At 40.0% G+C, this 72,089-nt stretch overlaps 3 non-coding genes across 3 annotated transcripts; 1 reads left to right on the forward strand and 2 right to left on the reverse strand.

The window, feature by feature from the left end:
* Positions 1-2,232: 2,232 nt before the first annotated feature.
* LOC148580999 (small nucleolar RNA R71) lies at positions 2,233-2,336 on the reverse strand. Its single transcript, XR_015895859.1, has one exon. It is a non-coding gene; the product is annotated as a small nucleolar RNA R71 (small nucleolar RNA).
* A 24,470-nt stretch (positions 2,337-26,806) lies between these two features.
* LOC148581000 (small nucleolar RNA R71) lies at positions 26,807-26,914 on the reverse strand. The gene has a single exon (XR_015896697.1). It is a non-coding gene; the product is annotated as a small nucleolar RNA R71 (small nucleolar RNA).
* A 19,841-nt stretch (positions 26,915-46,755) lies between these two features.
* LOC148581001 (small nucleolar RNA R71) lies at positions 46,756-46,863 on the forward strand. The gene has a single exon (XR_015899680.1). It is a non-coding gene; the product is annotated as a small nucleolar RNA R71 (small nucleolar RNA).
* Positions 46,864-72,089: the final 25,226 nt, after the last annotated feature.

The raw sequence follows: 72,089 nt of genomic DNA on the forward strand, positions 1-72,089 counted from the left end.
AAAAGGCCTCACTGGAAGTGTCTGGCGTTTAAGCTGCAGTTTAAGCTTAAACTGCAACTTAAACGCCACTCTTGGAAAAGGTTTCTGGGCCAAAAATATTGCGGTTTAAGTTAGTCTTTGAGCACAAACATTAACTTAAACTTACTCTGGTATGAAACCCAATTGAATATCATGGTTTATGGGATTGGGCCTGAAGGATTGATGAGTTTGAAACCGCAATTTATTGAGTCATGTGTCATTATTTGATTATCACTAAGTTGGCTCAATGAATGTTACAGAATTTGGATCAACAACCTCATCAAGATTATGGATCATAAACCCAAAGCAAAAGGAAAGCAGGGAGAGGCCTCAAAGCCCAAGAAACACAACAGAAGCTCAATATAGAAAGTGTATAAATAGGATAGAATTTATGTTAGAGGGAACTTTTGGAACTTTTACCTTCACTTTTAGCTAGTTTTCATATCTTTGTAATTGAATTCAGAGCTATGACTCACTAAACCCCTTCATTGGGTTAGGGAGCTCTATTGTAATTCAATGAATCAATAATAGTTTATCTTCTTCTTCAATCTTTTCTCTTAAATTTTGTTAGAAAGCTTCTCGTTCTAATTCCATTGGGTAGTTGTCTTGGGAAAGAAACTACCCATAATTGGAATCCTTCGGAACCTTAGGAAAGGAATGGAGGATTCATGCTAGAGAAGCTTTCTCACAGTGAATTGAATTGGGGTTTGGATGGATATTGTGACATGTAATCCTACCAAATTGTGGTTCATGAAACTGTGTGGTATAATCAGTGAATGAGCATCATCTCTTCTTATGAACATTTAAACCAAGGGATTGGGAATTTGTTTGTTTTTAGAGAGAATTGGTGAGCCAAGGGATTGGGATCCAATCATATAAGATTGCCAAGCAAAATTTAATGAACGCATTGGTTGAAGAAGAGATATTCATGCTTTGATTCGGAGATCTCAATATCTCCTAACACCCAATGAATTCCCCATTTCTGATTTCCTATTTCTCTTTACATTCCGCAACTCAATTCTTGCAATCACCCCCATTCCCTTTTACTTTCAGCAAATTTACATTCTGCTCTTTAATTCATGCAATTTAAGATTCCGCCATTTCAATTCCTTGTCATTTACGTTTCCCGCCAATTTTACATTCCGCAAATTCTCATCTAAATCTTGATTCCGCTCAACTAGAACACACTTCTAATCCGAATTGCTCACTCAACCAATCCTTGTGGGATTCGACCTCACTCTATTGTGAGTTTTTACTTGACGACGATAACCGGTGCACTTGCCGGAAGGAATTTTGCCGATCGTGTAATTTCCTAAATCGTAGCATAACAAGTTTATGCGCATCAAGTTTATGGCGCCGTTGCCGGGGATTGGTTTTCGATTGACAATTCTCCAATTGGAAGTTAACTAGATTGAGCATTTTTTTTTGTTTTGATTAATTCAGTACAAGTTACTTGTTGAATTTTAATTTCTGCACTTTGTTACATGCTTTCTTTCTTTATGCCTTTAAATTCAAGCAACTAACTCACTGACTCACTAACTGTTTGAATTAATTCCTCAATTGCTCTAACCATACTCTTCCATTAACCAAGAGTATTTCACTTGTTTGTTGCCTGTGCTGTGTTCTTGTATGACAGGTAGGAGAGGAGAGACATCAACTCCTCCATATATTGAACCAGAGAGGACCCTTCATAGACTTAGAAGGGAAGCAAGAGGGAAGAGAGTACTGGGAGAAGAAGAATCTGAAGGAGAATCTGAGGACAATTTTGAGGAAGCTCTAGATCTCAACATGGATAGAGAAGTTCACAACCATGAGAGGGCTGATGGAAACAATGCCATTCCTGAGAGGAGGGTTCTTAGTTCATACATAAACCCAACCTCTGGGAATTGTGGTAGCAGCATTCAGAAGCCACCCATTCAGGCCAACAATTTTGAGCTCAAACCACAGCTCATATCGCTTGTGGAGAATCATTGTTCATTTGGTGGGAGTGCTAACGAAGATCCCAACCAACATCTCACAAAATTCCTGAGAATTTGTGACACTGTGAAGTCCAATGGAGTCCAGGAAGATGCCTATAAACTGCTTTTGTTCCCATTTTCACTTAGGGACAAAGCAGCTAAGTGGCTGGAATCATTCCCAAGGGGGAGTCTAACAACATGGGATGAGGTGGAAAGCAAGTTTCTGGCACGTTTCTACCCTCCACAAAAGGTCAATAGGCTTCGATCTGAGGTTCAGACTTTTAGACAACAAGATGGTGAAACTCTCTACGAGGCATGGGAGAGATTCAAGGATTTGACAAGGAAATGCCCACCAGACATGTTCCATGATTGGGTGCAATTGCATATTTTCTATGATGGACTCTCTTATGAATCAAGGAAGGCTGTGGACCATTCATCAGGAGGTTCATTGAACAGGAAAAAGACTGTGGAAGAGGCCATTGAAGTGATTGAGACAGTGGCTGAGAATGAGTACTACTATGCATCAGAAAGGCACAACACTAAGGGAGTCATGGAGCTGAACCATGTTGATACAATTCTAGCCCAAAACAAGGTGTTTGCCAAGCAACTAGCAGAGCTTACCAGGCAATTAGAAACAAAGCAAGTGGCTGCAATACACACACAAGATCAAGAGGAAGTAAGCATTGAAGGAGGTGATTGGGAAGAGGCCAACTATGTGGGAAACCAACAAAGGCAATCATATGATCCACATTCCAACACTTACAACCCAGGCTGGAAAACCACCCAAACTTTGGGTGGGGAAACCAACAAACCCAACCACAAAACCACAAACCTTACAACCACAACCAACATAACAATTCCACATACCAAAATTCCAACCAAAGATCATACCAAGCCACACAAAACACTTACTCACAACCACCATATCATGGCCAAAATAATCAACCTACCCAACCTAATCCGAACCAACAATTTCAAGATCAATTAAACCGGATAGAAGAAATGATGGCAACCATGAGTCAAGACATAACCGAATTGAAAAGCTTCAGGGATGATGTGAGAGCTACCTTAAGGAACCATGGTGAAAAACTCAAGAGGATGGAGTCTCAAGTAGGAGAGCTATCTCAACAGACCCCGAAATCAACTACAGTGTTCCCTAGTGACACAGAAAAGAATCCAAAAGGGGAACAAAAGAGAGTGAGATGGGAAGAATGCAAGGCCATCACCATATTAAAGGAAGGTGTGGAGGAAGCTAAGCAGGAAGGTGAAACTGAGCAAGCCAAGGAACTGCAAAAAGGCATGCTGGAAATATACCAACCAAAAGCACCATTTCCTCAGAGGTTAGGAGGAGATGAAAAAGGGAAAACCTATTCAAGGTTTTTAGAAACATTTAACTCTCTCCATGTCAATATTCCCTTTCTTGAGATTCTCATTCAAATGCCTACACACATCAAGTATTTAAAGGAATTGTTAAGCAAGAAAAGAGTTTTGAAGGGAGGACAAACGGTAACAATGAACAAAGAATGCAGTGCTCTCATAAAAAAGGACACAGTCTCTAAGAAAACAGACCCAGGAAGTTTTCATATTCCTTGCATCATAGGAGAAACAAAAATTGACAGAGGATTCTGTGATCTAGGAGCTAGCATAAATGTGATGCCTCTAACTCTTATGAAGAGGCTACAACTGAATGAGGTGAGATCCACTGATGTAATCATACAACTGGCTGACAAAACTCAGAAGCAAGCTGAAGGGGTAGTTGAGAATGTGCTGGTGAAAGTGGGAAATTATTTTTTCCCTACAGACTTTGTCATTTTGGACATGGAGGAAAGCTACCTACACCCCATCATTCTGGGGAGGCCATTTCTAGCCACTGCTAGAGCACTCATAGATGTAGAACAAGGAGAGCTAATTCTGAGAATACATGATGAACAGCTCATTTTCAAAGTTTTCAAACCTGCATCTGAGCCTGAACCAGAACCTGAAAAGCCTAAGGATGATAGTAGCCATCTGTGTTTGGAGGAAAGTAATCCAGCAGCTGAAACTCTAAAACAGTCCTTGGAAGGCAAACAAGAGTTGCAAGAGTTAAAGCCACAAGAATCAGTGGAAACAGATCAGAAGGATCCTCCTGACATAAGGGACAATGAAGAAAGCTTCAAGAAAAAGGGAAGAATTGTCAAGAAATTGCCAAGAGGGTGGAGAAACAAGAAAATTCCCACTGAAGGTTTCTCTCCGGGAGATAAAGTGATATCAAGTCATTATCCGCCAATCCCACCTGGCCTCAAAACAATTCCTTCCCAGCGCCCTCAAGTATTCACAATCAGGAAAGTTCTTTCTATGGAACATTTAGAGGTCATGAAGGAATCAAGTGGGGACGTTTGCATAGTGAGAGGAGAAGACGTCAAGCACTACAATCCACCCTAACAAGGGACAACCGTCAAGCTAGTGACGTTAAAGAAGCGCTTCATGGGAGGCAACCCATGTTTTTAGTATCCTTAATCTTTAGTGCTTTGCTTTACATCTAATAAAGCATGGTTTCTTATGCATGAACTTGAATCCTCAGGACAACTATTGATAAAGTGCACTAAACTTTGCATGTAAATTACAATTGGTCTCTAAGTTTGGTGTGCCTGAAGGCACTCCCAAATCTTACTCAAATTGGATTCCATCTTTCATTCAAGGTGCACGACCAAACATTAAGTTTGGTGTTCCTCTGAACACAGTTTATGAAAAGCAAGAAGTTCCTCTGGATTTCAAAATTCATGACAAGTATACCATTCGCATGTTTAAATACTTTGGTTTCAATTACTTAGGGTAGTAACTTTGTTTAGAATCAAAGAGCCAAGGTGACTATGATTTATTAGAATTAAGCACATTCATTAAGGACAACCAATATGGATTTCATGTCATCAGGAGACTTGACCAAACACTAAGTTTGGTGTCCAAATAATAAGTGTGCATACATGTAGAAGTCACGGCTATAAGCTCATAAAAACAATTATTGATTTACATGTGCAAGTACTATTCATAATTCACATGGACCGAAAAATGATAGCAAACTTGTTTGTTTGTGCAGGTACAAAAGAAAAGACAAAAATGGAGGAAAAAGACAAAGGGAGGTACGATGCTTGGTCAAAAAGAAAATTCACAAGTCTTTGAAACTAACACATGGGAAAAGGAAGTTCTGCAAGAAAAGATAGCTACATGTACAACCTAATGCACCCAGAATACTTCCAAGAAAATGAAAAGCAATTTGTCCTTCTCCCTAATTCATATATTTACCATCAAGCCATCCTGCACAAATCACCCTAGCCGTCCATTTTGAACCTACGGGTACTATAAAGAACCACTTGGGGAACAAGTTCAACACCACCAAATCTCCTTCATGCACATTTCCTTCATCATAGCATAAACTATCTCTTGCCGAAAACAACCTCCTCACACTTCCAACAACACTTCTTGTTTCACCTTGTCAACTTTAGCTTGTCACTTACCAAAACTAAAGAACCAATGGCAGCTTCATCTAGCCACAAAAGGAGAAAAGACAAGCAGCCAATGGAGGAAAACAGGGAATTCGATGCATGGAGATACAGATCAGTTTTCCATGAGATTCAAGCCGAATGGATGAGACCTAAAACGATACTAGCTGAGGTTCCCTTTGACCTTGAAAAGGATGAGTTCCCAGGTGTTTGGGAAAAGATCAAAAAGAGGAAGTGGGAGCTCCTGACTAAGCCAATCACTAAAATCAACATCAACTTGGTGAAAGAGTTTTATGCAAATGCAGTAAGGGAGGATCCAACCAAGAAACCCACATACAAAAGCTATGTGAGAGGGGTGGAAGTTGACTTCAGTCCCAAAGCAATCATGAAAACCCTTGGCCTGAAAAACATACATTTCAGCCAAGCAAGTTATGAAGAAAGGATGATAGGAGAACCTGACTATGCAACTATTGCTGAAGACCTTTGTGCCATCAGAGCTGAATGGGTGAGAAAAACAAGAGGGGCTCCAAGAGTCTTGAGAAGGGGAGACCTAACACCTGAAGCTAAAGGGTGGTATGCAATAGTTAGGAGATCCATCCTACCCACTGCAAACTCTTCAGAAATAGTCCCTAAAAGAGCCATCTTGCTACATTGCATTATGGTGGGAGGGGAGATCAAAGTTCATAAACTCATTGCTGAACAGATACAAGAGTTTAGTGAGAAAAGTGACCCTGAATCCTGGCTCCACTTCCCTAGCACTATCATTAGACTATGCATCGATGCCCAAGTACCACTTGAGGATGAAAGACCTAATTGGCTATATCCTGGATTGGCCATAACTGCGTACAGAATGACTCTTGGCCCAACTCCTCCAAGACATACAAGAAGAAGAAATGAAGAAGGGCAACAAGTGGAAGCCGAGCAAGAAGCAGAACAAGAAAGACAGGAAGGAGAAGACAGAGAAGAAGAGCAAGAAGAGCAAGCAATTCCAGAAAGAAGACAACGAATTCCCAGAGACCCCATGGATATGAGCAGAATGCAGGAAATCATGGAAGGAATGTCTCAACAATACATGAGGTCTCAGGAGAGACAAGAGGACTTTCACCTAAAAATGATGGATATGCAAAGGAACTTTGAATCAAGATTCTTCGATCTGCAAAGGGAACAGAATTTACACTTACAGGAATCCTTCAGCCACATATGCCAACACCAAGATGCCAATGTCTTGGCAATCAAGGAAGCCACCACTTTACAGAATGCAAGATACTCAGTCCAAGCTGATTACAACATCAGTTTGCAAATCAAGCTTAACTACATAGGGGAACATCTACACAAGATGGACCCAGCATTCCCAGCTTTTGATGAGTATTTCAAAGGGAGGAAAGAAGGAGAAATAAACAAGGCAATGATCCTTGAAAAAGGAGTGGAAGAAACCATGAAAAAGGCTGGATTCTGGAAAAAGCTTATAAGAAAGGACAAAGGAAGCACAAGTAGTCAAAAAGAGGCAGGAAGCAAGAAGAAGCAGGATCCCAAGAATTAAGAAGAACCAAGCAATAAATAAGAGGTGGTCTCATTCCTTAATAATCAAATGATCATTGGTGGATTGTCTTTATGAGCTTTCTTTCATTATGAGTCATTTAAGTTTTAATGTGAAGTCTCTAGTATGTGTGTCTGTTTATTGCTTTGAATAAAGTGAATGCCTAGATGTTTGGATATAACTTCACCTTCTTAAACAAATGCTTGCCATGCTTGTTCTGTTTCCAAAAATAAAAGAAAAGTTTGAACAAAAGTAACTTGGCTAAATTAGTGACAAAATTAAGTAGAATTAAGTGGTGGTATGCATGCTTGATTGTTTAGTCAGATCACTGGAATTAGAGTGTAGAATTATCAATTTTTTTTTATGTAGAAATTGAAAACTGTCTATGGATCTTGATGAATAAATGTCTTTGGCCATGAAAAAGAAAGAAAAAGAAGAAGAAAAAGCCACTGAAAAAGGCAACCAAAAAGCAAAAAAAAAAAAAAAAAAAAAAAAAAAATTTGAGAAAATAAGCTAGGCACCAATGGTTTGAACTTCTGAGACAAATGCCTGTGGTGTTTATGTATTAAGGATATGCTTGGATGAATAGGTTCTGAGGAGTGTTTCAACACTCGGTAACTTGGGTTAACTAACCCGGGATTATCAACCAAAAGTCCATTATCAAGAGCAACCTAAATACAAAACATTTAGTCACACAAAGAGGTGCTGGGCACCAATGTCTCAAGAAGAAATGTGAACTAAAATGCCTAAAGTGGATATGTGTAGAGCACTGATAAGAAAAAGAAAATGCCAAAGGCTTGTGCAACACATGACACTAAGCAAACAGGGAGCAAAGGAGCTCTAAGAAAAAGAAAAGAAAAACAAAGAAAAGAAAAGTGCCAAAGACATAAGAATAACAAGAGGCCATAGCAGTGTTTGATGGATGCAATGAAAAAGTGATAATCCTACCTGATAAGTATGAAAAAGTGATGCTGCAACTTTCTGCATAAAACCCTTCTGATGAACTTCAAATGCTTGCTAATATAGCCAATGTAATTGCTTTCTGTTTCATACTTTCTTCTCAAATAACTCAGGACTTGCTTAGGGACAAGCAAGTATTAAGTTTGGTGTTGTGATGCCAAGGCATCATAGGCTAGTTTCACTAGCATTTCTCTGTTAGTTTTAGTTGTTTTATGCATTTTCTTGAGCTTAAAGTAACCAAAAAGGGTTAAATGAAGAACAAAGCAATGAACCATCCAAACAATATGATTTTGATGCAAATTCCATGAGTTTTAGTTATATTACTTGAATGCTATGAATGGAAGATTTCTCATGAAATTTTGCAAGACTTTGATGCAATTGTTTGGATGATTTCAGGGAAGAAGAGGCTAAGCAAGGAAGCAACAAAATCAATAAAGGAAGCTTGAATATCACATGTGGAGTTTAAGTTCCAGTTTAAGCCTAAACTGGAGCTTAAACGCCAGAATCATGAAGGCTAAGAAATGCTGGAATTGAAGTTTAACCTCCAGTTTAACCTTAAACTGGAGGTTAAACGCCAGAATGGAAAGTCTCACCAAAGAAGCATTCCACGTTTAACCTCCAGTTTGACCTCAAACTGGAAGTTAAACGCCAGAATGAGAATGCCACTCAGCAAGGAGTTCCACGTTTAACCTCCAGTTTAACCTTAAACTGGAGGTTAAACGCCAGAAAGGGGAAGTGCACCAGGGAGCCATTTCCACGTTTAAGCTCCAGTTTGACCTCAAATTGGAGCTTAAACGTGTTCGACAACTTTTCTCCTCCAGGGTTGCTCTTTCCATTTCCACGTTTCTCCAGTTGGCTCAATGAATGTTACAGAATTTGGATCAACAACCTCATCAAGATTTTGGATCATAAACCCAAGGCAAAAGGAAAGCAGGGAGAGGCCTCAAAGCCCAAGAAACTCAACAGAAGCTCAATATAGAAAGTGTATAAATAGGGTAGAATTTAAGTTAGAAAGGACTTTTACCTTCACTTTTAGCTAGTTTTCATATCTTTGTAATTGAATTCAGAGCTATGACTCACTAAACCCCTTCATTGGGTTAGGGAGCTCTATTGTAATTCAATGAATCAATAATAGTTTATCTTCTTCTTCAATCTTTTCTCTTAAATTTTGTTAGAAAGCTTCTCGTTCTAATTCCATTGGGTAGTTGTCTTGGGAAAGAAACTACCCATAATTGGAATCCTTCGGAACCTTGGGAAAGGAATGGAGGATTCATGCTAGAGAAGCTTTCTCACAGTGAATTGAATTGGGGTTTGGATGGATATTGTGACATGTAATCCTACCAAATTGTGGTTCATGAAACTGTGTGGTATAATCAGTGAATGAGCATCATCTCTTCTTATGAACATTTAAACCAAGGGATTGGGAATTTGTTTGTTTTTAGAGAGAATTGGTGAGCCAAGGGATTGGGATCCAATCATATAAGATTGCCAAGCAAAATTTAATGAACGCATTGGTTGAAGAAGAGATATTCATGCTTTGATTCGGAGATCTCAATATCTCCTAACACCCAATGAATTCCCCATTTCTGATTTCCTATTTCTCTTTACATTCCGCAACTCAATTCTTGCAATCACCCCCATTCCCTTTTACTTTCAGCAAATTTACATTCTGCTCTTTAATTCATGCAATTTAAGATTCCGCCATTTCAATTCCTTGTCATTTACGTTTCCCGCCAATTTTACATTCCGCAAATTCTCATCTAAATCTTGATTCCGCTCAACTAGAACACACTTCTAATCCGAATTGCTCACTCAACCAATCCTTGTGGGATTCGACCTCACTCTATTGTGAGTTTTTACTTGACGACGATAACCGGTGCACTTGCCGGAAGGAATTTTGCCGATCGTGCAATTTCCTAAATCGTAGCATAACAAGTTTATGCGCATCAAGTTTATGGCGCCGTTGCCGGGGATTGGTTTTCGATTGACAATTCTCCAATTGGAAGTTAACTAGATTGAGCATTTTTTTTTTGTTTTGATTAATTCAGTACAAGTTACTTGTTGAATTTTAATTTCTGCACTTTGTTACATGCTTTCTTTCTTTATGCCTTTAAATTCAAGCAACTAACTCACTGACTCACTAACTGTTTGAATTAATTCCTCAATTGCTCTAACCATACTCTTCCATTAACCAAGAGTATTTCACTTGTTTGTTGCCTGTGCTGTGTTCTTGTATGACAGGTAGGAGAGGAGAGACATCAACTCCTCCATATACTGAACCAGAGAGGACCCTTCATAGACTTAGAAGGGAAGCAAGAGGGAAGAGAGTACTGGGAGAAGAAGAATCTGAAGGAGAATCTGAGGACAATTTTGAGGAAGCTCTAGATCTCAACATGGATAGAGAAGTTCACAACCATGAGAGGGCTGATGGAAACAATGCCATTCCTGAGAGGAGGGTTCTTAGTTCATACATAAACCCAACCTCTGGGAATTGTGGTAGCAGCATTCAGAAGCCACCCATTCAGGCCAACAATTTTGAGCTCAAACCACAGCTCATATCGCTTGTGGAGAATCATTGTTCATTTGGTGGGAGTGCTAACGAAGATCCCAACCAACATCTCACAAAATTCCTGAGAATTTGTGACACTGTGAAGTCCAATGGAGTCCAGGAAGATGCCTATAAACTGCTTTTGTTCCCATTTTCACTTAGGGACAAAGCAGCTAAGTGGATGGAATCATTCCCAAGGGGGAGTCTAACAACATGGGATGAGGTGGAAAGCAAGTTTCTGGCACGTTTCTACCCTCCACAAAAGCATGCTTCCTTTCCATCCTCTGAGCCATTCCTGCCCTGTAATCTCTGAAAGAACTTAACACACATATCAAGGCATCTAATGGTAACAAGAGAGGATTAATATTAGCAAAGATAAGTCCAAAGAAACATGTTTTCAATTAAAGCACATAATTAGGAAGGCAAATGTAAAACCATGCAATAGTATGAATAAGTGGGTAAAGAGTAGATAAAAACCACTCAATTGAGCACAAGATAAACCATAAAATAGTGGTTTATCAGATAGCCATCTCCAACGTTAGTGACAAAGGTGAGTGTCACTAATGTTGGCTCATCATTCCTTCATCCACATTTGCTTCCACGTTAACTAAGTTAACATGGGAGTTAATGTTGCTCATAGTGGCTCATTCCAACGTTAGTGACAAAGGTGAGTGTCACTAACGTTGGCGATTCTTGCTCCCTCCACGTTAGCTTCCATGTTAACTAAGTTAACGTGGCAACTAACGTGGCTCAAAGTGGCTTAGTCCAACGTTAGTGACAAAGGTGAGTGTCACTAACATTGGCTATTCTTTTGCTTCCCCACGTTAGAGTCCACGTTAATTGAGTTAACGTGGCTCTTAATGTGGCCAATATGAGCTTGGTCCAACGTTAGTGACAAAGGTGAGTGTTACTAATGTTGGCTTCATTTTCTTCTTCCATGTTAGAGTTCACGTTAACTTAGTTAACGTGACTCTTAACGTGGGCTATGATGGCTTCGAGGACGTTATTGGCGATTACTTTTTTCATTAACGTTGCAAGCTAGCCCCCATTCCACGTTAGTGGTTACGTTAGTTAGACTAACGTGGCTGCTAACGTGGTTCTTCCTTGCTTCCTTTGTCCTGAAATCAAGCAATAGAGTGCATCAAAGTTCTAATCCAAATCATGAGACATGCATCATCCAATTTGTCATTCAATTCTTGCGTAATTCTCATGAAATCATGTAAACTACACAATGTTAGCTTGAATCAAGATGTAAGTGAAATTCTACCCAAAACTTGCTTATTTCCTAAGAAAATGCATGAAACTACCCTAAAACAGTAAAAAAAAGGTCAGTGAAACTGGCCAAAAAATGCCCTGGCATCACAACACCAAACTTAAAGCTTGCTTGTCCCTAAGCAAGTACTGGAACAAGAGAATGATGAATGAAATGACAAGATGAATGAATCATTATTGTGGAAGTCATGTTCTTGGTTTTATGGGATTTCATGCATAGCAACTTAGGTTCATTCCTTTACTGGCTTTCAGACCTTTATCATGTCCTGGAATACTCACTTGATTGCACCCTATGAGACTTTTATTCATTGATCCTTTTGTTGTTTTCAGGGTTTGCTTGTGCTCTTAGGCTAAGTGCTCTGTGAGGGGGCGACTCTTTAAGATAAGCTTTCAGCCAGCACTCCCGAACTAGTTGGTTCAAGGTGCTAGGTGTTAAGACACCCTTAAGGACTTACTCCCTCAAGTCTCTTTCCCCTGTACATACACACCATAGGCACATGGTTTGTTTATTTTCTTTCTTGAGACCTTGGTGTCTAGCACCTCTTTGGGTTACTAAGTGTTCTGTAGCAAGGGTTACTCTTGATAGTGGACTTTCAGCTGATAATCCCAGGTTAGTTAACCCAAGTTACCAAGTGATAAGGCACCCCTGAGATCTTATTCATCCAAGTAAATCCCTTACACAGGAGCACCACAGACACATGCCTCAAGATTCAAACCATTGGTGCCTAGCCTTATTTCTTACTCTTTTTCTTTTATTTCTCAACTTTCATTTTCTCTTTCCCTTTTTCTTATTAGGATCTTGTTATTTAGCTAGTTTCATGGGGTGTGTTTCAAGCATATGATTCAGGATAGATAGTTGCCTTCCCACCTTATTGGTGAACCAGCTTAGCTAATCTATTACCATACCACAACTTAGGAACTTACTCCACAATATGAACTCCACTCTGGTTTTTCATCACACACATTCTCTTTTCATTTAACTTAAAAGGACAGGCATACAATAAGCAAGATGGAATTGAAAACAGGCAATTTGACTAGCAATCATAGACCTAAGCAAGGAGAATACTAAAAACAGAATTAAAAATTCTAAACTACCATGAATGCATGTTCTATTTCATACATGATTTTCCTTATTTAAAACTTGAAAAAGATGGGACAATGAGGGAACTCCACCACCTTTTACTCATGGGGTTGCTCCTGCTCTCCTTCTTGTTCGTCCTCTTTGTATTTTTCTTGAGTGCTTGCACTCCCACTTCCCTTGCTTTTTCCAATCAACTTCTTCCAGAAGCCAGCATCTTCCATCTTTTTCTTCAGTGTTTCCTTCTGCTGTTTCACCTTCCTTTCCTCTTGTTCTGTTAGCTCTTTTTGGACTTCATCATACCTAGGGATTGCAGAGTGCAGATTATGCATATGACTGGACATATAGTTCAACTTGGCTTGAGTGTTTATGTAGAACTCCTCCCTATGTAGTTACCATCCTTCACTCAGTACACTGAACTCATTGAATGCCTTCGGTTGAGCTAGCCATCATTGATTGAGTTCTTGAAGGCGCTTGTCTTATTGCTCTTGTCTTTCAGTCACTTGATTTATGGCTTGAGTAAGCTGGGAATAGTGTTCCATTTGCTGTTTTTGCCATTCTCCTTGTTGATTCATCCAATTAGAAAGGAGCTCTTCTTGACGATCCATCCTTTGAGCTTGAATATGCAGTTGTTGTTCTTGTCCCTCCATATAACTCCTTGCTAGCTCCTCAATGGCTTCATGAATGTGATTCAGGTTTATGTTGGTTGGGTCATAATATTCTCTTTGTTGGTGTTTTTCTTGATGAGACTCTTCTTGGTGAGGTCCTTCTTTTGGCTTTCGCTTCCCTATTTGAGGTCTTCTTTGTTGTTGAGCAGGTGTCGTATAAGTTAGACGCTGAAGCGTAATTAGCCTCCCAGGATTTACCCAGTCTGGATTGCTGTCCTCGAAGACTACTTTGGCTTTCATACACAGTCTGAGGATGGTGCTGGTTCAGTTTCCAAGCTTATTCTTTTTCCAATGTTGCATGGCAACAATTCCCAATGCAATCCCCTTGAAGACAAGTGTGTACTCCCCCTTCATGAAGTGGCCGAGACTTCTCCTTTCAATTGTCCCATCAATTTTTTCTACATAATAACAAAAGTGTGATTATTAAATGTGTGGATAGTGACGGCAAAAAAAAAATAAAAAATTTTGCTTATTCATGAGTACAAACCAACTGACTAACTGAATCTTCATGTATGCAACATTGGTGACACCAAACTTAGTTTGGTGTCATGTGGTGTAAAGGATTTGTTCAAGGCCTTAAGAGTGACATAATATGGGTTACATTTATGTTCTCTTAGTATGCCTTGAATACCAAACTTGTTCTTCACTATGTGCTGCATACAAGGATACATTTAAGTGCATGTCAAAGTTTGATTTTGATTTCATGAACTCTTGCATTATTCACTATTCTAAAATCATATAAAACATGGGTTACCTCCCATGAAGTGCTCTTTTAGCGTCACTAGCTTGACGTTTTTCCTTTGTCAGGGTGGTTGGTAGTGCTTCAAGTCCTCCCCCCTTGCAGTAAATCTATCTCCATTGGCTTCATCAAGGATCTCCACATATTCTAAGGAGAGAACTCTGTTGATGGTAAAAACTTTAGGTAGCTGAGATGGGATGGTGGGAAGATCGGGGGGAATGGCAGGGAATTAAGCTGAGATCACTTTATCCCCTGGAGAAAAGTCCTCTGTAGGGATCTTCTTGTTCCTCCACCTCCTAGGTGCCTTATTCTTTGTTCCTTTTGATGTTGCCTTGCTCTTTGTGACCTCCTCTTCCAAGGAGACTTTGTTGCTGGTCTCATATAACCCTGGTGGTTTAGGTTCCTCCTGATTTTCCTTGAGCTGTGTCAGCTTCTGAACACCTTGTTCATCAACCAAGGGGATTCCCAGATGTGGTGGTTGTGCTTCAGTGCTTTTTTCTTCCTTCAGTATCTCACTGTGATCTTTCCTTGGTTCTTTGTTCTCTTGATCTGTTTCTTGTGAGGGCTTGAAAACATTGAAAGTGAGTTGTTCATCATGGATCCTCAAAACTAGCTCCCCTCGCTCCACATCTATAAGTGCTCTGGCTGTAGCTAGGAATGGTCTTCCCAATATGATTGGGTGGAGGTGACTCTCTTCCATGTCCAATATGACAAAGTCTGTGGGCAGGAAGTATTTTCCAACCTTCACCAGCACGTTTTCAACCACTCCAATTGCTTGTTTTTGAGTTTTGTCCACCAGCCTGATGACTACGTCTGTGGGCATCAGCTCATTGATTTGCAGCCTCTCCATAAGGGATAAAGGCATTAAGTTGATGCTTGCTCCTAAATCGCAGAGTCCTTTATTAAACATTGTTTCTCCTATGGCACAGGGGATGTGAAAACTCCCTGGGTCCTTCCTTTTTGTAGGCAGCTCTGGTTGAATGAGAGCACTGCACTCCTTATTCATCACTATGGTTTGTCCTCCCTTGAGTGAGCTTTTTCTAGTCAGCAGCTCCTTCATGTACTTAATGTATGAGGAAATTTGTTGGAGGGCCTTGATGAATGGTATGTTTACATGGAGAGATGCAAATATGTCAAGAAACCTTGAGTATATTCTCTTCTCTACACCACCACTGAGTAATTGGGAAAAAGGTGCATAGAGTCTTATCAGTTCCTTCTGTGATATTTTGGGTGCTTGGTGCTCCTCTTCCTGTTTCTTTGCTGATGTATCTTCAGGTTGTTCTAATGGTTTGTTCGGTTCGTCCTCAGTCTCCTTATCACTTATAGTGACCATCTTGCAATCTTCCCATCTTACTTTCTTTGCTTCACCTCTCGGGTTTTTCTCTGTGTTACTTGGGAAGCTCTCTATAGGTTTGGGAATCTGCTCGGAGAGGTATCCCACTTGAAATTCCAGCCTCTTGATGGTGTCTTCCTGATTCTTGATATTGGCTCGTACCTCTTCTTTGAACACCTTGTTATCTTGAATCTCTTTGCATATGCCTTCAAGCAGAGTCTCAATCCTTGAGAGTCTGTCATCAGATAATGGTGGGTTGGGATTGGATGGATGAGAAGGGTTATTTTGCTTTTGGTATGGATGTGGAGAGGTTTTGTTAGGGTGGTGTTGGTATGATCTCTGTGTGGAATGTTGGTGAGCTGCATGGTTGTTGGGGTTGTGACGTCTCTGATCTTGGCCTTGATCTTGTTGATTTCCCCACCCAAAGTTTGGGTGATTCCTCCAACCAGGGTTGTAGGTCTTGGAGTATGGATCATGGGTCTGCCTGGGTGAGTTTCCAATATAGTTGGCTTGTTCATGCTCACCTTCTGCCTCTGCGTTCACCCCCTCTTGGGTTGTTGATGAGGTGGTGATTGCTGCTACTTGGTTCCTCTCCATCTTCTTGGTGAGGTCAGCCAGCTGCTTGGTAATAAGCTTGTTTTGGGCCAGCAATGCATCCACATTGTTTAGCTCCATCACTCCTCTAGTGTTGCCTCTTTCAGAAGCATAAAAGTAGTCATTCTCTGCTACAGTCTCAATGACATCTATGGCCTCCTCAACGGTCTTCTTTTTGTTCAGAGATCTCCCGGATGAGTGGTCTACTGCCTTCTTTGATTCATAGGAGAGGCCTTCATAGAAAATGTGTAGCTACACCCATTCATTGAACATATCTGGTGGACACCTTCTTGTCAGGTCCTTAAACCTCTCCCATGCTTCGTAGAGAGTCTCACCATCTTGTTGCCTGAAAGTTTGAACCTCAGCTCTCAACCTGTTGATTCTTTGAGGAGGATAGAATCTTGCCAAGAATTTGTTCACCACATCTTTCCAGGTTGTTAAGCTCTTCTTCGGGAAGGACTCCAGCCATTTAAATGCCTTGTCCTTGAGTGAGAAGGGAAATAAGAGTAGTCTATAGGTGTCAGGATGAACACCGTTAGACTTCACAGTATCACATATCCTCAGGAAGGTGGTTAAATATTGGTTTGGGTTTTCTTGGACACCTCCTCCGAACGAACAGTTGTTCTGAACAAGGGTGATGAGCTGTGGCTTTAGTTCAAAGTTGTTGGCATGTATGGTTGGCTTTTGAATGCTACTCCCACAGTTTCTTGGGTTTGGGTTGATATAAGAGCCTAAAACTCTTCTCTCCTGCCCAGCATGATTTGCTAGACCTTCTCTGCCATGGTTGTGAGCCTCTTCTTCATGATGGTTCTCTATATTTTCATCCATGTTTGGTTCAAAATACTCCTCTTCTTCCTCTGCACCAACTACTCGTTTTCCTCTTGCTTCCCTCCTTAATCTAAAGAAGGTCCTCTCAGGTTCAGAATCAAAGGAAGTTGAAGCCCCGCTTCTTCTCCCTGTCATACAACCAACAAGGCACAAGCAAGGAAATAGATGTAGAAAGTATTTCTGTTAGAATTGCTGTTAGTGTGAGTGATGCAATATATCAAACAGTTAGTGGGTTAGTGGACTGAATTGTAAACAACTAAAAAAAAGTAGGGGAAAGGGGAGAAAATAACTAAAACTGAAAGTAAATTACTCAAACAGAATTTTAAATCAAACAAAATAAAAATGCTCAATCTAGTTATCCTCCAATTTAATCATTGTTGATACAAAATCAATCCCCGGCAACAGCGCCATAAACTTGATGCACGGAAACTTGTCTCTCAACAATTTTCCTTCGGCAAGTATACCGAATTGTCGTCAAGTAAAAACTCACAATAGAGTGAGGTCGAATCCCACAGGGATTGATTGGTCAAGCAACTTTAATTAGAGGAATGTTCTAGTTGAACTAAGCAGAATTGGATTTGAGATTTGCAGAAAATTAAATAGCGGTAAAGTAAATAGCAGAAAACGTAAATGCTGGAAATAAAGAGCTGAATGTAAATAGCGGAAAGTAAATTGCAGAATCTTAAATGCGAACGGGGAAGATGCTCATAAAAGTAGATTACAGAATTTAAAGAGAATGGGTAAGATCAGAAATGGGGAATTCATTGGGCTTAGGAGATGTTGCATTCTCCGGATCAAGTTCATTTTCATCTCTTCCTCAATAAATGCATTCATTGATCTCCTTGGCAATCTTAAGTGATCGAATTCTAATTTCTTGGTAATTCAATCTCTCAAATCTTGATCAATAGCCAATTCCTTGGCCAATTGCTCATGAGAAGAGATGAAGTATGGTCACTGATTATACCACATGTATTTCCAAATTAAAGTGTTGGTAGGATTATATGTCACTATATCCATCCAAACCCCAATTTGGTCCAACATGAGAAAGCATTTCTAGCATGATCTCTTCATTCTTCTTCCAAAGTTCCGAAGAGATCCAAGTATGAATAGCTTCTTTTCCAAGATAACTACCCAATTGAATGAAGATTGAAAGCTTTCTAGTAAAATCAAGAGAAAAGATAGAAGAAGAATAATGAAAACTAATATTGATCCATCAAATTACAACAGAGCTCCCTAACCCAATGAAAGGGGTTTAGTTGTTCATAGCTTTGGGAATGAAAAGCATAGATGGAGAGTACATTCTGAGAATTAAACTAAAAGTTGCAGACAAAGTAAAATACAGAGAGTAGTTCTCAAATTTCTAACCCCCTTTTTGATTCAAAACTACCCCTATATATACTACTCTTTTGATCTTCTAGTTGGTTCTTCAAATCTTGGATATGGGCCTTTGGATCTTGAGTTTGAAGCAGTTATCTTCTTCAATGGGCTTAGCTTTACTTGTAGAAAGAAAGTGTGAAGTAGGCAGGGATTTTTAGCTTAGGACATTAGTGGCGTTAACATTAAGTGAAAGTGTGGGTTCGAGAATGTTAGTGGCAGTCACCTTTTTTACTAACGTTCCTAACCCAAGGATGATCCACGTTAACTTCAACGTTACTGGCACCAACGTAACCACTAACGTTGCCTCTTGGTCCTTCGCACACGTTATTGGGGCTTACCTTTTCCAATAACATTGAGAATCCTCCCTTCCCCCTACGTTAGAGTTCACGTTAGTGTGGCTAACGTGACTTTTAACGTAGGCTTGCCAATTCTTCGAAAACGTTAGTGACATTTACCTTTGTCACTAACATTTCAAAATGCCCCTACTTCCCACGTTAGAGTTCACGTTAACTAGGTTAACGTGGCTTCTAACGTTGTGGTGATAGTGATGAGAGGAACTTTTGCGTGGTCTAAAAATTTGCAGATAAATCCTCGTTGCAAGTATAGCTTCTAAACCAACAAAAGTCCTTTCATACAAATGTTTTTGGTTGTCACAAGTAACAAACCCCTTTTAAATTGATAACCGAGTATTTAAACCTCGGGTCGTCTTCTCAAGGAATTGCAGGGAGGTATATTCTTATTATTGGTTATGAGTTTGTAAATTGGGGGTTTGGAAGTAAAGAGGGAATATGTTATATGACAAGTAAAATAAAATAATAATAATAAAATCTCTTGGCAAGGTATAAGAATTAGAATTCCTATCCTAGTTATCCTTATCAGGTGTGAAGAGAATTGAGTTTTAATCCCACTTAGTCAGCCTTTATTAAACAAAGGAAGGTTAAGTGGACTGATTAGCTTGATTCTCAAGTCCTAGTCAACTCCTGTGGAGAGACTAGTGTTAGAGTAATCCTAGCTTAAGCAGAATCTGCCAATTTTAATCACTTGCTGAGTTTGATAACTCAAGTACTACCAATCACTTGACCAAAGCCAAAAGGGAAAAAAAATATCTAAATTAAATTAAAAGCAATCTTAAACAGAGCAAAGCAATCTTAAATCTGAAATACCTCAATTAACATTAATTAAGAAAATTATATGTAACATGGAAGAGTTCATAAATTAAATTGGAAAAATAAATAAAAATAAAGAACCTGGGATTGAGAGCCACTCCTAAAACTAAGAGAAATCCTAAATCCAAATCCTAAGAGAGAGGAGAGAATCTCCCTCTCAAACTAAATCTAAATCATGAGAAGTGAATTATGAAAGCATGAGGATGAATGGATGCATTCCCCCACTTTATAGCCTCTAATCTGTGTTTTCTGGGCCGCAAACTGGGTCAGAAACAACCCAGAATTCGCTGGTTGCGAATTCAAATAAGCTGATTTTTGTCACTGCGACGCGGCCGCATGCGTCGCCTAGCGTCAGGGAAACTATGGCATATTATATATCAAATCGAAGCCCCGAACGTTAGCTTTCCAACGCAACTAGAACCGCATCGTTTGGACCTCTGTAGCTAAAGTTACAGCTGTTTGAGTGCGAGAGGGTCAGGCTGACAGCTTTGCAATTCCTTCAACTTCTTGTATTCCTTCCACTTTTGCATGCTTCCTTTCCATCCTCTGAGCCATTCCTGCCCTGTAATCTCTGAAAGCACTTAACACACATATCAAGGCATCTAATGGTAACAAGAGAGGATTAATATTAGTAAAGATAAGTCCAAAGAAACATGTTTTCAATTAAAGCACATAATTAGGAAGGCAAATGTAAAACCATTCAAATAGTATGAATAAGTGGGTAAAGAGTAGATAAAAACCACTCAATTGAGCACAAGATAAACCATAAAATAGTGGTTTATCAACCTCCCCACACTTAAACATTAGCATGTCCTCATGCTAAGCTCAAGAGAAGCTATAAAGAATGAAGAGGAATGATAAAATGTATGAAATGCATCCTATGAATGCAACTACATGCTAAATGCTTTTACTTACTTAGTTTAAAAGTAAATAAATTCTCCAAGAATAAATATGAACTGGATTTCACTAATTCAAATCAAGAAAATGAAGTACAAATAGACTTACAAGAAGAAAATAGCTCATGAAAGCAGGGAACAAAGAATCGAGCATCGAACCCTCACTGGTAGTGTATACACTCTAATCACTCATATGTTTAAGGTTCGATTCTCTCAATCCTCTACTAACCTTGCTTTCTAAGGCTTGCTCTTCATCTAACAATCAACATAAATTTAATGCACAGATACACATATCAAGAGGTCTTTTAAGGGTTGTAATGGGGTTAGGGTCAAGGTAGGATTGTATTTGGCCAAGTGGACTAAAATCTAAATCCTTAATTAACTTAAACTTTCCACCTAACTTTAGACAATCCATGTAATCACAATACAAAAATCTAACTATCCATCAACCATGTTTTCCACATTATTCATGCATTCTAATTTCAAGTACAGTACATATGCATTGCTTTCACTTACTTTGGGGCATTTTGTCCCCTTTTTGCTTAATTGCTCTTTTTCTTTTCTTTTTCTCTTTTTTCTTCTTTTTTCTTATATATATATATATATATATAGTTTCTTTTGTTTTTCTCAATGCATATGATTAAATTATTGAATGCATGAACATGTCAAAAACATTTCTTTCACATTTTCATAAAGATATATAACACCCAATTCTTAAACCAAATATTTCCAAACCCACTTTTCCCCACACTTAATTCATGAGCACTCTCACTAGTCTAAGCTAACCAAGGATTCAAATTAAGGACAATATTATTTTCCGCTTAGAGTTAATGATGTGCTAAAGTAAAGAACAAAGGGGTAAAATAGGCTCAAATTGGTTTGCAAAGGATAATGAAAGGTAAGACCATATGGGTATGTAAGCTCAGTGAAACAAATGCCTCAATCATATAAGTGCATGTATACATCAAACAATGGAAATATAGAATTAAGCAAGACAAAGATCACAATTTTAGAGAGAAAAATACACACTAAAACAGAATTTTGGTTGATAAAATGTAACCAATTCAAATAGGCTCAAAAATCTCACAGGTTTTGTGTGTTCGAGTTCTAAACCATGTTCCAGTATAATATCTCTTCAAACAAGTGTAACATTAAATTTTATTCAAATTAGTGAAATTCTCTAAAAATTTTCTTGAAAAAGAAAATATTACTTCAACCAAGTGGTAAAATATGCAAAAAATTAAACAAATATGCAATCAAACATGCAAATGCAACAATGAATAAGGAAAATAAATCATTGGTGTTGAGATAGAGGAGTAACTAACCCATGGAGATCGGTATCGACCTCCCCACACTTAAAGATTGCACCGTCCTCGGTGCATGCTGAGATGTGCAGGTGGACGGGTTGCTCCAACTGACGCTTGTAGATGGAGGTGCCTTAGTTGGAGATCTCTTGGTTCCTTCCCTTGCTGGTGTCTTGTCAGTGGCCTTCTCTTTTTTTTTCTTGGTACCCATGCCTAAGGAAGAAGAAAAAAGGAAGAGTGTAAAATATAGAAAACTAAGACTGGAAGGGAGGAAATTCCAAGTGATAAGGAATGCCAAAGGAAAGATGATAGTCCAACTACATGGTAGCTACAACATGTAGGAAAGACAACAATAAAGATCAAAAAGGGGCAATTCAAAATAATAAGATGCAAGAGGATAAAAATATGCAAATAATAGGCATGAGAAGCATAACTCAAGCATCAAGTAATAAATGTGCTAAATTAAAGAGCATGTGTAATGATGACAATTGTGAATGATAATCCCAAATACATGTGGAGCACAAGTGTTGTGAAAAAGAGGCATGCAAGTGAAAGAGTAAAATAAAATAAGATTTAAAATGCCATAAAAGCTTTTTCACAAACACTGGGTGTGCAAGTTAAAATAGGGATGAAAATAATGTAAACCAAATGTATATGAGAGCCATGAATAAATGTCAATTGTCAAATCTCTCCTCAGAATAGCCACCTGCTCAAATAAATTAAGGCACTTATCCAAATAAAACTCCAACACCAACATAAAAATGCATAAAAAAGAATTGGAAAGAATAAATAAATGCATTAAATTAAAGGGATAGAAGAGTAGAGGGGAAGAAGGAGAGAAAGAAAGAAGAAAGAAGAGAGAAGAAGAAAGAAATTAGGATTTGGGGAAGAAAAGATAAGATATTTTTGGCTAATTTAGATAAGCTGTGCGGCGCAAGCGACGCGGTCGCGTGAGGCACGCGGTCGCGCGACTTGCGCTTAAACTGAATGACGTGGTCGCGTCGGTCACGCGGTCGCGTGACACGTTTTAGGCTAATGGCGCGAGGGTAACCTCACACTCGCACAACTCTCTGTTCAAAATGATATTATTGCCAAATTTTAAGTGACGCGATCGCGTGGGGCATGCGATCGCGTGAGTGGGCTTTAGAAGGATATGACGTGGTCGCGTGGGTCACGTGGCCACGTGGGAAGGATTATGCGTTCAGCACCAATCCAGCACCACTTTTGCATAACTTTCGGTCGTGCACCACTTTGACGTCGAAATCCTGGTCACGCGGCCGCGTGGGGCACGCGGTCGCGTGGGAGGCCATGATTCCCATATGATGCGGTCGCGTTAGCGACGCGGTCATGTGGGACGATTTGTGCCATTGGCACGCCTCCAGCCATGTTCCTGCGTAACTTTCTGTTCGTTTATTATTGCTCCCATCTCCTTGCGACGCGGACGCGTTACTGAGGCGGTCGCGTCGCGTGAAATTTTTTTTTTTATAATGCAGAATGCAATGCTAATATGAGTGTTATGCGAAACTCCAGGTTCAATAAAATAAAATAGAACTCGAAAACTAATAAAACTAAATAAAAATGAAAAAAGAACGATCATACCATGGTGGGTTGTCTCCCACCTAGCACTTTTAGTTAAAGTCCTTAAGTTGGACATTTGATGAGCTTCCTGTTATGGTGGCTTATGCTTGAACTCATCCAGGAATCTCCACCAATGTTTGTGATTCCAATATCCTCCGGGATCCCAAACAAGGCACGTAAAGCCCTTAAGAAGCTTCAAACAGATTCTTAGGCTCCTGGGGTAACAAGTGTCAGATAATTACCACCTCTTTACAAGCTTCTTCAATTTCAACCTCTTCCTCTTGGTAGCTTTCTTCCAATTCAATCTCCTCTTCATTGCTTTCCAAGGGCATGGGAGGTTGTGCTTCTTCTTCTTGAATCTCCATCTCTTGATCAACCTCTTCCAAGTCTTTAACTGTGATATGCCTTGGAGGTTGTACACCCTCCTCAGCATCAATTTCAAACGTCTTGGAAGGGGGTTCTATGACTGGACTTTCCCATGGAGGTTCTGTATCTCCTAAGTCTTCAGCCACTTCTTCTTCTGCAACTATTATGGCTTCCTCCACTTGTTCCAATACAAAGCCATGTTCCTCATTGTCCACCGAAGTTTCTAGTGTCTCCTTCATGCTTTGCTCTTCTTTTGATTCTCCACATGTAGCCATGGGAGTTCTTTGAGTGCTCAGATATTGGGAAGCTATTATATTTACTAACTCGCCGAAGGTGGCCACGAAATTTTGCACACTCTTATTCATCCTTTCTTGCCTTTGAAGAATAACACGAAGTCTATCATCTATTGGAGGTTGGGATGGACATGAGGATTCATTGGTTGGGAGAGAGGGTTCATAATAGGAAGGTGGTTCATCTTGATAATGATATGGAGATGGTGAATATTGAGGTAGTGGTTCATGAGAGTAGTTGTGTTGGAAAGGTGGTGGTTCTGTGTATGGTTCATTTGGCTCATAAGGTGGTTAATATGGTGGATACGGGTTAGGGTCATATGGAGGTGAATGGTTGTAGGTGGCTTGTGAGTATGGCGGTTCAAAGCTGTGTTGAGGAGAGGGTTTATAGGCATACGGTGGTGGTTGTTGATAGTCCATTGGAGGTGGTTGTTGCCATGAGGGTTGATCAAATCCTTGTAGCTCCTCCCATCTTTGATTGTTCCAACCTTGATGCCTGTTCTCATTGTAATTTCTTCTTCCTGCAACATAATTGTAACTAGACTCATAGCCAAAGGGGTGAGAGTTCATAGCAGCAAATAAAAATTAAAAACAAAAATAAAAACAAATTTAAATTAAAAGGTTATTTAAATTTTGAATTTGAAAATTAAATTTTGAAATTTTGAATTTTAAATTTTTGAATTTTGAATTTTTGAAATTTGAAATTTGAAATTTTTTTTAAATTTGAATTTTGAAAATTTTTAAATTTGAATTTTGAAATTTGATTTTTGAAATAAGATAAGATAAAATAAAAGTTTTAAAATAAAAAACCAATAACCTCTTAACTTAAGAAAAAGCAAAAATAAAAACAAATAAACAAGCAAAAAAAATAAAATATTTACAATAACCAATAATAAGGCACACGTTTGCAACTCCCCGGCAACGACGCCATTTTGATGAGAGAAACTTTTGCGTGGTCTAGAAATTTGCAGATAAATCCTCGTTGCAAGTATAGCTTCTAAACCAACGAAAGTCCTTTCATACAAACGTTTTTGGTTGTCACAAGTAACAAACCCCTTTTAAATTGATAACCGAGTATTTAAACCTCGGGTCGTCTTCTCAAGGAATTGTAGGGAGGTATATTCTTATTATTGGTTATGAGTTTGTAAATTGGGGTTTTGGAAGTAAGGAGGGAATATGTTATATGACAAGTAAAATAAAATAATAATAATAAAATCTCTTGGCAAGGTATAAGAATTGGAATTCCTATCCTAGTTATCCTTATCAGGTATGAAGAGAATTGGATTTTAATCCCACTTGATCAGGCTTTATTAAACAAAGGAAGGTTAAGTGGACTGATTAGCTTGATTCTCAAGTCCTAGTCAACTCCTGTGGAGAGACTAGTGTTAGAGCAAATTGAAACCGCGTCGTTTGGACCTCTGTAGCTAAAGTTACAGCCGTTTGAGTGCGAGAGGGTCAGGCTGACAGCTTTGCAATTCCTTCAACTTCTTGTATTCCTTCCACTTTTGCATGCTTCCTTTCCATCCTCTGAGCCATTCCTGCCCTGTAATCTCTGAAAGAACTTAACACACATATCAAGGCATCTAATGGTAACAAGAGAGGATTAATATTAGCAAAGATAAGTCCAAAGAAACATGTTTTCAATTAAAGCACATAATTAGGAAGGCAAATGTAAAACCATGCAATAGTATGAATAAGTGGGTAAAGAGTAGATAAAAACCACTCAATTGAGCACAAGATAAACCATAAAATAGTGGTTTATCAGATAGCCATCTCCAACGTTAGTGACAAAGGTGAGTGTCACTAACGTTGGCTCAACATTCTTTCATCCACGTTTGCTTCCACGTTAACTAAGTTAACGTGGGAGTTAACATTGCTCATAGTGGCTCATTCTAACGTTAGTGACAAAGGTGAGTATCACTAACGTTGGCGATTCTTGCTCCCTCCACGTTAGCTTCCACGTTAACTAAGTTAACGTGGCAACTAACGTGGCTCAAAGTGGCTTAGTCCAACGTTAGTGACAAAGGTGAGTGTCACTAACGTTGGCCATTCTTTTGCTTCCCCACGTTAGAGTCCACGTTAACTGAGTTAACGTGGCTCTTAACGTGGCCAATATGAGCTTGGTCCAATGTTAGTGACAAAGGTGAGTATCACTAATGTTGGCTTCATTTTCTTCTTCCACGTTAGAGTTCACGTTAACTTAGTTAACGTGACTCTTAACGTGGGCTATGATGGCTTCGAGGACGTTATTGGCGATTACTTTTCTCATTAACGTTGCAAGCTAGCCCCCATTCCACGTTAGTGGTTACGTTAGTTAGACTAACGTGGCTGCTAACGTGGTTCTTCCTTACTTCCTTTATCCGGAAATCAAGCAATAGAGTGCATCAAAGTTCTAATCCAAATCATGAGACATGCATCATCCAATTTGTCATTCAATTCTTGCGTAATTCTCATGAAATCATGTAAAGTGCACAATGTTTTCTTGAATCAAGATGTAAGTGAAATTCTACCCAAAACTTGCTTATTTCCTAAGAAAATGCATGAAACTACCCTAAAACAATAAAGAAAAGGTTAGTGAAACTGGCCAAAATGCCCTGGCATCAAGATCCTTTTCAGTTCTTAACTGAATTCTTGCAAATCTGTGATACTGTTAAGACCAATAGGGTTGATCCCGAGGTCTACAGGCTTATGCTTTTCTCATTTACTATAAGAGACAGAGCTAGAATATGGTTGGACTCTCAACCTAAGGATAGCCTGAACTCTTGGGATAAGATGGTCACGGCTTTCTTAGCCAAGTTCTTTCCTCCTCAAAAGCTTAGTAAGCTTAGAGTGGATGTTCAAACCTTCAAACAGAAAGAAGGTGAATCCCTCTATGAAGCTTGGGAGAGATACAAGGAACTGACCAAAAAGTGTCCTTCTGACATGCTTTCAGAAGGGACCATCCTGGATATATTCTATGATGGTCTGTCTGAGCTATCAAAGATGTCACTGGACCATTCTGCAGGTGGATCCATTCACCTAAAGAAAACACATGCAGAAGCTCAAGAACTCATTGACATGGTTGTAAATAACCAGTTCATGTACACTTCTGAAATGAATCCTGTGAATAATGGGACGCCTATGAGGAAGGGAGTTCTTAAAATTGATACTCTGAATGCCATATTGGCTCAGAACAAAATATTGACTCAGCAAGTCAATATGATCTCTCAGAGTCTGAATGGATTGAAGGAATCATCCAACAGTACTAAAGAGGCATCTTCTGAAGAAGAAGCTTATGATCCTGAGAACCCTGCAATAGCAGAGGTGAATTACATGGGTGAACCCTATGGAAACACCTATAATCCCTCATGGAGAAATCATCCAAATTTCTCATGGAAGGATCAACAAAAGCCTCAACAAGGCTTTAATAATGGTGGAAGAAACAGGTTTAGCAATAGCAAGCCTTTTCCATCATCCACTCAGCAATAGACAGAGAGTTCTGAGCAGAATCCATCTAGCTTAGCAAATATAGTCTCTGATCTATCTAAGGCCACTGTAAGTTTTATGAATAAAACACGGCCCTCCATTAGAAATTTGGAGGCACAAGTGGGCCATCTGAGTAAAAGAGTCACTGAAACTCCTCCTAGTACTCTCCTAAGCAATACAGAAGAGAACCCAAAAAGAGAGTGCAAGGCCATTGATTTAACCATCATGGCCGAACCTACAAGGGAGGGAGAGGACGTGAATCCCAGTGAGGAAGACCTCTTGGGACGTCCAGTGATCAACAAGGAGTTTCCTTCTGAGGAACCAAAGGAATCTGAGGCTCATCTAGAGACCATAGAGATTCCTTTGAAACTCCTTATGCCATTCATGAGCTCTGATGAGTATTCTTCTTCTGAAGAGAATGAAGATGTTACTGAAGAGCAAGTTGCCAAGTACCTTGGTGCAATCATGAAGCTGAATGCAAAATTATTTGGTAATGAGACTTGGGAAGATGAACCTCCCTTTCTCATCAATAAACTGAGTGATCTGGATCAACTGACATTACCTCAGAAGAAACAGGATCCTGGAATGTTCTTAATACCTTGTACCATAGGCACCATGACCTTTGAGAAGGCTCTATGTGACCTTGGGTCAGGGATAAACCTCATGCCACTCTCTGTAATGGAGAAACTGGGAATCTTTGAGGTGCAAGCTACTAGAATCTCATTAGAGATGGCAGACAACTCAAGAAAACATGCTTATGGACAAGTAGAGGACGTGCTAGTAAAGGTTAAAGGCCTTTACATCCCTGCTGATTTCATAATCCTAGACACTAGGAAGGAAGAGGATGAATCCATCATCCTTGGAAGACCCTTCCTAACCACAGCAAGAGCTGTGATTGATGTGGACAGAGGAGAGTTGGTCCTTCAACTGAATGAGGACAACCTTCTGTTTAAGACTCAAGGATCTCCTTCTGTAACCATGGAGATGAAGCATGAAAAGCTTCTCTCACTGCAGAGTCAACTAAAGCCCCCACAGTCAAACTCTAAGTTTGGTGTTGGGAGGCCACAACCAAACTCTAAGTTTGGTGTTAGAAGGTTCCAACAATGTTCTGAACATCTGTGAGGCTTCATGAGAGCTCACTGTCAAGCTATTGACATTAAAGAAGCGCTTGTTGGGAGGCAACCCAATGTTATCTAATCATGTTTATTTATTTTCCATTGTTATTTTATGTGTTCTTTAGGTTGATGATCATGTGAAGTCACAAAAACTACTGAAAAATCAAAAACAGAATGAAAAATAGAATGAAAAATAGCACACCCTGGAGGAGAACAGTCTGGCGTTTAAACGCCAGAAATAAGCATCTGTCTGGCGTTTAACGCCAGAAACAGGCACCAAGCTGGCGTTTAACGCCAGAAACAAGCATCTACCTAGCGTTAAATGCCAGAACAGAGCATTGAAGTGGCGTTTAACGCCAGAAATAGGCAGCAGTCTGGTGTTAAACACCAGGATTGCATGTATAGGGCGTTTTACACGTCTAAAGGGTGCAGGGATGAAAAATCCTTGACACCTCAGGATCTGTGGATCCCATAGGATTCCCACAGGATCTATGGACCCCACAGGATCCCCACCACTTCTTCTCTCCCCTTCATACCTTTTCATAACTCTCTTCCCCAAATACCCTTCACCAATCACTTTAATCACTCTTTCCCATCACCCCCTCACTACTCACATCCATCTTCTCTTCCCCATAAATCCCACCTACCTTCAAATTCAAAATATTTTCCCTCTCAAACCCAACCCTAATGGCCGAAACTTAACCCTCCCTCCCTCCTATATAAACCCCTCATTCCTTCTTCATTTTCACACAACACAACCCTAACTTCTCACCTTGGCTGAAAATACCTCACCCTCCATCTCCTCCATTTTCTTCTTCTTCTACTTCTTTCTTTCTTCTTTTGCTCAGGGACGAGCAAACATTTTAAGTTTGGTATGGTAAAAGCATAGCTTTTTGTTTTTCCATAACCATTTATGGCACCTAAGACCAGAGAAACCTCTAGAAAGAGGAAAGGGAAGGCAATTGCTTCCACCTCTGAGTCATGGGAGATGGAGAGATTCATCTCAAAGGTCCATCAAGACCACTTCTATCAAGTTATGGCCAAGAAGAAAGTGATCCTTGAGGTTCCTTTCAAGCTCAAGAAGAATGAGTATCCGGAGATTCGACTTGAAATCCAAAGAAGAGATTGGAAAGTTCTCACCAACCCCATTCAACAAGTCGGGATCCTAATGGTTCAAGAGTTCTATGCAAACACATGGATCACTAGGAACCATGATCAAAGTGTGAACCCGAATCCAAAGCATTGGCTTACCATGGTTCGGGGGAAATACTTAGATTTCAGTCCGGAAAATGTAAGGCTGGCGTTCAACTTGCCAATGATGGAAGAGAATGCACGCCCCTACACAAGAAGGGTCAACTTTGATCAAAGGTTGGACCAAGTCCTCATAGACATATGTGAGGAAGGAGCTCAATGGAAAATTGACTCAAGAGGCAAGCCGGTTCAATTAAGAAGGCATGACCTCAAACCAGTGGCCAGGGGATGGCTAGAGTTCATTCAACGCTCAATTATTCCTACTAGTAACCGGTCTGAAGTTACTACAGACCGGGCCATGATGATCCATAGTATCATGATTGGAGAAGAGGTGGAAGTTCATGAGATTATACCTCAAGAACTCTACAAGGTGGCTGACAAGTCCTCCACTTGGGCAAGGTTAGCCTTTCCTCACCTCATTTGCCACCTCTGCAATTTGGCTGGAATTGACATAGAGGGAGACATCCTCATTGAAGAGGACAAGCCCATCACTAAGAAAAGGATGGAGCAAATAAGAGACCATGGACCTCAACATGAGCATGAGGAAATTCCTCACCATGAAATCCCTGAGATGCCTCAGGGGATGCACTTTCCTCCACAGAATTATTGGGAATAAATCAACATTTTCCTAGGAAAATTAAGTTCCAAGATGGGACAACTAAGGGTGGAGCATCAAGAGCACTCCATCATCCTCCATGAAATTAGAGAAGATCAAAGAGCTATGAAGGAGGAGCAACAAAGACAAGGAAGAGACATATAGGAGCTCAAAAGCACCATTGGTTCTTCAAGAAGAGGAAGACACCACACTCACTAAGGTGGACTCATTCCTTAATCTCCTTGTCTATTTATTTTCTGTTTTTCAATTTTTGAGCTTTATGTTTTATTTATGTTTGTGTCTTTACTATATGATCACTAGTGTCTAAGTGTCTATGCCTTAAAGTTATGAATATGAATCCATCACCTCTCTTGAATGAAAAATGTTTTAATTACAAAAGAACAAGAAGTACATGGTTTCGAATTCATCCTTGAAACTAGTTTAATTATTTTGATGTGGTGACAATACTTTTTATTTTCTGAATGAATGCTTGAACAGTGCATATGTCTTTTGAAGTTGATGTTTATGAATGTTAAATATGTTAGCTCTTGAAGAATAATGAAGAAGGAGACATGTTATATGATAAATCATAAAAATGATTCTTGAAGCAAGAAAAAGCAGTGAATACAAAAGCTTGCAAAAAAAAAGAGAAAAAAATAGCAAAAAAAAAAAGAAAAAGAAAAAGCAAGCAGAAAAAGCCAAAAACTCTTTAAACCAAAAGGCAAGAGCAAAAAGCCAATAGCCCTTAAAACCAAAAGGCAAGGGTAATAAAAAGGATCCAAGGCTTTGATCATCAGTGGATAGGAGGGCCTAAAGGAATAAAATCCTGGCCTAAGGGGCTAAACCAAGCTGTCCCTAACCATGTGCTTGTGGCGTGAAGGTGTCAAGTGAAAACATGAGACTGAGCAGTTAAAGTCAAGGTCCAAAGCAAAAAGAAGAGTATGCTTAAGAACCCTGGACACCTCTAATTGGGGACTCTAGCAAAGCTGAGTCACAATCTAAAAAGGTTCACCCAGTTATGTGTCTGTGGTATTTATGTATCCGGTGGTAATATTGGAAAACAAAGTGCTTAGGGCCACGACCAAGACTCATAAAGTAGCTGTGTTCAAGAATCAACATACTGAACTAGGAGAATCAATAAAACTATCTGAATTCTAAGTTCCTATAGATGCCAATCATTCTGAACTTCAATGGATAAAGTGAGATGCCAAAACTATTCAAGAGGCAAAAAGCTACAAGTCCTGCTCATCTGATTGGAGCTAAGTTTCATGGGTATTTTGGAATTTATAGTATATTCTCTTCTTTTTATCCTATTTGATTTTCAGTTGCTTGGGGACAAGCAACAATTTAAGTTTGGTGTTGTGATGAGTGGATAATTTATACGCTTTTTGGCATTGTTTTTACATAGTTTTCAGTATAATTTAGTTAGTTTTTAGTATATTTTTATTTTTTTTAAATAAAAATCATATTTCTAGACTTTACTATGAGTTTGTGTGTTTTTCTATGATTTCAGGTATTTTCTGGCTGAAATTGAGGGACTTGAGCAAAAATCAGATTCAGAGGTTGAAGAAGGACTGCAGATGTTGTTGGATTCTGACCTTCCTGCACTCAAAGTGGATTTTCTAGAGCTACAAAACTCCAAATGGCGCGCTCTCAATTGCGTTGGAAAGTAGACATCCAGGGGTTTCCAGAAATATATAATAGTCTATACTTTGCTCGAGTTTAGATGATGCAAACTGGCATTCAACGCCAGTTCCATGCTTCATTCTGGAGTTAAACGCCAGAAACAGGTTGCAAAGTGGAGTTAAACGCCAGATTAAGCACACACCAAGTGGGCTCCAGAAGCGGATTTCTGCATCATTTACTCATTTCTGTAAACCCTAGTAACTAGTTTAGTATAAATAGGACTTTTTACTATTGTATTAGGATCTTTGGAATCATCTTGGGACGTTTAGTTCTTAGATCACGTTTGGGGGCTGGCCATTCGGCCATGCCTGAACCTTCATCACTTATGTACTTTCAACGGTAGAGTTTCTACACACCATAGATTAAGGTGTGGAGCTCTACTGTTCCTCATGAATTAATGCAAAGTACTACTATTTTTCTATTCAATACAAACTTATTCCGCTTCTAAGATATTCATTCGCACTTCAATGTGAATGTGATGATCGTGACAATCATCATCATTCCCAACTTATGAACGTGTGCCTGACAACCACTTCCGTTCTACCTTAGATTGAATGGGTATCTCTTGGATATCTAATACAGGGGACCGAGTCCGAGATATTAGAATCTTCGTGGTATAAGTTAGAACCCATGGATGGCCATTCCTGAGATCCGGAAAGTCTAAACCTTGTCTGTGGTATTCCGAGTAGGATCTGGGAAGGGATGGCTATGACGAGCTTCAAACTCGCGAGTGCTGGGCGTAGTGACAGCGCAAAAGGATCAATGGATTCTATTTCAGTATGATCGAGAACCGACAGATGAATAGCCGTGCTGTGAAAGAGCATCTTGAACCATTTTCACTGAGAGGATGGGAAGTAGCCATTGACAACGGTGATGCCCAACATACAGCTTGCCATTGAAAAGAGTAGGACTGATTGGATGAAAACAGCAGGAAAGCAGAGGTTCAGAGGAATGAAAGGCTTCTCTATACGCTTATCTGAAATTCTCACCAATGAATTACATAAGTATCTCTATCCTAGTTTATATTTCAATTATGTTTTAATTATCAAATCTCCATAACTATCTGAATCTGCCTGACTGAGATTTACAAGGTGACCATAGCTTGCTTCAAGCCGACAATCTCCGTGGGATCGACCCTTACTCACGTAAGGTTTTATTACTTGAACAACCCAGTGCACTTGCTGGTTAGTTGTGCGAAGTTGTGATAAAGAGTTGAGATTACAATTGTGCGTACCAAGTTGTTGGCGCCATTGATGATCACAATTTCGTGCACCAGCCACGCCTAAAGGCTGGCGTGCCACGCCCATGATCTTGTCTTGGTTCCAGTAGTTGGCGTGCCACGCCTCAGCCTTCAAGTGGCACGCCATAGTGAAATGCTAAGGTTGGCGTGCACGCCTTCGATACCAAGTGGCACACCCAGTCATTGCTTTTGGTCCTTTGTGCATTGGCGTGCCACGCCTGGTTACTCAAGTGGCACGCCCAGTCTTCAATTGCCTTCAGCCCCTTCTCTGGATTATTGTACCAGTGTGCCATGCCATGCTGCTCAAGTGGCACGCTCATGGATTTGTGAACTCTTCAAGTTTGGCATGCTACGCCTGGGTTCTCAAGTGGCACGCCCAAGTGACTTCTTGGGGCTGGCGTGCCACGCCTTCGACACTAAGTGGAACGCCCATAGTAGTTGATGGGTGATAAACTCTGATTTTGTGGTTTATCTTGTGCTTATTTTAGGGGATTTTATCAACTTTTCTCATATTTATTCAATGAAATAGCATCGTTTTGCAATTCTCCCTTGATTTGTGCTTAAAAGTGAAAACATGCTTTTTAGGCCCTAAAATTGGTGATTTTAATTCACTTTAATTCTATTTGATGTCTTGATATATTTGTTGAGTGATTTCATGTTCATAAGGCAAGTATTGGATGGAAAAAGTGAGGAGAAACGCATGTAAAGTGGGAGAACTCATGAAAAAATGAAGGAACCGTAAAGCTGTCAAGCCTGACCTCTTCGCACTCAAATGACCATAACTTGAGCTAAAGAGGTTCAAATGAGGCGGTTTCAGTTGCGTTGGAAAGCTAACATCCAGAGCTTCGAAATGATATAAATTTTACCATATGTTGCTTCGCGTTCAGGGGCGCGCACGGGCACTTTGTGCGCGCGTGCCGATGCTGTCCGTGGCCCACTTTTATGAAATCGCCCCCAGCGATTTTGCAGCTCATTTTGGGCCCAATCCAACCCATTTCTGATGCTATTGAACCCAAGGATTGAAGGAGGAATGAAAAAAAGTAGTCATATTTTAGTTTTCATCATGTTTTAGGTTAGAATTCTAGAGAGAGAAGCTCTCTATTCTCTCTAGAATTTAGGGTAGTTTAGGTTTAATTTTCTTAAATCCAACTTTTAATTCTTGTTTTGATTTAGTTTCTCCTTTTAATTTCTTGTTTCTACTACTCTACTCTTCTTAGTTTTCTTGTTAATTTCCCTTTTATGCTCTCTTTTATGTTTATGAATGCTCTGTTGGATCTTGTTTACATTTAATGAAATTTAATGTTTGATGTTTCTTTTATTGATGATTTGAGTTGTTGACCTCACTTTCTTGCAATTTGTAGTTGGTAGATTTTATTATTTCTTGTCATTTATTATGCTTTCCTTTTATGCCTTCCAAGTGTTTGATAAAATGCTTGGTTGGATGTTAGAGTAGAATTTTGAGCATTCTTGGCTTGGAAAGAGTGATTGGGTAATCTTGAGTAATGAAAACCCAACTTATGTTGGTGATCTAGAGTTGTTAGCTAGTATTGTTTCCATTGACGCTAATCTTTTGCTATTTTAATTAGTAAGTTGGTTAGGATTTTTGGATTGAGATTAGCTAGTCTCGTTAGACTTTCTCCCTATTTGTTGGAGTTGACGTAATGAGATAAATTCTTGTTTATATTTGTGACATGATTAATTAGTCTTGTTTGACATTCTCCCGATGTGTGAGTTAACTAAATAAGATGAATTAATCATGCATGACTAGGATAGAAAGCCTATGATCTCAATCCATTGCCATGAATGTGTCTCTTTATTAATTGCTTGCTTTAATTGCTTTCTTTACTTTTCTTGCCATTTATTTTCTTGTCCTCTTATCAACCAAACCCCCCTTGATCCCCATAGCCAATAATTGACCACTTCATTGTAACTCCTTGTGAGACGACCCGGAGTCCAAAATACTCCGGTTAATTCTTATTTGGGGTTTGTTCTTTGTGATAACCAAAAATTTTTGTATGAAAGGATTATTGATTGGTTTGGAAACTATACTTTACAACGAGACTCCATTAGATAAATTCTAAACCGTCAAGAATTTGTTCATCAAAATGGCGTCGTTGCCAGTGAGTTGCAATGGTGTTGTGTTATTGGTTATTGTATATATGTGAATAGTGTGAATATCTTGTTTTTTTCTTTATTTGCTAGTTTTTGTTAGTTTTATTTTGCTTTTCCACTATGAACTCTCACCTTGGCTTGAGTTTGGTTCTAATTATGTTGTAGGAAATGTGAACTTCAATGATGACACTCATTATGGATGGAACCAACAAAGATGGGAGGAGCCTCAAGGAATTGATCACTCCTATTGGCAACAACCTCCGAATACTTATAGGTATAATTACTATCCTAATACATGTCAATTCAATGGCTATGGTGACTCCTTTTGTGATAATCAAGCACCACCACCATATACTTATGATTTTTATCCTCAACATGAACCTCAACCCTACTCACAAGCCCCTTTTCACCAAACACCTCCATATGACCCCAACCCATATCTACCATACCAACCACCTTGTGAACCATATGAATCATATGAAGAACCACCCCAATTCCACCACCAATACCCTCAAGAACCACCACCTCACTACCCTTACCAAGATGAATCACCTCCCATGTATGATAACTTTCAACCACATAATGAATTTCCCTTTCCACCACAACCCTCCAAAGAAGAACACCCACATCCATCCATCCAAGAGTCAATGGATCGTCTCAAGGAAGAAATGGATCGGCTTCAAGCAATAATCCGTCAAAAGGAGCAAGAGGAATCCCAAAGGAGGAATTATGAAGCTATTGACGCTAACCTTGCCAAAATTAAAGCCAACTTGGACTCATGGGACTCATGCAACAAGCAAAGCATCTCCATAGATGAGTGTGAGAAATCAACCGAAAAAAGGAGTCAAAGTTTAGTTTTCATCATGTTTTAGGATAGAATTCTAGAGAGAGAAGCTCTCTCTTCTCTCTAGAATTTAGGGTAGTTTAGGTCAAATTTTCTTAAATCCACTTTCAATTCTTGTTTTGATTTAGTTTTCCCCTTGTTAATTTCTTGATTTTACATCTTAATCTTCTTAGTTCCTCTTGATCATTTCCTTTATTTTGTTGCTTTTATGTTCATGAACCTTGTTGGATCTCAATTTTCTTTAATGCAATTTTATGTTTCCATGTCTCTTTTATGTTTATCTTGATTGTTATTGTTGATTTCTTGTTCATGTTGGTCATGGGTTTCTTTTAATTCTTGCAATTGGTAGTTGGTAGATTTTATTATTCTTGCACATTTATTATGCTTTCCTTTATTACCCACCAAGTGTTTGACAAAATGCTTGGTTGGGCTTTAGAGTAGATTTTGAGCATTCTTGGCTTGGAAAGAGTAATTGGGCAATCTTGAGTCATGAAAACCCAACTTATGTTGGTGATCTAGAGTTGTTAGCTAATATTGTTTCCATTGACGCTAATCTTTTGCTAATTTAATTAGTAAGTTGGTTAGGACTTTTAGATTGAGATTAGCTAGTCTCGTTAGACTTTCTCCCTATTTGTGGAGTTGACGTAATGAGATAAATTCTTGTTTATTATTGTGGTATGATTAATTAGTCTTGTTTGACATTCTCCCTAGTTGTTGGAGTTAACTAAATAAGATGAATTAATCATTGCATGACTAGGATAGAAAGCCTATGATCTCAAACCTTGCCATGAATGTCTCTTTTCTTTAGTTGCTCTCTTTACTTTTCTTGTCATTTATTTTCTTGCCCCTCTAATCAACCAAAACCCCCCTATACCCCTCATAGCCAATAATTGATCACTTCATTGCAACTCTTCGTGAGACGACCCGGAGTCCAAATATTCCGATTAATTTTCATTTGGGGTTTGTACTTGTGACAACCAAAAATTTTTGTATGAAATGATTATTGATTGGTTTGGAAACTATACTTTACAACGAGACTCCATTAGATAAATTCTAAACCGTCAAGAAATTCGTTCATCAATGGGTCAGGCGTGCCACGCCCAGCTTGGCGTGCCACACCCATTTTGTGTCCTCCATTTGGCTATCTGGAATTTTGTATTAGCGTGCCACGCCCAGTCTCTGGCGTGCCACGCCCACATGCATGCTTGGACTTCTTCTCTAGACTTTAGTACTGGCGTGCCATGCCCAGCTCCTGGCGTGCCACGCCAGTGCATTTTTGTGGCCTTTGCTTTAAGTGGCATGCCAGTTTCACACGCCCAGCTTCTTGTTTGTCTTCTACCCAATTTTTATGCTTTTCTCACCTGAAATTCAGCACAACTAATCTCAAAGTAGTGTACCATAATATTCATCAAATAATGCATGAATTATACTGATCAAATGAGATTTATGCTCTTTTATGGTCTTCTTTATGCAAGAAAGAAAGGTAGATGATGCAAGTCATCACAACACCAAACTTAAGTTTTTCTTGTCCCAAGCAAATCAATGTGAGTAAACCTTTATAACTTGAGGCCTTGGCTTTGAGTGATTGCAATACAACTAAGAGTAAGACTAAGTATTCAACACATGTATGAATGTTTTAATGTCATGAAAAGCTCTTGGATCCTTGAGGATTCTTTCAGGTATAGGATTTAGGGGTCCTTTCTATTGATTGTCACCTTGAAGTAGTAAGGGTTGTTTTGCTTTCTTGACCACGACTCCAAGTGTTTTGTCTCAAGACAACCCTTTAATTAGGCTTTCAATTAGCACTCCCAAACCAGTTGGTTTTAGGGTACTAGGTGTTGAGACACCCCTAAGAATTTACTTGCCCAGGTCTCTTGTTGACACATCTTCACCACAAGCATCTACTAAGATCTTTAATTCTTTTTGAGCTTTTTAATGTTTCTCTTTTTTTTTTCATTCCATCCCAGTAGTTGATGCTCAGAGCCTTGGGTCTTTATTGCTTACTACCTCTTGGTTCTATGGATATTCAAGGAACACCCCTTAACCTTCCCCTTGTTGTTCCTTCTAGGACTAGTTGCTCTTCCATGACTCATTTTCTTTTTAGTTCATCCAAGGTCTTACACTTGGTTACTTATTTCTTAGTTTGTTTGATGATCTCTCTTGTCCTTGGTCTCTCTCATTGTTTTTGCACAACTCACAGTGACTCTTATGGGGACAAACTCTACTTTTATTTATGTTGAAATGAAGACTTGAAATACATGGCATTTTCTTTCTTGAAAAAAAACTCATAAAGATTTCAAACAGGAATTAAAACTAAGCATAAAGCATAAACTATCCTAGCATGATTATTTATTCAAAAAGTAAATAAAGCAAAAACTTAAACAAGATTTCAGAATTAGAAAGTGTCAACCATGGGACTCAACAACCTTGAGCAGCTTCATCTTTAGTTCATTGGCCCCTTCCCTTTGTCCTTCTTCTTGGAGGGGGAGGAGTCACCTTCATCTGGCTTGGAGGAACCTTCTTGTGCTTTGGTGTCCTTGGGCTTCCAAAATCCTGCCCTCCTCATATAATTCCTTTCATCTTCTTTATGTTTGGCTAGGATTTCCTCTTGTCTTGCATTTAGCTTTTCCATTCCTTGCATGAAGGTTGGGTATCCTGGGTTTAGAGCCACCACGGTGTTACACAAGTGATTCAGCTTCGCTTGTGTATTGATGTCATACTACCTCCTGGATATGGTTCTGGCATCATAGAGATGTCTGAATTCGGCCAAGTTCCTCTGTTGCCATTTGCCTTGCTCTGTTATTTTGTCCAGTGCACTTCGCACTTCTCCCCAGTCAAATTGTTCTTGCTGCTCCTTCCTCATATGCTCCCAATTCCCTTGGAGTTGTTGAATATTTTGGTTGACTTGGCTCCATTGTTGTTGTTGAGTTTCCTTGAGTTGATTGACATCTTCCCTCAAGTGGTGTAGATCTCCCTTCATTTGGTGTACATCTCCTTGTAATTGCTCCCAGTTGAATCCCTCTGGAAATTGCTGATATTGGTATTGTAGTGGTGGTTGAAGTGCCAGGAATTGAGGTTGCTCTTCTGCCTCTTCTTGTTGTTGTTGTTATTGTGGTTCATGGGCATGAGCTCTTCGTTCTCTGGCCCTGTTAAGTGGGTGCACAGCTACCACCTTGGCCATCTTTTTGGCAGTTATGAACTTGTCTTGCTTCACAAGCACTTCATCAATGATCTTTTCAACTCCAGCCTTATCACATAGCCTCTGTATAATGCTGGGGAATGCCAACCTTGTGTTGTCACTGGTGCTTTTCAGCACTTTGTTGATGTTGTTGGCAATCATCTCCCCCACGTTGATGTTCTCTCCTTTCATGATGTTGTAGATGAGTACAGCTCTCTCCTTGGTCACCTCTGAAGTGTTAGATGTGGGGATTAGGGACCTCCTCACAAATTCTAGCCACCCTCTAGCTTGGGGGCTCAAATCTCTTCTCCTCAATTGATTGGGTATCCCATCCTTATCATTGATCCAACGCATATGCATCACACAAATCTCATTCAGGATCTCATCAAACCCAGGGTCTTGCTGCTTCATTCTTTCTTCATAGCTCCGAGTGAAGCTTGTCCTCTTCACCATTAGCATTATTTCTATGCTAGAGGGACTGTAGTCAATGGACTTCCCCCTTACATAGCTAATGTCGACATAGTGTTGCCCTGGTTGAGGCACTGCGTTGTGGTGCGCAGAAACTGTGATTACACTTTGATTATGTAAAATTCATTGCTCTTTCTTTCCCTGGCAATGGCGCCAAACACATGATGCCAATACCATGGTTCACAACTTCGCACAACTAACCAGCAAGTGCACTGGGTCGTCCAAGTAATACCTTACGTGAGTAAAGGTCTAATCCCACGGAGATTGTTGGTATGAAGCAAGCTATGGTCACCTTGTAAATCTCAGTCAGGTAGATATAAAATAGTAATGGGGTTTTCGAAATTAATTAATAAAATAAGGATAGAAATACTTATGTAACTCATTGGTGAGAATTTCAGATAAGCGTATGGAGATGCATTCGTTCCTCTGAACCTCTGCTTTCCTGCTGTCTTCATCCAATCAATCTTTCTCCTTTCTATGGCTGGCTTTATGTAAGGATGTCACCGGTGCCAATGGCTACTTTCGATCTCTCTCGGGAAAATGGTCCAAATGCTCTGTCACAGCACGGCTAATCGTCTGGAGGCATCACCCTTGTCGTTAGTTGCATCTTATTCCTCTCTGTGAAAATGGTCCGATGCGCTGTCACTGCATGGCTAATCATCTTGGAGGTTCTCGATCATACTGGAATAGGATTTACTATCCTTTTGCGTCTGTCACTACGCCCAGCACTCACGAGTTTTGAGTGCGTCACAGTCATTCAATCCCAGAGTCCTACTCGGAATACCACGGACAAGGTTTAGACTTTCTGGACTCTCATGAATGCCGCCATCAATCTAGCTTATACCACGAAGATTCTGATTAAGAGATCTAAGAGATACTCATTCAATCTAATGTAGAACGGAAGTGATTGTCAGGCATGTGTTCATAGGGAATGATGATGATTGTCACGTTCATCACATTCAGGTTGAAGAGCGAATGAATATCTTAGAAGCGGAATAAGTTGAATTGAATAGAAAAACAGTAGTACTTTGCATTAATCTTTGAGGAACAGCAGAGCTCCACACCTTAATCTATGGAGTGTAGAAACTCTACCGTATGAAAATACATAAGTGAATAAAGGGTAAGCATGGCCGAATGGCCAGCCTCCCATGGAGGTCTAGAGATCTAAAAATGATCAAAAGATGATTCCAAAGATGTCAAATACAATAGTAAAATGTCCTATTTATAATAAACTAGCTACTAGGGTTTACAGAAGTAAGTAATTGATGCATAAATCCACTTCCGGGGCCCACTTGGTGTGTGCTTGGACTGAGCTTGAGTGTTACACGTGCAGAGGCTCTTTCTGGAGTTGAACGCCAGCTTTTGTGCCAATTTGGGCATTGAACTCCACTTTGCAACTTGTTTCTGGCGCTGGACGCCAGAATTGGGTAGAGAGCTGGCGTTGAACGCCATTTTGCGTCGTCTAAACTTGGGCAAAGTATGGACTATTATACATCACTGAAAAGCCCTGGATGTCTACTTTCCAACGCAATTGGAAGCGCGCCATTTTGAGTTCTGTAGCCCCAGAAAATCCATTTTGAGTGTAGGGAGGTCAGAATCCAACAACATCAGCAGTCCTTCTTCAACCTCTGAATCTGATTTTTGCTCAAGTCCCTCAATTTCAGCCAGAAAATACTTGAAATCACAGAAAAACACACAAACTCATAGTAAAGTCCATAAATGTGAATTTAACATAAAAACTAATGAAAACATCCCTAAAAGTAACCAGATTCTACTAAAAACATGCTAAAAACAATGCCAAAAAGCGTATAAATTATCCGCTCATCACAACACCAAACTTAAATTGTTGCTTGTCCCCAAGCAACTGAAAATCAAATAGGATAAATAGAAGAGAATATACTATAAATTCTAAACTATCAATGAAACATAGCTCCAATTAAATGAGTAGGACTTATAGCTTTTTGCCTCTTGAATAGTTTTGGCATCTCACTTTATCCATTGATGTTCAGAATGATTGGCTTCTATAGGAACTCAGAGTTCAGATAGTGTTATTGACTCTCCTAGTTCAGTATGATGATTCTTGAACACAACTTCTTTATGAGTCTTGGCCGTGGCCCTAAGCACTTTGTTTTCCAGTATTACCACCAGATACATAAATGCCACAGACACATAACTGGGTGAACCTTTTCAGATTGTGACTCAGCTTTGCTAAAGTCTCCAATTAGAGGTGTCCAGGGTTCTTAAGCACACTCTTTTTTTTTTTGCTTTGGACCTTGACTTTAACCACTCAGTCTCAAGTTTTCACTTGACACCTACACACCACAAGTACATGGTTAGGGACAACTTGATTTAGCCGCTTAGGCCAGGATTTTATTCCTTTAGGCCCTCCTATCCACTGATGCTCAAAGCCTTGGGATCCTTTTTATTTGCCCTTGCCTTTTGGTTTTAAGGGTTATTGGCATTTTTGCTCTTGCCTCTTGGTTTTAAGAGCTTTTGGCTTTTTCTGCTTGCTTTTTCTTTATTTTTTTTCGCCTATTTTTTTTCTTTTTTTTTTCTGCAAGCTTTGTCTTTTGCTGCTTTTTCTTGCTTCAAGAATCATTTTTTTTATTTTTCAGATTATCAAATAACATGTCTCCTAGTCATCATTCTTTCAAGAGCCAACATATTTAACATTCTTAAACAATAACTTCAAAAGACATATGCACTGTTCAAGCATACATTCAGAAAATAAGAAGCATTGTCACCACATCAATATAATTAAGCTAAGTTCAAGGATAAATTCAAAACTCATGTACTTCTTGTTCTTTTGAATTAAAACATTTTTCATTTAAGAGAGGTGATGGATTCATAGGACATTCATAACTTTAAGACATAGTTACTAACTACTAATGATCATGTAATGAAGACACAAACATAGATAAGCACATAACATAGAAAATGAAAAACAGAAGAAATAAGAACAAGGAATGAATCCACCTTAGTGATGGTGGCGTTTCCTTCTTGAGGAACCAATGATGTCCTTGAGCTCTTCTATGTCTCTTCCTTGTCTTTATTGCTCCTCCCTCATTGCTTTTTGATCTTCTCTTATTTCATGAAGGATGATGGAGTTCTCTTGATGTTCCACCCTTAATTGTCCCATGATGGAACTTAATTCTCCTTGGGAAGTGTTGATTTGCTCCCAATAGTTTTGTGGAGGAAAATGCATTTGAGGCATTTCCGGGATCTCATGGTGATGAGCTTCCTGCGCCTCTTGAGCTCCATGAATGGGCTCTCTTGCTTGCTCCATCTTTTTCTTAGTGATGGGCTTCTCTTCCTCAATGTGAATGTCTCCTTCTATGAAAGCTCCAGCTGAGTAACATAGATGGCAAATAAGATGAGGAAAAGCTAGCCTTGCCCCAGGGGAGGGCTTTTCGGCTATTTTGTAGAGTTCAAGGGAAATGACTTCATGAACTTCTACTTCCTCTCCAATCATGATGCTATGAATCATGATGGCCCGATCCACAGTAACTTCAGATTGGTTGCTAGTGGGGATGATGGAGCGTTGGATGAACTCCAACCATCCTCTAGCCACAAGCTTGAGGTCCAATCTTCTTAGTTGAACCGGCTTGCCTTCGGAGTCAATCTTCCATTGAGCTCCTTCCACACATATGTCCATGAGGACTTGGTCCAACCTTTGATTAAAGTTGACCCTTCTAGTGTAGGGGCGTTCATCTCCTTGCATCATAGGCAAGTTAAACGCTAACCTCACATTTTCCGGACTAAAATCCAAGTATTTCCCCCGAACCATTGTAACATAATTCTTTGGATCCGGGTTCTTACTTTGATCATGGTTCTTGGTGATCCATGCATTGGCATAGAACTCTTGAACCATTAGGATGCCGACTTGTTGGATGGGATTTGTTAGAACTTCCCAACCTCTTCTTTGAATTTCATGTCGGATCTCCGGATACTCATTTCTCTTAAGTTTGAAAGGGACCTCACGGATCACCTTCTTCTTGGCCATAACATCATAGAAGTGGTCTTGATGAGCTTTGGAGATGAATCTTTCCATCTCCCATGACTCGGAGGTGGAAGTTTTTGTCTTCCCTTTCTCTTTTCTAGAGGATTCTCCGGTCTTAGGTGCCATCAATGGTAATGGAAAAACAAAAAGCTTATGCTTTACCACACCAAACTTAGAATATTGCTCGCCCTCGAGCAAGAGAAGAAAGAATAGATGAAGAAGAAGAAGAAAATATGGAGAAGAGGGGGGAGGTGTGTTTTGGCCAAGAAGAGAAGAGAGGGTTGTGTTGTGTGAAAATGAAGAAGAATGGAAGGCTCTTTATAGGGAAGGGAGGGGGGTTAAGTTCGGCCATTTAGGGTGGGTTTGGGTGGGAAATTGATTTTGAATTTTGAAGGTAGGTGGATTTTATGAGGTAGGTTTATAGGGAAGAGTGGATGGATGTGAGTGGTGAAGGGTTAATAGGGAAGAGAGATGGAGGTGATAGGTGAAGGGTTTTGGGGAAGAGTGTTTATTGGGAATGGAGGATGATTGAGAAGGGAGAAGAGAGTGAGTCGAGGTAGGTGGGGATCCTGTGGGGTCCACAGATCCTGAGATGATCCTGTGGAATCCACAGATCCTGAGGTGTTCAAGGATTTACAACCTTGCACCAAATTAGGCATGTAAAATGCCCTTGCACACAACTCTGGGCGTTCAGCGCCAGGTTGGTGCCCATTTTGGGCGTTCAACGCCCATTTGTTGCCCATTTCTGGCGTTGAACGCCAGAACCATGCTTGTTCTGGGCGTTCAGCGCCAGCTCCTCTCCAGGGTGCAATTCTGGTGTTCAGCGCCCAGATGATGCCCATTTTGGGCGTTCAACGCCCAGACACTGCCCATTTTGGGCGTTCAGCGCCAGAACCATGCTCTGTTCTGGCGTTGAACGCCAGGCAGGTGCTTCCTCCAGGGTGTGATTTTTCTTCTGCTATTTTTGATTCCGTTTTCAATTTTTATATTTATTTTGTGACTCCACATGATCATGAACCTATAAAGACATATAACTAAGAAAAATATAGTTAGATAAATAAAAATTGGGTTGCCTCCCAACAAGCGCTTCTTTAATGTCAATAGCTTGACAGTGGGCTCTCATGGAGCCTCACAGATGTTCAGAGCATTGTTGAGACTCTCCAACACCAAACTTAGAGTTTAGATATGGGATTTCAACACCAAACTTAGAGTTTGGTTGTGGCCTCCCAACACCAAACTTAGAGTTTGACTGTGGGGGCTTTGTTTGACTCTGCTTTGAGAGAAGCTTTTTCTGCTTCCTCCCCATGGATGCAGAGAGAGATGCTTGAGTTGTAAACACAAGGTTGTCCTTATTTATTTGAAGGATCAATTCTCCGCTGTCCACGTTAATCACAGCTCTTGCTGTGGCTTGGAAAGGTCTTCCTAGGATGATGGATTCATCCTCTTCCTTTCCAGTATCCAAGACTATGAAATCAGTAGGGATGTAAAGGCCTTCAACCTTTACTAACACGTCCTCTACTTGTCCATAAGCCTGTTTTCTTGAATTATCTGCCATCTCTAATGAGATTTTAGCAGCTTGTACCCCATAGATTCCCAGTTTCTCTATTACAGAGAGGGGCATGAGGTTTATCCCTGAACCAAGGTCGCACAGAGCCTTAAAGATCATGGTGCCTATAGTACAAGGTATTATGAACTTTCCAGGATCCTGTCTCTTCTGAGGCAATGTCAGTTGATCCAGATCACTTAGTTCATTGGTGAACAAGGGAGGTTCATCTTCCCAAGTATCAATGCCAAATAATTTGGCATTCAGCTTCATGATTGCACCAAGGAACTTGGCAGCTTGCTCTTCAGTAACATCCTCATTCCCTTCAGAAGAGGAATACTCATCAGAGCTCATGAATGGCATAAGGAGGTTCAATGGAATCTCTATGGTCTCTAGATGAGCCTCAGAGTCCTTTGGCTCCTCATAGGGAAACTCCTTATTGATCACTGGACGTCCCAGGAGGTCTTCCCCCGTGGGATTCACGTCCTCCTCTCCCTCTTTGGTTTCGGCCATTTTTGTTATGTCAATGGCCTTGCACTCTCCTTTTGGATTTTCTTCTGTATTGCTTGGGAGAGTACTAGAAGGGATTTCAGTAATCCTTTTACTCAGCTGGCCCACTTGTGCTTCCAAATTTCTAATGGAAGACCTTGTTTCATTCATGAAACTTACAGTGGCCTTGGATAGATCAGAAACTAAGTTTGCTAAATTAGAAGTATTTTGTTCAGAGTTCTCTGTCTGTTGCTGAGTGGATGATGGGAAAGGTTTATTATTATTAAACCTGTTTCTTCCACCATTATTAAAGCCTTGTTGAGGCCTTTGATCCTTCCATGAGTGATTTGGATGATTTCTCCATGATGGGTTATAGGTGTTTCCATAAGGTTCACCAAAGTAATTCACCTCTGCTATTGCAAGGTTTTCAGGATCATAAGCTTCTTCTGCATAAGAAGCCTCTTGAGTACTGTTGGATGCAGCTTGCATTCCATTCAGACTCTGAGAAATCATATTAACTTGCTGAGTCAATATTTTGTTCTGAGCCAATATGGCATTCAGAGTATCAACTTCAAGAACTCCTTTCTTCATAGGCATCCCATTACTCACAGGATTCCTCTCAGAAGTGTACATGAACTGGTTATTAGCAACCATGTCAATGAGTTCTTGAGCTTCTGCAGGTGTTTTCTTTAGGTGAATGGATCCACCTGCAGAAGTATCCAATGACATCTTTGATAGCTCAGATAAACCATCATAGAATATATCCAGGATGGTCCATTCTGAAAGCATGTCAGAAGGACACTTTTTGGTCAACTGTTTGTATCTTTTCCAAGCTTCATAGAGGGATTCACCATCTTTTTGTTTGAAGGTTTGAACATCATCTCTAAGCTTGCTCAGCTTTTGAGGAGGAAAGAACTTGGCTAAGAAAGCCGTGACCAGCTTATCCCAAGAGTTCAGGCTATCTTTGGGTTGAGAGTCCAACCACACTCTAGCTCTGTCTCTTACAGCAAAAGAGAAAAGCATGAGCCTGTAGACTTCAGGATCTACTCCATTAGTCTTAACAGTATCACAGATCTGCAAGAATTCAGTTAAGAACTGAAAAGGATCTTCAGATGGAAGTCCATGAAACTTGCAGTTCTGCTGTATCAGAGAAACTAACTGAGGTTTCAGCTCAAAGTTGTTTGCTCCAATGGCAGGAATGGAGATGCTTCTTCCATGTAAATTGGAATTTGGTGCAGTAAAGTCACCAAGCATCCTCCTTGCATTATTGTTGTTGGGTTTGGCTGCCATCTCCTTTACTTGTTCGAAATTTTCAATAAGGTTGTCTCTGGATTGTTGTAATTTAGCTTCTCTTAGTTATCTCTTCAGAGTCCTTTCAGGTTCTGGATCAGCTTCAACAAGAATGCCTTTTTCTTTGTCCTTGCTCATAAGAAAGAGAAGAGAAAAAGAAAAGAAGAGGAATCCTCTATGTCACAGTAAAGAGGTTCCTTATTGTTAGTAGAAAAAGAAAAGGAATAGGGGTGAAGAAGAATGAAGAATCCAAATACAAGGGTAAGGATAGGAGCAGTGAATTGAGATAAGGAGATGTTAGTAGAAAAATAAATAAATAGAATGAGATGGGAGAGGGAGAATTTTCGAAAATAATTTTTGAAAAAGAGTTAGTGATTTTTGAAAATAGTTTTTGAAAAAGGTTAGTAATTTTCGAAAATTAAAATCCAAAATTAAAATAATTAGTTAATTAAAAAGAAGTTTTGAAAAAGAGAGGGAGATATTTTCGAAAATTAGAGAGAGAGAGTTAGTTAGGTAGTTGAAACAATTTTGAAAATCAATTTTGAAAAGATAAGAAGATAGGAAGTTAGAAAAGATATTTTGAAATCAAATTTTTGAAAAAGATAAGATAAGAAGATATTTTTGAAAAGATATGATTGAAATTATTTTTGAAAAAGATTTAATTTTTAAAATCACAATTAATGACTTGATTCACAAGAAATCACAAGATATGATTCTAGAACTTAAAGTTTGAATCTTTCTTAACAAGCAAGTAACAAACTTGAAATTTTTGAATCAAAACATTAATTGATGATGTTATTTTCGAAATTTAGGTGATAAAGATAAGAAAAAGACTTTTGAAAAATATTGTCTAAAATTTTCGAAAATAACTAAGAAAAATGAAAAAGATTTGATTTTTGAAAAAGATTTTGAAAAAGATAAGATTTTTAAACTGAAAATTTGATTTGACTCATAAAAACAATTGAATTTTTAAAAATTTTTGAAAAAGTCAACTCAAATTTTCGAATTTTTAAGAGAGAAAAAGGGGAAGATATTTTTTTGATTTTTGAATTTTTAATGATGAGAGAGAAAAACACTAAAAATGCTCAATGCATGGAATTTTTAGATCAAAACAATGAATGCATGCAAGAATGCTATGAATGTCAAGATGAACACCAAGAACACTATGAAGATCATGATGAACATCAAGAACACATTTTTGAAAAATTTTTAATGCAAAGAAAACATGCAAGACACCAAACTTAGAATTCTTTAATGCTTAGACACTAAGAATTCAAGAATGAATATGAAAAACAAGAAAAGACACAAAACATGCAAATGCAAAGATCAAACAAGAAGACTTACCAAGAACAACTTGAATGCATGAATTTTGGAAAAATGCAATATGAATATGCAATTGACACCAAACTTATAACATGACACATGATTCAAACAAGAAACACAAAATATTTTTTATTTTTATGATTTTATGAATTTTTTTTTGTATTTTCTTTTAATTTTTTCGAAAATCATTTTGAAAAAGAAAAATAAGGATTCCAAAATTTTTAATATGAATTCCAGGAATCTTATGCTCTTTAGTCTAAAGCTCCAATCAAAGGGTCAGGCATGGCTTAATAGCTAGCCAAGTTTTAGTATGTAAATTATATCCATTGAGGTGATTAGTTGAAGACCAATCCTAAAGCAGTTTGGGTATGACTTTACAGCCAGATAGGATTCAACATGTTTCATGAAACACTAGAATTCATTCTTAAAAATTCTGAAGAAGAAATAATATTTTTGAAAACATTTTTATTTTTTTTTCGAAAACAAAGGAGAAATTTTTGAAAGATTTTTGAAAAATTTTTGAAAATAAAACAAAAAGAAAATTACCTAATCTGAGCAACAAGATGAACCGTCAGTTGTCCAAGCTCGAACAATCCCCGGCAATGGCGCCAAAAACTTGGTGCGCAGAAATTGTGATTACACTTTGATTATGTAAAATTCATTGCTCTTTCTTTCCCTGGCAATGGCGCCAAAAACATGATGCCAATACCATGGTTCACAACTTCGCACAACTAACCAGCAAGTGCACTGGGTCGTCCAAGTAATACCTTACGTGAGTAAGGGTCGAATCCCACGGAGATTGTTGGTATGAAGCAAGCTATGGTCACCTTGTAAATCTCAGTCAGGCAGATATAAAATAGTAATGGGGTTTTCGAAATTAATTAATAAAATAAGGATAGAAATACTTATGTAACTCATTGGTGAGAATTTCAGATAAGCGTATGGAGATGCATTCATTCCTCTGAACCTCTGCTTTCCTGCTGTCTTCATCCAATCAATCTTACTCCTTTCTATGGCTGGCTTTATGTAAGGATGTCACTGGTGCCAATGGCTACTTTCGATCTCTCTCGGGAAAATGGTCCAAATGCTCTGTCACAGCACGGCTAATCGTCTGGAGGTATCACCCTTGTCGTTGGTTGCATCCTATTCCTCTCTATGAAAATGGTCCGATGCGCTATCACTGCATGGCTAATCATCTTGGAGGTTCTCGATCATACTGGAATAGGATTTACTATCCTTTTGCGTCTGTCACTACGCCCAGCACTCACGAGTTTTGAGTGCGTCACAGTCATTCAATCCCAGAGTCCTACTCGGAATACCACGGACAAGGTTTAGACTTTCCGGACTCTCATGAATGCCACCATCAATCTAGCTTATACCACGAAGATTCTGATTAAGAGATCTAAGAGATACTCATTCAATCTAATGTAGAACGGAAGCGGTTGTCAGGCACGCGTTCATAGGGAATGATGATGATTGTCACGTTCATCACATTCAGGTTGAAGAGCGAATGAATATCTTAGAAGCGGAATAAGTTGAATTGAATAAAAAAACAGTAGTACTTTGCATTAATCTTTGAGGAACAGCAGAGCTCCACACCTTAATCTATGGAGTGTAGAAACTCTACCGTATGAAAATACATAAGTGAATAAAGGGTAAGCATGGCCGAATGGCCAGCCTCCCATGGAGGTCTAGAGATCTAAAAATGATCAAAAGATGATTCCAAAGATGTCAAATACAATAGTAAAATGTCCTATTTATAATAAACTAGCTACTAGGGTTTACAGAAGTAAGTAATTGATGCATAAATCCACTTTCGGGGCCCACTTGGTGTGTGCTTGGGCTGAGCTTGAGTGTTACACGTGCAGAGGCTCTTTCTGGAGTTGAACGCCAGCTTTTGTGCCAGTTTGGGCGTTGAACTCCACTTTGCAACTTGTTTCTGGCGCTGGACGCCAGAATTGGGTAGAGAGCTGGCGTTGAACGCCAGTTTGCGTCATCTAAACTTGGTCAAAGTATAGACTATTATACATCTCTGGAAAGCCCTGGATGTCAATTTTCCAACGCAATTGGAAGCACGCCATTTTGAGCTCTGTAGCTCCAGAAAATCCATTTTGAGTGCAGGGAGGTCAGAATCCAACAGCATCGGCAGTCCTTCTTCAACCTCTGAATCTGATTTTTGCTCAAGTCCCTCAATTTAAGCCAGAAAATATCTGAAATCATAGAAAAACACACAAACTCATAGTAAAGTCCAGAAATGTGAATTTAACATAAAAACTAATGAAAACATCCCTAAAAGTAACCAGATTCTACTAAAAACATACTAAAAACAATGCCAAAAAGCATATAAATTATCCGCTCATCACGTTGGCATAAAATTCCCTCACCAAGCTCTCTACCACTTTCCTTGGTAGGTTGCATAGAAGTGACCAACCTCTATTGTTGATCTCAATGTTGATTTCAATGTGCTCGTTCCTCCCTAGTTGAAACCCAACTTCTGGAATGATTTCCCTCTCACTCACCCAACCATAGAATTGATTTTGGTTGAATGCGGAAAGGAACTTGTAGTCATTGAAGGAACTTGAGGATCCAGAGGTTGGTTCCTTGATTTTTCTTTTCTTTGAGGCTAAAATTTTTGGTGGTGCCATGAGGTTGAGAGAGTGTGTTTGAGAGTGAAATGGGGGTTGCAAGAAAGAGCAAGCAAAACAAGGTTTTGCTCCAAAACCAAACTTAGGACTTGATTGTCCCAATCAAGAAAAAAAAAGAAAGAAAGTATGGAAAGAGATGGTAAAAGATGAACAGAGAAAGGAAGGTGAGGGTTGTATGCTCTTCGTGTGTGATTGGGGTTTTTGAAGTGGAATAGGAGATGGGGAAGTGAGGCTTTTGTAATGGGTGAATGTTGTGGTGGGAATTAAAAAAAGTTAAATGTTTTCCCACTTGGGGAGTGGTGCCTAGCGTGGGAAGAGGCACCAACGCTTTTCTCACTGTGTCTTCTGCGTGTGTTGAGTTCCAAAGTGTAAGTACACTTTGACTTCCTTGCTTTGTGAGTTGATTACCATGTGGGCCCCATCTTCTCTCCTGAAATGAAACTGAACCCATTAGTAATGACAAAAGAACCCCTTTACATTCCTTCTCATCAAGAGTGAATTGGATTGCAACTGATGGGTGTCCCTTGGGACACCAAACTTAATTCTTTGGCATCTTAATAAATTGGTTTCATCATTGTGTTCATAAGAGTGGAATAACATCAATCTTTCATTTTCTTTTGATTCCAATTCCTCTGAACTCATTAAACCACATTCATGTTCTTACCGAAAGCATTAAGTGCTTTCAAATTGGGTGACTTGGGCTACTAGATGATTCTTGGTGGTGGCCACACCAAACTTAATCTTTGGGCTTACTCTTTAAATCAAGATATAAATTATTTGTATGCCTAGATTAAGTTGGTGAGAGGCCACACCAAACTTAGCAATTTAGCTAGTCCTCAGCCCATTCACTCATCATGATCTATGCCTTCATCAAGTTGCAATTCCGGAATAGAAAAAAATGTAAAGAAAATCTAGCTACCAAAGCTAAAATCAACTTTCTAACCTACAATTGTAAACTAATCCTAAATTGATAATTAAGATAAATGGGAGACTGAAAATTAAACTACCTAATTCAACAAATTTTTAAACTACTTCTAAGAAAAGTAACTAAATCAAAAAGGATAAAGTGTTGGGGTGCCTCCCAACTAGCACTTCTTTATTGTCATTAGCTTGACATTCCTTCATCTTCAGCTGAGCTTGTAGCTCACTCCCTGCTCCTCTAAGGAGCCTCCCAAGTAGTGTTTGAGTCTATGGCCATTGACAGTAAAAGTTCTCTGAGTCTTGTCCTCCATGAGCTCCACATGACCATAGGGAAACACCTTGAGTATGGTAAAAGGTCCTGACCATCTAGACTTCAGTTTTCCAAGGAAGAACTTGAGTCTTGAGTTATAGAGTAACACCTTCTGTCCTTCGGTGAACTCCCTTCTTGCTATCTTTTGGTCATGCCACTTTTTTGTGTTCTCTTTGTAGATTTTTGCATTCTCATATGCTTGATTCCTAAACTCCTCCAGCTCATTGAGTTGCATTAATCTCTTTTCTCTAGCAGCTTGCTCATCATAGTTTAACATCTTTAGAGCCCAGAATGCTCTATGCTCAAGTTTAACTGGCAAGTGACAAGCCTTGCAATATACCATTTGGTATGGAGACATCCCAATGGGAGTCTTATAGGCTGTCCTGTAGACCCATAATGCATCATCTAGCTTCTTAGACCAATCCTTTCTTGAGCTTCCAACAGTTTTTTCAAGGATTCGTTTCAGCTCTCTGTTGGAGATTTCAGCTTGCCCGTTGGTCTGTGGGTGGTATGGAGTTACCACTTTGTTCTTTACTCCATATCTGAGAAGGAGTGTCTCGAGTTGTTTGTTGCAGAAGTGTGTCCCTCCTTCACTAATGAAAGCTCTGGAAACTCCAAATCTACTGAAAATGTTCCTTCTCAAGAAGCTTATCACAACCTTGTTGTCATTTGTTGCAGTGGCTATGGCATCTACCCATCTTGAGACATAATCAACAGCAACCAATATGTAGCTATTAGAGTAGGAGGTTGGGAAGGGTCCCATGAAATCAATCCCCCATACATCAAATAGCTCCAACTCTAGTATGAATTGTTGTGGTATCTCATTTCTCTTAGTTTGATTACCAGCTCTTTGGCATCCATCATACCTTGACACCATTTCCTTGGCATCCTTAAACATTGTTGGCCAGTAAAATCTAGATTGAAGCACTTTTGCTGCTGTCCTTTCTCCACTGAAGTGACCTCCATATGCAGATCCATGGCACTGCCATAATACTTCCTGCCCTTCCTCATGGGGTATACACCTTCTTAGGATTCCATTAACACACTTCTTGAACAAATAAGGATCGTCCCAGATGTAGTGTTTGGCATCCTTAATTAGCTTCCTCCTCATGTGCCTATTGATGTTGGTTGGTAGTTCCCCAATAGCCTTGAAGTTGGCTATGTCTGCAAACCAAGGGGCTACTGGAATCATCATCAATTGTTCATCAAGGAAGCTTTCATTGATTGCTACTTGATGCATCTCTTCTTCTTGTGGGATCCTTGAGAGGGGGTCAGCTACCTTGTTCTCTGCTCCGCTGCTATCTTTAATCTCAGTATCAAATTTTTGGAGCAACAAGATCCACCTTATTAGTCTGGGCTTAGATTCTTGTTTGGTAAGCAAGTATTTGAGTGCTGCATGATTAGTGAACACAATTACTTTTGAGCGAATAAGATATGATCTAAACTTGTCAAAGACAAAAACTATGGCTAAAAGTTCTTTCTCCGTGGTGGTATAGTTCCTTTGATTCTTATTAAGAACCTTACTAGCATAGTAAATAACATGTACTAGCTTGTCTTTTCTCTGTCCTAGAACAGCACCAACAGCAAAATCAGATGCATCACACATTAGTTCAAAGGGAAGATCCCAGCTTGGTGGTGCTATAATAGGTGCAGAGGAGAGTTTCTTCTTAAGTTCGTCAAAGGCTACCATACACTCTCTATCAAAAACAAAGGGAGTATTTGAGACAAGTCGGTTGCTAAAGGGTTTTGCAATCTTTGAAAAATCTTTGATAAACCTCCTATAGAACCCAGCATGTCCCAAAAAACTTCTGATTGCTTTGACATTGCAAGGTGGAGGTAATTTTTCAATTACTTCCACTTTTGCCTTATCCACTTCTATGCCATCTTTTGAAATCTTGTGACCAAGAACCACCCCTTCAGTCACCATAAAATGGCACTTTTCCCAGTTTAAAACTAGGTTGGTTTCTTGACACCTTTTTAGCACAAGAGCAAGATGGTATAGGCAATCAGAATATGAGTTCCCAAATACAGAAAAGTCATCCATGAATACTTCTATGAACTTCTCAATCATGTCTGAAAAAATGGAGAGCATGCACCTTTGGAATGTTGCAGGTGCATTGCACAATCCAAAGGGCATTCTCCTATAAGCAAAGACACCATATGGACAAGTAAATGAAGTTTTTTCCTGATCCTTGGGGTCTACAACAATTTGATTGTAGCCCGAATACCCATCTAGGAAGCAATAGTACTCATGTCCTGCCAATCTTTCAAGCATATGGTCCATGAAAGGTAAGGGAAAGTGGTCCTTCCGGGTGGCTTCATTGAGTTTCCGATAGTCAATGCACATACGCCATCCGGTCACTGTCCTTGTGGGTATCAATTCATTCTTCTCATTTGCCACAACAGTGATCCCTCTCTTCTTAGGGACTACTTGCACCGGGCTTACCCAAGGGCTGTCTGAAATGGGGTAGATCACCCCTGCTTGCCACAATTTCAACACTTCTTTCTGAACCACTTCATTCATAGTTGGGTTTAGCCTCCTTTGTTGTTGTCTTGAAGGTTTGGCATCTTCTTCAAGTAAGATCTTATGCATACACGTTGAAGGACTGATCCCTTTTAAATCTGCAAGTGTCCAGCCTATGGCATCCTTGTGTTGTCTCAGCACTTGGATGAGCTTCTCTTCTAGTTTTTTACTCAGACTTGAATTTATAATCATTGGTTGGGTGTTGTTAGCACCCAGATATGCATATTTCAAGCTGGGTGGTAATGCTTTCAGCTCTAGTTTTGGTGATTCTGCATCTTTATTGCTTGTAATGGTTGGCATGATTGAGTTTCCCATGGTTGCTTATGGTGATTCTCCATCTGGTGCTTGTTCTAGCTCAATGGTTCCTCCACATTGTTCTTCTTCCAAGACTTCTTGAACTATTTGTTTCATGGTGTCTACCAGCATGCATTCTCCTATGGATTCCTTGGAGTAACTCATTGCTTTGAAGACATTGAAGACCATTTTCTCTTCATGCAACCTCAAGACTAGTTCCCCTTTTTGCACATCGATGATGGCTCCAGCAGTAGCTAGGAATGGTCTTCCTAAGATAATTGACGTGTTGGCCTCTTCTTCCATGTCCAGCACAACGAAATCAGGAGGAAAGATGAACTCTCCTACTTTCACTAGCAAGTCTTCCACCACCCCATGTGGAAACTTAAATGTTCTGTCAGCCAATTGGAGTGCTATTCTTGTTGGCTTGGCTTCCTCAATCTTCATCCTTCTCATCATGGTCACGGGCATAAGATTTATGCTAGCTCCCAAATCACACAAAACTTTCTCAATGGTGATGTCTCCTATGATGCAGGGAATTTGGAAACTCCCTGGGTCTTTCAACTTTTGAGGCAGCTTCTTTTGTATGATGGCACTGCATTCTTCAGTCAAGATTATGGTTTCTTTTGCTTCCCAGTTCCTCTTTTTGGTAATAAGATCCTTCAAAAATTTAGCATAGAGTGGCATTTGTTCTAATGCCTCAGCAAATGGTATGTTGATTTGGAGCCTCTTGAAGATCTCTAGGAACTTAGAAAACTGGCCATCCTTCCCATATTTTCCCAGTCTCTGTGGGTATGGTGTCTTTGGCATATAAGGCTTCAAGACTGGTTTTGGTGGAGGTGGAACAGGAATTTCTTCTTCGCCCTTGTTCCCATGCTTTGTTGTAGATCCTTCATGCTTGTCTTTGCTTGGAGTTCCTTCCTCTACAACCTTCTCACTTCTTAGAGTAATGGCCTTGCATTCCCCTCTTGGGTTAGCCTTGGTATCACTAGGAAATGTGTGTGTGGAAAGTGGAATTTGCTTGGATAAAATCCCCACTTGTGCTTCCAACTTTGAGATTGCTGCGCCTTGATTTTTCAGATTTGACCTGTATTCCTCTTGATTAGCATCTATCCTTCTTTCAGTTTATGCTTGTCTGTCCATGAGGGTGGAGACTGCTCCTGTAATTTGTGAGGACAGTTGTGCTATTGCAGCTTCCATCCTCTCAAAGTTGCTCTTAATTTCACATGGTTACATAGTTGAGGATGGTGCATCTTGATTGAGGTTGTTGTGTGTGGGTTGGTTACTATAGTATGATGTATTTTGTGAGTTAGGTAGGGTCTATGGTTCCCTGTCTGATGGTTGGGGTTGTGGTTGAAATGCTGATTTGATGAATAAGGCTTGTTGTGGTCCTGGTTGTGGTTTTGTTAATTTTCCCACCCAAAGTTTGGGTGGTTCTTCCAACCTGGGTTGTATGTCTTAGAGTGTGGGTCATATGGTGGTCTGGATGAATTGTTCACATAATTGGCTTGTTCCCAGTCACCTTCAGATTCTGGTGCATTCCCTTCTTGTTGAGGAGTTTGGTCTTGAATGATTGAGGCTTGGTTGGCCTCCATCCTTTTGGTTAGAGCTACTATTTGAGCTGCAATTGCTTTGTTCTGAGCTAACAAAGCAACTACAGAGTTGAGCTCTAGCACTCCATTCTTCTGAGTCCTTTCTGAAGCATAGAAATACTCATTTTCAGCTACAGTCTCAATGACATCTATGGCCTCTTCAATGGTTTTCTTCTTGTTGAGTGAGCCTCCTGAAGAATGGTCCACAGCCTTCTTTGCTTCATAGGATAGTCCCTCATAAAAGATGTGTAGTTGTACCCATTCATTGAACATTTCTGGTGGGCATCTTCTTGTCAGCTCTCAGCCTATTGATTCTTTGTGGAGGGTAAAATCTTGTGAGGAATCTGTTCACGACCTCCTCCCATGTAGTTAGGCTATCCTTTGGGAATGATTCCAACCACTTTGCTACCTTATCTCTGAGTGAGAAAGGGAACAAGAGTAGTTTGTAGATGTCGGGGTGTACCCTGTTAGACTTTACAGTATCACATATCCTCAGGAATGTGCTGAGATGTTGATTAGGGTCTTCTTTGGCACTTTCTCTATATGAGTAATTATTCTGAACAAGTGTGATGAGCTGATGTTTCAGCTCAAAATTATTGGCATGAATGGTTGGCTTTAGGATGCTGCTGCCATAATTTCCTGGGTTTGGGTTGATGTAGGAGCCTAAGACTCTCCTTTCTTGCCCATCATGATTTACTGGGCCTTCTCTAGCATTGTGAGCTTCTTCTTCATGGTGGTTCTCCATGTTCTCCTCCATGTTTGTTTCGAAATACTCTTCCTCTTCCTCAGCACCAACGACTCCTTTCCCTCTTGCTTCCCTCCTTAATCTAAGGAAGGTCCTCTCAAGTTCATAATCAAAGGAAGTTGAAGCACCGCTTCTTCTACCTGTCATACAACCAACAAGGCAAAAAGCAAGAAAAAAATGAATGAAGAAATTACTCTTGTTAGAGTGGTTGTTAGTATGAGTGGTGCAATTAATCAAACAGTTAGAGGAGTGGAAATATGTATAAAAAAATACTCAAAGAAGAAAGAAATAGAACTCAAAATAAAAGAAAATATAAAAAAAGTGCTAAATAAAAGAAAATAACAAGGAATTTAAATTGCTTAATCTAGCTCTTCAATCGATTTAATCACTGTCAAATTTTAAGCCAATCCCCGGCAACGGCGTCATAAAACTTGATGACTGGAATTCACAACCCCATTATAAAATCAGTGAATTAGTTCTTTGGCAAGCGCACCAAAATTATCGTCAAGTAATAACCCACAGTGGAGTGGGATCGTATCCACAGATATTGGCAAATTTGAGCAGTTTTAATCAATTGATGAATTAGTCAAGTGAATCAATAGGATTATGAAGTACAGAATTGTAAATGACATAAATGTAAATGGCTAGAATATAAAGAAAAGCAATAAAGTGCAGAAATATAAATGGCAGAATATAAAGTGCTGAATCATAAATGACTTGAATGTAAATAGGAATGGGGGATTGGTGATTGCTGAATGTAAAAATAAGCTGTAAAGAAATGGATAGATAAGAATGGGAAAATTCATTGAGATTGGGAGATGTTGTCTCTTTGGATCAAATCTAGCTTATATCCTCTTCAATCATGCAACTCATTGACCTCTTGGCAATCATGATTGATTGAGCCCCAATCCCTTAGTGACTCAATCTCTCATATCTTGATCAATTGCCAATTCCTTGGTCTAATTGCTCATGAAGAGAGATAGGCATGGTCCCTGATTATACCACACACCATTATAGGTCCAAGTAGAGGGAGGATTATATGTCACATATCCAAACACCAAAACCCAGATTCTACTCTAGTGTGAGAAGGGATTTCAAGCATGGTTTCATGTTTCCTTTCCCAAGGTTTCCATGAAACCCAATTGCATTCAATCTCTTTTCCAAGATAATTGAACACTTAGCATTAAGAACGAAATTCCTTCTAGCAAATCAAAGAGAAGAAGAATTTTACTATTATCAATCCATCAAGTACAACAGAGCTCCCTCTCTCAATGAGAGGGAAGTTAGCTACTCATAGCTCAAAAAGTACTCAAAAGTGAAGTGTAAAAGTAGATATAAAACTGACTACTTAACCCCCTCTTCAGTACTCCTTGGGGGTATTTATACTACTCCTAGTAAAATAAAAGAATTACAAAAGTGAAAAAAGGAAAATTACATTTTGGAGGGAAAAGAAAACACTCAATAAGCATGACTTCTCAGCTGGCGTGTGGCTGGCGCTTTTCTGGCGTGTCACGTGCCTTTTATTTCTAGCTTGGCGTGCCACGCCCAATCCTTCAAGTGGCACGCTCGTCCCTCTAACAACCTTGGCGTGCCACGCCTTCGAACTCAAGTGGCACGCCCCTTGCTTTCCTCACTTCTCTTTGCCTTTGGAAACTTGAACTGGCATGCCACGCCCAAAGTCTGGCGTGCCACGCCCTTGCTCTATGCTTGGTTAGGCTTCTCTGGAAAGTTGAACTAGCGTGGCACGCCCAGGGTCTGGCATGCCACGCCCCTTTTATTAGTGAGTGGTTCCTCTGTTTGGCGTGCCACGCCACGAACTCAAGTGGCACGCCGCAATGCTTCTCTCTGAATGACATTGGCGTGCCACCCCTGGTTGCTCAAGTGGCACGCCTAAGTGAAGAATGGTGAATGGCATGCCACGCCTTCGATATCAAGTGGCACGCCCCATGTAATTGGCCTCATTCATCCTCTCTGGAAACTTATACCAGCGTGCCACGCCTAAAGGTTGGCGTGCCACGCCCATGATCTTGTCTTGGTTCCAGTAGTTGGCGTGCCACGCCTCAGCCTTCAAGTGGCACGCCATAGTGGAATGCGAAGGTTGGCGTGCCACGCCTTCGATACCAAGTGGCATGCCCAGTCCTTGCTTTTGGTCCTTTGTACATTTGCGTGCCACGCCTGGTTACTCAAGTCGCACGCCCAGTCTTCAATTGCCTTCAGCTCCTTCTCTGGATTGTTGTTCCAGCATGCCACGCCATGCTGCTCAAGTGGCACACTCATGGATTTGTGAACTCTTCAAGCTTGGCGTGCCACGCCTGCGTTCTCAAGTGGCACGCCCAAGTGACTTCTTGGGGCTGGCGTGCCATGCCTTCGACACCAAGTGGCACGCCATAGTGAAGGTTCTTCTTGAAATGGTGAGTTGGCGTGCCACGCCCCTTTGCTCAAGTGGCACGCCCATAGTAGTTGATGGGTCAGGCGTGCCACGCCCAACTTGGCGTGCCACGCCCCTTTTGTGTTCTCTATTTGGCTCTCTGGAATTTTGTATTAGCGTGCCACGCCCAGTCTCTGGCGTGCCACGCCAACATGCATGCTTGGACTTCTTCTCTGGACTTTAGTACTGGCGTGCCACGCCCAGCTCCTGGCGTGCCACGCCAGTTCATTTTTGTGGCATTTGCTTCAAGTGGCACGCCAGTTTCACACGCCCAGCTTCTTATTTGTCTTCTACCCAATTTTTGATGCTTTTCTCACCTGAAATTCAGCACAACTCATCTCAAAGTAGTGTACCATAATATTCATCAAATAATGCATGAATTATACTGATCAAATGAGATTTATGCTCTTTTAAGGTCTTCTTTATGCAAGAAAGAAGGGTAGATGATGCAAGTCATCAGTGGGTTAAGAACACTTCTGCTAATTTAACGTACTCTCCGATGTGAGGGTTAATCAAGTGAGATTGATCCATTCTAGTTGTCATAGTTGTGGTTCCAACAAGGAAAAGACCCTTAGCTTACTCCAAGCCAAGATACCTTTTATGCTTGAATTCCTTCATACACATTTATATTAGTTCCTTTCACACTTTACTTGTCTATATTGCATAGTTACTTCATTAATTTCCTTATTAGTTCATTTATTACAATTTTGCATGTTCTTTTATTGCTTTATATGTTTATCCCTTTATTGAAAACCCCATGATCCTCACAACTAAGATTGCACACTCATTGGTCTCAAGTGTCCTTGGGAGACGACCCGGGAATTGAAACTCCCGGAATTGAATTGGTTTTAAACTGTGACATTGTTTTGAATTCAAACTTTGACTGTGAGCATTATCCTTTGGCTTGGACTATACTTGCAATGGAACTCAATTTGTGGAAAATTCTAAGCCGACAGTTTGCACGCCGTCAAGTTTTTGGCGCCGTTGCCAGGGAATCACTTTAAGTGCAATGAGTGCTATAATTTTTGTTTTTGTGAATATGTGAATAGTGTGAATATTTGGTTCTTGTTTACTAAATGCCAGAAATCTTTCATCACTTGGCATTTTTCTGAACGCCCAGGATGCTGCAAGTATGGCGTTAAACGCCCAGAATAGTACCCATTCTGGCGTTTAACGCCCAAAAAGGTATCATTACTGGCGTTAAACGCCCAGTAGATGCTTCTTTTGGGCGTTTAACGCCCAATTGTACCTCTTACTGGCGTTTTCTTGCCAGTGAGCTCCTTCTCCCTATTTTGTATTCTGAATCCTTCTGTAACCCTGTGAACTTATGAAATTGATTATTTACCTTGAAGATTATTTATATTAAACTTGTATAATTAAAAATAAATAAATAAATAAAAAGCTTTGATAATGGCTGGGTTGCCTCCCAGCAAGGGTTTCTTTATTGCCGTTAGCTGGACCTTGCTGAGCTTTTAATCTAGCCTCAGCCTTGAGCACTCTTGCTCAACATTGCCTTCAAGATAATGCTTGATTCTCTGTCCATTAATAATGAACTTCATATTAGAATCAATGTCTTGAAGCTCCACATAGCCATACGGTGACACACTTGTAATCACATATGGTCTCCTCCACCGGGATTTCAATTTCCTGGGGAATAGCCTGAGCCTAGAGTTAAACAGCAGAACTTTCTGTCCTGGTTCAAAGACTCTAGATGACAGCTTTCTGTTATGCCAACTTTGTTGCTTTCTCTTTGTAAAGCTTGGCATTTTCGAAAGCAGTGAGTCTGAATTTCTCTAGCTCATTCAGCTGGAGCAATCTCTTTTCTCCAGCTAATTTGGCATCAAAGTTTAGGAATCTGGTTGCCCAGTAGGCCTTATGCTCCAGTTCCACGGGCAGATGGCAGGCCTTACCATACACAAGCTGGTATGGAGAGGTCCCTATAGGAGTCTTGAATGCTGTTCTGTAAGCCCACAAAGCATCATCCAAGCCTCTTGCCCAATCCTGTTTACGGGTACTTACAGTCCATTCCAGGATTCTTTTTAGTTCTCTATTAGAGACTTCAGCTTGCCCGTTTGTCTGTGGATGATATAGAGTTGCCACCTTGTGACTAATTCTATACCAGACCATGGCAGAGTAAAGCTGTTTGTTGCAGAAGTGAGTGCCCCCATCACTAATTAGTGCTCTAGGGACACCAAACCTGCTGAAGATATGTTTCTGGAGGAACTTCAGCACTGTCTTAGTATCATTAGTGGGTGTGGCAATGGCCTCCACCCATTTGGATATATAGTCGACTGCCACCAGAATATAAGTGTTTGAGTTTGATGGTGGGAAAGGCCTCATGAAGTCAATACCCCATACATCAAACAACTCAATCTCCAAGATTTCTTGTTGAGGCATGGCGTAACCATGAGGCAGATTACCAGATCTCTGGCAACTGTCACAGTTACGTACAAACTCTCGGGAATCTCTATAGAGGGTAGGCCAGTAGATGCCACATTGGAGGACCTTGGTGGCTGTTCGCTCACCTCCGAAATAGCCTCCATATTGTGACCCAAGGCAATGCCATAAGATCTTCGGTGCTTCTTCTCTAGGTACACACCTATGGATTATTCCATCTGCACATCTCTTAAAGAGATAGGGTTCATCCCACAAGTAGTACCTTGCATCAGTAATTTAATTTTTTCTTTTGTTGCCTGCTGTACGCCTTGGGTATGAACCTTGCAGCTTTATAGTTTGCAATGTCTGCAAACCATGGTGTTTCCTGAATGGTGAACAAATGCTCATCCGGAAAGGTTTCAGAGATCTCAATAGAGGGAATGGATGCCCCTTCTACTGGTTCTATCCGGGACAGATGATCAGCCACTTGGTTTTCTGTCCCTTTTTTGTCTCTTATTTCTATATCAAACTCTTGCAGAAGCAACACCCATCTTATGAGCCTGGGTTTTGAATCCTGCTTTGTAAGTAGATATTTAAGAGCAGCATGGTCAGTGTACACAATCACTTTTGATCCTACTAAGTATGATCTAAACTTGTCAATGGCATAAACCACTGCAAGCAATTCTTTTTCTGTGGTTGTGTAATTTTTCTGGGCATCATTTAAAACACGGCTAGCATAGTAAATGACATGCAGAAGCTTGTCATGCCTCTGCCCCAGTACTGCACCAATGGCATGATCACTGGCATCACACATTAGTTCGAATGGTAATGTCCAGTCTGGTGCAGAAATAACTGGTGCTATGACCAGCTTAGCTTTTAGAGTTTCAAACACCTGCTGACACTCTGTGTCAAATATAAATGGCGTGTCAGCAGCTAGCAGGTTGCTCAGGGGTTTTGCAAATTTTGAAAAACCTTTATAAACCTCCTATAGAATCCTGCATGCCCCAGAAAGCTTCTGATTCCCTTAACATTGGCAGAAGGTGGTAATTTTTCAATTACCTCCACCTTAGCTTGATCCACCTCTATTCCCTTGTTTGAAATCTTGTGCCCAAGGACAATCCCTTCGGTCACCATAAAGTGACATTTTTCCCAGTTTAAAACCAGGTTAGTCTCTTGGCATCTTTTCAGAACCAGTGTTAGGTGATCAAGACAGGAGCTGAATGAGTCTCCATATACTGAGAAGTCATCTATGAAGACTTCCAGAAATTTTTCCACCATATCAGAGAAAATAGAGAGCATGCATCTCTGAAAGGTTGCAGGTGCATTACACAGCCCAAATGGCATCCTTCTGTAGGCAAATACTCCAGATGGACATGTGAATGTTGTTTTTTCTTGATCCTGGAGATCTACTACAATTTGGTTGTAACCTGAATAGCCATCCAAAAAGCAGTAATAATCATGACCTGCTAGTCTTTCTAGCATCTGGTCTATGAATGGTAAAGGAAAATGATCCTTTCTGGTGGCTGTATTGAGCCTTCTGTAGTCAATACACATGCGCCACCCTGTAACTATTCTTGTAGGAACTAGTTCATTTTTTTCATTATGAACCATTGTCATGCCTCCCTTTTTGGGGACAACTTAGACAGGGCTCACCTAGGGGCTATCAGAAATAGGATAAATAATCCCAGCCTCCAGTAATTTGGTGACCTCTTTCTGCACCACTTTCTTCATGGCTGGATTTAGCCGCCTCTGTGGTTGAACCACTGGCTTAGCATCGTCCTCCAATAGGATCTTGTGCATGCATCTTGCTGGGCTGATGCCCTTAAGATCACTTATGGACCACCCAAGAGCTGTCTTGTGTGTCCTTAACACCTGAAGTAGCCCTTCCTCTTCCAGGGGATTTAAAGCAGAGCTTATGATCACCGAAAAAGTGTCACCTTCTCCCAGAAATGCATATTTTAGGGATGGTGGTAATGGTTTGAGCTCGGGTTTAGGAGGTTTTTCCTCTTCCTGAGGAAGTTTTAGGGGTTCTTTCAATTCCTCTAAATCCTTCAGATCAGGCTGAACATCTTTAAAGATGTCTTCCAGCTCTGATTCGAGACTCTCAGCCATGTTGATCTCCTCTACCAAAGAGTCAATAAGATTAACTTTCATGCAGTCTTTTGGTGTGTCTGGATGCTGCATGGCTTTGATAGCATTCAACTTAAACTCATCCTCATTGACTCTCAGGGTTACTTCCCTTTTTTGGACATCAATGAGAGTTCGTCCAGTTGCTAGGAAAGGCCTTCCTAGAATGAGAGTAGCACTCTTGTGCTCCTCCATTTCCAGCACTACAAAGTCAGTGGGAAAGGTGAATGGCCCAACCCTGACAATCATGTCTTCAATCACGCCTGATGGGTATTTAATGGAGCCATCAGCAAGTTGGAGACATATCTGGGTTGGTTTGACTTCTTCAGTTAAACCAAGCTTTCTGATAGTGGATGCAGGTATTAGGTTGATGCTTGCCCCAAGATCACATAAAGCTGTCTTGGTGCAATTACCCTCTAATATGCATGGTATCATAAAGCTCCCGGGATCTTTAAGCTTTTCTGGAAAGCTTTCCAGAATGACTGCACTGTATTCTTCAGTGAGAACTCTTTCAGTTTCTCTCCAATCCTTCTTATAACTCAAGATCTCTTTCTGAACTTGGCATAAGAGGGTATTTGCTCAAGTGCCTCTGTAAATGAAATCTTTATTTCAAGAGTCCTTAGATAGTCTGCAAAGCGGGCAAATTGCTTATCCTGCTCCTCTTTGCGGAGTTTTTGAGGATAAGGCATCTTAGCTTTGTATTCCTCAACCTTAGTTGCTGCAGGTTTGTTTCCTACAGAGGTGGTTGGAGAAGCCTTTTTAGAGGGGTTGCTATCAGCACATGTGTGTGTCTGATCCCTCATTGGCATTTGGATGCCAGGGTTAGAAGCTTGGTTGGCGTTGGACGCCAACTTCTTGCCTGTTTCTGGCGTTTGAACGCCAGACTTGAGCTTCCATTGGGTGTTTGACGCCAGCTCCTTGCCTGTTTCTGGCGTTTGAACGCCTGAGTTGTTCCTCTCTGGGCTTTTACTGTCCTCAGAGGGATTTTGGATAATATTTTGTTCATCCTCTGTCAGTTGTTCTTTCCTTGGCTTTCTGCTGCTCTGAAGTGAGGTATTTAATATTTTCCCACTTCTTAATTGAACTGCCTGGCACTCTTCTGTTATCTGCTTTGATAACTGCTGTTTTGTCTGATTCAATTGTGCTTCCATATTTTTATTAGCATTTTTAGTGTCTTGTAGCATCTCCTTGAATTCTGCTAGCTGTTTTGTTAGAAAACATAATTGTTGATTGGGTTCAGCAACTTGTTCTGGAGGGCTAAGTTCAGTAGACACTGCTTTGGCTTCTTCTTTTATGGAGAACCCACTACTTATGTACAGATGCTGATTTCTAGCAACTGTATCAATAAGCTCTTGAGCCTCTTCAATAGTTTTTCTCATGTGTATAGATCCACCAGCTGAGTGGTCTAGAGATATCTGAGCTCTTTTTGTAAACCCATAGTAGAAGATATCTAATTGCACCCACTCTAAAAACATTTCAGAGGGACATTTCCTTAGCATCCCTCTGTACCTCTCCCAGGCATTATAAAGGGATTCATCATCCTCTTGTTTAAAGCCTTGGATGTCCAGCCTTAGCTGTGTCATCCTTTTTGGAGGGAAATATTGATTCAGGAATTTGTCTGATAACTGTTTCCATGTTCTTATGCTTGCTGTGGGTTGGTTATTTAACCATCTTTTAGCTTGATCTTTTACAACAAACAGAAACAGTAACAGTCTGTATACATCCTGATCTACCTCTTTGTCACGTACTGTGTCAGCAATTTGCAAGAATTGTGCCAGAAACTCAGTAGGTTCTTCCTGTGGAAGACTGAAATACTGGCAATTTTGCTGCACCATGACAATGAGCTGAGGATTTAGCTCAAAACTGCTTGCCTTGATAGGAGGTATACAGATACTACTCCCGTATGCAGCAGAATCCTTCTGGACTGTTCATTTTCACTTTTGTCCATGATGGAGAAAGGGAGATGATGCGGATTACAAATAAAATATTTTTTTTTTGAAAATAAAAATTAAAATAGAATAAAATGAAATAAATAAAAAATTGACTATAATTTCAAAAATTTGAAGAAAAAGAAATAAAAGAAAATTGAAAACTAAATTAATTAATTAAAAAGATTTGAAAAAGATGTGGGTGAGGATTTTTGAAAAAAATGAAGAGAGAGCAATTGGTTAGGAAGTTTTGAAAAAGATATGTCTTAAAATTAAAGATACTTGTAAGAAAATAAAATAAAATAAAATAAAAAAAAGAAAAGATATGAAAAAGATTTGATTTTAAGATTTGAGTTTAGAAAAGATAAGATAAGTGATGCCAGGGCATTTTGGCCAGTTTCACTGACTTTTTCTTTATGGTTTTAGGGTAGTTTCATGCACTTTCTTAGGAAATAAGCAAGTTTTGGGTAGAATTTCACTTACATCTTGATTCAAGCTAACATTGTGATTTTTATATGAATTCATGAGAATTATGCATGAATTGATGACAAATTGGATGATGCATGTCTCATAACTTGGACTAGAACTTTGATGCACTTTATTGCTTGATTTCAGGACAAAGGGAAGCAAGGAAGAACCACGTTAGCAGCCACGTTAGTCTAACTAACATGATCTCTAACGTGGAAGGGGAGCTAGCTTGCAACGTTAATGAGAAAAGTAATCGCCAATAACGTCCTCGAAGCCATCATAGCCCACGTTAATTGCCACGTTAACTACATTAACGTGGTAGTTAACGTGGAAGAAGAAAATGAAGCCAACGTTAGTGACACTCACCTTTGTCACTAACGTTGGACCAAGCTCATATTGGCCACGTTAAGAGCCACGTTAACTCAGTTAACGTGGACTCTAACGTGGGGAAACAAGAGAATGACCAACGTTAGTGACACTCACCTTTGTCACTAACGTTGGGATGAGCCACTATGAGCCACGTTAACTCCCACGGTAACCACATTAACGTGGAAGCTAACGTGAGTAAAAGGGATGATGAGCCAACGTTAGTGACACTCACCTTTGTCATTAACGTTGGAGATGGCTAGCAATACCACGTTCGAAGCCACGTTAACCTAGTTAACGTGAACTCTAACGTGGGAAGTAGGGGCATTTTGGAAGGTTAGAGACAAAGGTAAGTGTCACTAACGTTCTCGAAGATGTGGCAAGCCTACGTTAAAGGTCACGTTAGCTACACTAACGTGAACTCTAACGTATGGAGAAAGGAGGATTCTCAACATTATTGGAAAAACTAAGTCCCAATAACGTGTGCGAAGGACCAAGAGGCAACGTTAGTGGTCACGTTGATGCCACTAATGTTAAAGTTAACGTGGAGCATCCTTGGGTTAGGAACGTTAGTGAAAAAGGTGATTTTCACTAATGTTCTCGAACCCACACTTTCACTTAACGTTAACGCCACTAACGTCCTAAGCTAGAATCCCTGCCTACTTCACACTTTATCTCTGCAAGTAAAGCTAAGCCCACTGAAGAAGATAACTGCTTCAACTCAGGATCCAAAGGCCCATATCCAAGACTTGAAGAGCCAACTAGAAGATCAGAAGAATAGTATAAATAGGAAGAACTTTGAACTAGAAAAGGGGAGCTTTTGGCATTATTAGAATTACTCTCTGTATTTTACTTTCTCTGCAACTTTTAGTTTAATTCTCAGAATGTACTCTCCATCTATGCTTTTAATTCCCAGAGCTATGAACAACTAAACCCCTTTCATTGGGTTAGGGAGCTCTGTTGTAATTTGATGGATCAATAATAGTTTTCATTATCCTTCTTCTCTCTTTTCTCTTGATTTTACTAGAAAGCTTTCAATCTTCATCCAATTGAGTAGTTATCTTAGAAAAGAAGCTATTCATACTTGGATCTCTTCTGAACCTTGGAAGAGGAATGAAGAGATCATGCTAGAATTGCTTTCTCATGTTGGACCAAATTGGGGTTTGGGCGGATATGGTGACATATAATTCTCCCAATACTTTGATTTGGAAATACATGTGGTATAATCAGTGACCACACTTCATCTCTTCTCATGAGCAATTAGACCAAGGAATTGGCTATTGATCTTATTTGAGAGATTGAATTACCAAGGAATTGAAATTCAATCACTTAAGATTGCCAAGGAGATCAATGAATGCATTGATTGAGGAAGAGATGAAAATGAACTTGATCCAGAGAATGCAACATCTCCTAAGCCCAATGAAATCCCCATTTCTGATCTTACCCATTCTCTTTACTTTCTGCTATTTACTTTTATGTTAAACTCCCCTTCCCCATTTAAGATTCTGCAATTTAACTTCCGTCATTTATTTTCTGCAATTTACTTTCCCGCATTTAATTTCCTGCAATTCTCAACCCAATTTCTTCTTAGATCAACTAGAACATTCTTTCAATTAAAGTTGCTTGACCAATCAATCCCTGTGGGATTCAACCTCACTCTATTGTGAGTTTTTACTTGACGACAATTCGGTATACTTGCCGAGGGAGATTTGTTAAAGGACAAGTTTCCGTGCATCAAGTTTATGGCGCCGTTGCCAGGGATTGATTTTGTATCAACAATGATTAAATTGGTGGATAACTAGATTGAGCATTTGTTTTTATTTTGTTTGATTTAAGTTCATTTGAGTAATTTACTTTCTGTTTAGCTATTTTCTTCCCTTTCCCCTACCCATTTTCTTAGTTGTTTACAATTCAGTCACTAACCCACTAACTGTTTGATATATTGCATCACTCACACTAACAGCATTTCTGTAGAAATTACTATCTGCATCTATCTCTCTTGCTTTTGCTTTGTTGGTTGTATGACAGGTAGAAGAAGCGGGGCTTCAACTTCCTTTGATTCTGAACCTGAGAGGACCTTCCTTAGATTAAGGAGGGAAGCAAGAGGAAAGAGAGTAGTGGGTGCTGAAGAAGAGGAAGAGTACTTTGAACCAGACATGGATGAGAATATGGAGAACCATCATGAAGAAGAAGCTCACAACCATGGCCGAGTAGGTCCAGCACATCAGGCTGGGCAAGAGAGAAGAGTTCTGGGTTCTTACATCAATCCAAACCCAGGAAACTGTGGAAGTAGCATCCAACGGCCAACCATACATGCCAACAACTTTGAACTCAAGCCACAGCTCATCACCCTTGTTCAGAACAATTGTTCATTCAGAGGAAGTGTCCAAGAAGACCCCAATCAACATCTAACCACCTTCCTGAGGATATGCGATACTGTGAAGTCTAATGGTGTTCATCCTAACACTTATAGACTACTTCTGTTCCCTTTCTCACTCAAGGACAAAGCATCTAAATGGCTGGAATCCTTTCCAAAGGAGAGTTTAGCAACCTGGAAAGATGTTGTGAACAAATTTTTGGCAAGATTCTATCCTCCTCAACGGATCAACAAGTTGAGAGCTGAGGTACAAACCTTTAGGCAGCAAGATGGTGAGACTCTATATGAAGCATGAGAGAGGTTTAAGGACCTGACAAGAAGATGCCTGCCAGATATGTTCAATGAATGGGTGCAGTTGCACATTTTCTATGAAGGTCTTTCATATAAATCAAAGAAGGCAGTAGACCACTCATCCGGAGGATCGCTGAACAAGAAGAAGACCATTGAAGAAGCCATAGATGTCATTGAGACTGTAGCTGAGAATGACTATTTCTATGCTTCTGAAAGAGGCAACACTAGAGGAGTGATGGAGCTGAACAATGTGGATGCACTGCTAGCTCAAAACAAGATGATTACCAAGCAATTAGCTGACCTCACCAAGAAGATGGAAAGGAATCAAGTAGCAGCAATCACCACTTCAGCAGCAACTCAAGAAGGAGTGAATGAAGAGGCAGAGGGTGATCAGGAACAGGCCAACTACATTGAAAATTCACCCAGGCAGCACCATGACCCATACTACAAAACATATAATTCCGGTTGGAGGAACCACCCAATCTTTGGGTGGGAAAATCAACAGGATCAAGGCTAAGATCAGAGACGCCACAACCCCAGCAACAATGCAACTCACCAACATTCCACACAGAGATCATATCAGCACCCACCTAACAACACACCTCAACATCCATACCAAAGTCAAAATGGCTCTTCTCACCCCTCCAATCTCAACTCACCATCATCTGAAGATAGACTCTCCAGGATTGAAACCCTACTTGAAGACATATGCAAGGAAATTCAAGATAACAAGGTGTTCAAAGAGGAGGTGCGAGCCAATATCAAGAATCAGGGAGACACCATCAAGAGGCTGGAATTTCAAGTGGGATACCTATCTGAGAAGATTCCCAAACCTACTGATAGCTTCCCAAGTGACACAGAGAAAAATCTGAGAGGTGAAGCAAAGAAAGTCAGATGGGAAGATTGCAAGATGGTTACTATAAGTGATAAGGAGACTGAGGAAGAGCTGAACAAACCATCAGAACAATCTGAAGATACATCAGCAGGAAAGCAGGAAGAGAATCCTCAGGAAACCACAATTACGCAGAAAGAGTTACTGAGGCTCTATGCACCCTTTCCCCAATTACTAAATGGTGGTGTAGAGAAGAGAATATACTCAAGGTTTCTTGACATATTTGTATCCCTCCATGTAAACATACCATTCATCAAGGCTCTCCAACAAATGCCCTCATACATCAAGTATATGAAGGAGCTGCTGACCAGGAAAAGCTCACTCAAGGGAGGACAAATCATAGCACTACAAGAAAAATGGCCTATGGCCATGCTTTTTTTTGCCACGCTTCAAAAGCGTGGCCAAAAGTGGTCAATGGCCACGCTTTTGTGAGGGTGGCGATTGAATAGAGATTTGGCCACGTTTTTTCTTGCCACGCTTCAAAAACGTGGCGAAAAGGGTCAACGGCCACGCTTTTGAAAGGGTGGCCATTTATTAGAGAAGCAGCCACATTTTTTTCTGCCATGCTTCAAAAGCGTGGCCATAGAGAGAAAGAGGAACGTTTTAAAAGCATGGCGACAGGGTTTCATTATGGCCACGCTTTTAAAACGTGGCCATATCCTGGTACTATTTTGCCACGCTTTAAAAGCGTGGCCAAAAGGTTTTTTTTCTTCCACGCTTCAAAAGCGTGGCCATAGAGAGAGACAGGGACGTTTTAAAAGCGTGGCGAGAGGGTTTCGTTACAGCCACGCTTACAAAACGTGGCCAAAAGGTTTAAAAAAAAAAAACCCTAATGACCCGGCCCATGACCCGGTCCCCAACCCGGTCCCAACCCATTGACAACGCTCTTTCACCCTAGCTAGCTACCCTCCTCATCGCGCTCTTTCACCCTGGCTACCCCTGGAAGAGCTCCTCCTATTCCCTTTGCCTTCGAGACCACTTCCATACCCTAATCGTGTCACAATCTTCTTCATCTTCTTAATCTTCATCTTCGTCTTCATACTCTTCTTCTCTTTCTCGTTCTTCTTCCATTCTTTCTTCTGGATCTCTCTGTGCATACGTTCGAAGTCCACAAATTAAATTTCGAGCTACACCAAACATGGGCGATGGCAAGGTGAATCTCCCCGACAATCTCTTCTCCTCTAAGCCCTCCGATTCCAAAAGTATGATCGATTTTCCGCTTC

This window comes from Arachis ipaensis, chromosome B10 (assembly GCF_059453495.1).
Source record: "Arachis ipaensis isolate K30076 ecotype BB chromosome B10, ASM5945349v1, whole genome shotgun sequence".
Taxonomy (NCBI): Eukaryota; Viridiplantae; Streptophyta; class Magnoliopsida; order Fabales; family Fabaceae; genus Arachis; species Arachis ipaensis.